The sequence below is a fragment of the Hippocampus comes genome, unplaced genomic scaffold, assembly GCF_001891065.2.
Source record: "Hippocampus comes isolate QL1 unplaced genomic scaffold, H_comes_QL1_v1.1 scaffold14, whole genome shotgun sequence".
In the NCBI taxonomy this organism is placed as follows: Eukaryota; Metazoa; Chordata; class Actinopteri; order Syngnathiformes; family Syngnathidae; genus Hippocampus; species Hippocampus comes.
The window spans coordinates 1,399,603-1,469,868 of NW_017805839.1; the positions used below are offsets into that span (position 1 = coordinate 1,399,603).

The 70,266-nt window shown below is 41.9% G+C and overlaps 6 protein-coding genes across 11 annotated transcripts in view; 5 read left to right on the forward strand and 1 right to left on the reverse strand.

Annotated features, from left to right (window-relative positions):
* Positions 1-15,903, forward strand: part of LOC109526659 (contactin-3-like) — a 64,923-nt gene extending 49,020 nt beyond the window's left edge. Inside the window, exons 15-23 of the mRNA XM_019888084.1 lie at positions 647-805; positions 5,067-5,216; positions 5,856-5,926; positions 7,184-7,418; positions 7,798-7,907; positions 10,148-10,334; positions 11,998-12,110; positions 12,813-12,981; positions 14,756-15,903. Coding sequence (XP_019743643.1) covers positions 647-805; positions 5,067-5,216; positions 5,856-5,926; positions 7,184-7,418; positions 7,798-7,907; positions 10,148-10,334; positions 11,998-12,110; positions 12,813-12,981; positions 14,756-14,853 — 1,292 coding nt within the window. The 3' untranslated portion in view covers positions 14,854-15,903. The remainder of the gene's footprint in view (positions 1-646; positions 806-5,066; positions 5,217-5,855; positions 5,927-7,183; positions 7,419-7,797; positions 7,908-10,147; positions 10,335-11,997; positions 12,111-12,812; positions 12,982-14,755) is intronic.
* Positions 15,904-22,313: 6,410 nt separating this feature from the next.
* exosc10 (exosome component 10) lies at positions 22,314-32,617 on the forward strand. The gene is made up of 25 exons (XM_019888058.1): positions 22,314-22,500; positions 23,292-23,428; positions 23,805-23,928; positions 24,016-24,120; positions 24,201-24,360; positions 24,542-24,650; positions 24,719-24,794; positions 25,067-25,177; positions 25,279-25,422; positions 25,948-26,138; positions 26,222-26,378; positions 26,508-26,656; positions 26,789-26,839; positions 26,967-27,078; positions 27,155-27,202; positions 27,291-27,366; positions 28,468-28,574; positions 28,648-28,740; positions 29,036-29,104; positions 29,196-29,301; positions 30,212-30,285; positions 31,888-32,062; positions 32,154-32,218; positions 32,326-32,402; positions 32,480-32,617. Exons 1-25 carry the CDS (start codon positions 22,375-22,377, stop codon positions 32,508-32,510), a joined length of 2,673 nt encoding a protein of 890 aa, XP_019743617.1. The 5' UTR covers positions 22,314-22,374; the 3' UTR covers positions 32,511-32,617.
* Positions 32,618-34,160: 1,543 nt separating this feature from the next.
* On the forward strand, positions 34,161-39,469 carry srm (spermidine synthase). The gene is made up of 8 exons (XM_019888082.1): positions 34,161-34,395; positions 34,697-34,817; positions 34,930-35,022; positions 35,526-35,679; positions 36,376-36,459; positions 38,140-38,285; positions 38,370-38,492; positions 38,696-39,469. Exons 1-8 carry the CDS (start codon positions 34,265-34,267, stop codon positions 38,711-38,713), a joined length of 870 nt encoding a protein of 289 aa, XP_019743641.1. The 5' UTR covers positions 34,161-34,264; the 3' UTR covers positions 38,714-39,469.
* A 4,544-nt stretch (positions 39,470-44,013) lies between these two features.
* Positions 44,014-46,730, forward strand: sst6.1 (somatostatin family member 6.1). The gene is made up of 2 exons (XM_019887912.1): positions 44,014-44,410; positions 45,243-46,730. The coding sequence occupies exons 1-2, from the start codon at positions 44,303-44,305 to the stop codon at positions 45,471-45,473; spliced, it is 339 nt and encodes a 112-aa protein (XP_019743471.1). The 5' UTR covers positions 44,014-44,302; the 3' UTR covers positions 45,474-46,730.
* A 12,083-nt stretch (positions 46,731-58,813) lies between these two features.
* On the forward strand, positions 58,814-64,237 carry masp2 (MBL associated serine protease 2). 3 transcript variants are annotated; one of them, XM_019887908.1, is made up of 6 exons: positions 58,814-59,073; positions 59,146-59,368; positions 59,429-59,606; positions 60,895-61,026; positions 63,691-63,887; positions 64,026-64,237. In XM_019887908.1, exons 1-6 carry the CDS (start codon positions 59,066-59,068, stop codon positions 64,191-64,193), a joined length of 906 nt encoding a protein of 301 aa, XP_019743467.1. In that variant the 5' UTR covers positions 58,814-59,065; the 3' UTR covers positions 64,194-64,237. The 3 variants fall into 3 exon arrangements, with proteins under 3 accessions (XP_019743467.1, XP_019743470.1, XP_019743469.1); XM_019887911.1 differs by having other exon boundaries at positions 58,815-59,073; positions 59,246-59,368; XM_019887910.1 differs by having other exon boundaries at positions 58,817-59,073; positions 59,208-59,368.
* Positions 64,238-67,337: 3,100 nt separating this feature from the next.
* dffa (DNA fragmentation factor, alpha polypeptide) overlaps positions 67,338-70,266 on the reverse strand; it is a 7,134-nt gene continuing 4,205 nt past the window's right edge. For all 4 annotated transcript variants that reach the window (XM_019888070.1, XM_019888069.1, XM_019888071.1 and 1 more), the window contains 2 exons: positions 69,717-69,835; positions 67,338-68,676 (listed from right to left, as the gene is read on the reverse strand). In XM_019888070.1, the coding sequence (XP_019743629.1) occupies positions 68,449-68,676; positions 69,717-69,835 (347 nt within the window). In that variant the 3' untranslated portion in view covers positions 67,338-68,448. The remainder of the gene's footprint in view (positions 68,677-69,716; positions 69,836-70,266) is intronic.

The window sequence follows — 70,266 nt, forward strand, 5'->3', positions numbered from 1 at the left end:
CACAAAACCTATTGTTTGCTTGTTAAAAAAAGATGTAACTCCTTCCATAATTAGAGTATATAATTTGTTTCTGTTTAAGAGCCACTTTAGTGCGTGAGCCCTGGCTCGGGGGGGTTGTTATTCTGCGGTGCACCTCATAGCTCTCTTCAGGTCTATTATTTCTGATGAGCTGACACCTTCATTAGAACAGGAAACAGGAGATGAGGATGAAACACTCCTCAAAAGAAGGAATAATAGAAATAAATGATTAAATGCTGATCCTTCTCAACTCTGAAGCCCTTTTTCATCTTTAACTCTCATTTTCTTTTTTAACGTGACTCCCGGCATCTACTCGTGTTTGCTCTTTCATCGATCATTTACCAGGAGGGCCATGAAAGGGAAATATTGTGGCTTGAATGAATATCGCGGGATAAATTGTGAATTCAATTTTAATTCCCCATGAAGGGCATCACCTCTCTTCGAACTCGAAACTCAAGAAATATTGGCCCGTGCTCATATCGATTTTAAGGTGATAAGGCTTTTGGCTAAGGGCTGACGATCACGGGGAGAAATATTTTATTCATGCCAACACGTTCCTTGGAGCTGTGTGAGTGCGTGCACCCATGTTGTGTACCTCTCAATGTGTGTGTCGTTGTGATTGAGCCAGGCCCGCCAAGCCCACCGGAGTCTGTGACAGTGGAGGAGGTGACAGACAGCACAGCCCAGCTGGTGTGGACCCCCGGCCGAGACAACGGGAGCCCTCTCATCAATTACATCGTTCAGACCAGGACGCTTTTCACTGTGGGCTGGCAAAGGGTGAACACTGGTAGGAAACCCTTCAAAGAATCGTTCATTTAATTGCACACCTTCTCCGACATCTTGCGGCCCTCCGTAGGGAGATTCACCTCGAACTCTTGTGAAGAGGACAGAGTTAGAGGTCAGCTGCACAGGTGGAGGTGCCTTACTTAATCAATGTGGTGGTCAGTCAGACTCACCAGAGCCACTTCACACCTGTGTCAGTCAAACCAAAGGTCGCTCATCTTCTCATCGGGTTGACTCTTTATTGTGCAAGGAGCCATGTTCGGCAACTGAATTGACTTTAGGCACCTCACTAAAGCTGAGGACACATCCAGAAAATGGGGCTAAATTTGAGCATTTTCCCTTCCTTGCAATCAAAGTTAGAAAAGTCTGATCAGCCTGCTGTGTCCAAAATCGTTCCTGTTCGTATTCTATCTTGAGCCACGCCCACGTAGGAGCGCGGCACAGCCTAAGCAATGTTTTTGGCATCTTCCTATGTGTGGCTCCACGGTCGTAACTGGTTTCAAATGGTTAGTGTGCAAGTATCCAAATACTGTAGCCCATTTCATGCCCAAGGCAACTCAATGTGCTTCACACAAGCCAAGATAAAAGACCTACAAAGCATTACCAGTCGCAACAGTTGACAACATTCAGAAGCCAAGCAGAGAAAACCCAAGTATCTTCCAAAAATTACTAAAAGAACGTACATTGGCAACATTTAAACACATTAACAGAAAACTTTTTCGTTTCCTTGTGGTTTAGCTCAAGGTAACTTTGGTTCATCCAGTTGTTAATTTGCTCTCGACAGTGACACAAAACATTAATTGAACTGCTGTCATTTGGGGACAATGATAAATATAGCTGTGTGTCATCTGCATAACCACGATAGCCAACATTGCCGTTCTGACCCAAAGGTAACATATCGTCGCTGTCCTGTGAAAAACATGTATGCCCGTTTTTGTCATTTAAAATGTTTTTATATTGAGGTTTTTTTTTTTTTTATGACAAAATTGGACATACCTGTTTTTCACAGGACAGCAACAATGTACAGACTAAACAAAAGAGGTCCAAGCATTGACCCTTGAGGGACCCCACATGTCATGGCCATTCAATCAGATTCAAACTTCCGTTGGTCACAGAGTAACTCCTTTCCTCTACATAGGACCTGAACCATTTTAGGACTGTTCCATTTTAACTCACCCAGGTTTCCCACCAGTATACTGTACTGTTTTATGATCAATTGTATCAAATACTGCACTGTGATGTAATAAGACTAGATCAGACACCTTCCACTTCGTCAGCGTTCGATCTTATGCCATTTAGATCTTTAATAAGAGCAGATTCTGTTCTGCAATGAGGTTGGAAACCTGATTGGGATTTATCAAAATGTCAGTTTGAGTTCAAGAAATTGCTGAGTTGATTAAACACAACTTTCTCGACTGTCTTGCTTTTAATGAAAGAAAGGGTTGAGATGGGTCTATGATTTGCTAACAAGGAGACATCCAGCGCTCTTTTTTTTCAATCAATTGCTATTTTCAGGGGTTGAGGAAAACTGCCTGACTGAAGTCAACTGTTCATTATTTGACTCAGGAACTCAGTTTGAATAGATTTCGCGACAGTTTGGAAAACGTCACATGGCATTGTGTCAAGACAGTGAGGGTATGGTTCCAACTGCTGAAACAAATTTGTTCTAGTTTGTTGATCCACTGTATCAAATTCTGTCACGGTAATTGAATTATTCGTGGGTGATTTTAAGTGTGTGATCATTTTATCATTTTGTTGGTTTGTGATGAAACTGTATTTGACATGATGGATTGTACTTTTTCAATAAGGTAGCAGGCAAATTCATTGCAATTATCTCTTGAGAGGAGTTTTACCGTTTTTTTGGTGGATTTGTGAGTTTGTTGACCACAGCAAATAGAACACAAGGATTGTTTCGGTTTGTGCTCACGATTTCAGGAAAAACGTTTTCTAGCTTTTGCACACTCTTTCTTCATATTACAGACTTTGTAAGACTTTGAGAATGACACTTGAGGGAATGAGAGCCTTCTAATGCACTTGAGTAATTGTCTGGGGTTAAACATTTGAGTTCCAGAAATAAAATAATATTTAGTTGAAAGCACATGTGGTCGAAACGTGTTTTAGACAAAAGCAGCATCTAAAGGACTATTGGAACAAGGCTGTTCTACTTGGAAAAAAAATATCTGAGTAAGTGGTGAGTGCCATGACTCATTCAAAAATATTGTTCCTTTCAATTCAGTTCAAGTAGTCTTTATCAATTCAGTTCTTTCACCATTGAGTGTCGCTGGGAAGCTCGAGACTAACAGGCTATTTTTAGCGGAAGCATTGTCAACTGATTATCTGTTACTCACAGGGCACATGCTGACAAACAACTCATATCCATCCCTACAGATAATTTTCAATTAATCAGCCTGGCGGGGAAGGGGGGGGGGTGGAACATAGAGCATGCAAGTATGGAGGAGAACATGCTAACTCCACACACAAAGAGGGCCATGCCTTGGATTTGAATACAGAAACCCTGGAGCCAAGTGAACCCAGTATGATAGACATCACAACCACATGCATCACAGGGCTTGCCTTTCATTTCAGTGTTTCACAATTGATTATGTAGGAGGCAGGACTGTTTTAGAATTGTCTATGTTGATGTTAAAAGAAAATTTCCTTTGCTGTGTGTTCACAAACACCCTCAAATAATTTATTTGGTGATTTCCTTGCTAAAGTTTTTGTTTTTGATGTTTGATCTTCTTAGTGCCTTTGAAGGCACCATTTGAATTTACGTTTTTCGGAGGCCGACATTAAACGCCTCTCGAGCCGGACGAAGAAGAGAAGGCACGATGTCGGAGAGAGACGTGTTTGTGTTTGTCTGAGAGTGTTAAAGAATTAATCAAGTGTACGTTTAAAAAACAACAACACTGCGGCTCTTTTTGCCGCGGAGCTGCAACAATTAGAAGTAAATCTGGAATTGTTGTCATCAACAAGAGGGTCTGATTACCACAAGCAAGACACAATACTCATGTAACAATAGTGTTTCTAGACCTGTAATTTAAGATAGCAAATTCTGCCCCCCCCCTCCCCCCCAAAAACAAAACTTGTTGATGAATGCATTTGCGTTTCTATCTTGCCAGCTAGCTTTTTGCCCTGCAATGCGGTTGTGATTATGAAAATGAACTGGCCCCTGTGATTGAATTTTTGGATGTCAACTCTGTCAGGGACCTTCAAAAGAATGGTGTGGTGAAAAAAAAAAATCATCTATTGCAATAATTTATTGCAGCACTTGGTACTGTGAAATCTAATCTCAGTACACTTCTTGTTCTAAGGATAGTGTGGAACAAGAGTCGAGTCTGTCGTGAATCCTGCGGAGGATAAAGATCCAACAATTTAGAAATAGCCTGCACAGGCAAGAAAATAAAAAAAAAAACAAAAGCCCCATTAGTGTCCACGGTCCAGCGTTCTGGAGCAAAATGACAACCAAACAGAGTTTGAACTCTGCCTCCAGATACCTAATCAGGGGAACACAAAGTTAAATAATTGAAGCTCATAAATTCACAGTTGGGCAACAAACAGGTGCTCTTCTGCACTGCAGACCAATAAACCTGAACTTCCAGTGACCATTCCCGAGTCTCGACTCCAATCTACAGCTCGACTCTCAATCATCCAAATTGTCTTCAAATTATGGAACGCACAATTGGCCCTCACATTCCACATTCACGGTCATTAAAAGTCCTTTTCACTAGCCAATGTAATGTTTTCAATGGCTCATCTGCATCAGTAGAGATCCCCCGAATATTAACCCCAGAAATGTGACGGTATTCAACACTGTAGCTGTCCCCTGGTGGCCAGTCAATCACAAGACACGGAGAGACAAACAAACATTCGCCACACTCACGTTCACAGATTCTTCAATGAACATATTTTTTTGGGGGGAATGTGGGAGAAGGTCGGAATACTTGGAGAAAACTCACGCAAGCGTGAGGAAAACATGAAAACGGCAGGAAGGCTCGACATTCATTCTCCTTTTGTGAGGCTGCATGGCATACGAATCCTCGCGCCTCACCATGCTGCCTGCACTTTTCTACAACAAAACAAGCATATTATTTTACTGAATTAGGTCATCGGCTTTTTGTTTTATTATAAATGAACGTTTTGTTACTGTTGTGGAATGACTTCTCTTAGTATGAGGATTTGTCAAGCTTTCAGTCCATTGGCATCGGTAGGATTTTTCCTCTGAATTTCCATCACGCAGTTGTATCAATTGTGTGTTTTTGTAGTTCCAGAGACAATTGATGGGAGCACGCTGACGGCCACTGTGGTGGATCTTAATGCCTGGGTGGAGTATGAGTTTCGGGTATTGGCCAGAAACAGCGTCGGAGTTGGAGAACCCAGCCCTGTGTCGCTCAAGACAAGGACAGAGGATGCAGGTACATCAATGTAATCATCTAAGATCATTTGGCAAATGACAACAGGAGAGGAAAAAAGACAATTCTAGTGTGTTTTTGTCGACATCAGCCTGTCCAATTATGCAGAGGTGCAATTTAAGTTTTCGTTCGGATCTGAAGTTGATATTTCACCCTCTCAGGGATGGCGGTTACTGCAGTGGACAACTTATCGTGTTACATGTCACAGGGTGCACGCAAGGGTTAAGATGCTTCCTACAGATCTTCTGATTAGACTGTTTCCATTTATGACATCATAATAAAATAATTTGTCCTCAGCCAAACTTTGAAACATCTTTGCCCGCTTTTATTTGATTTGAACCAAATTGGGTGCGTACGCAACATTTGCAAAATGAGTTTTATCCAGACCTGGTTCAGATGGTAGCAATTAAAATTCCACATTGAAAATCCTATTGAGAGCCTATTAAATGTCTTCAGTCTCATCAAATCATATCGTGAGGGCCTTGTGAAATGGTGTTCCCTTGAATGCAGAGAAAATTCTTATTCTGGTGAAATCTTTGTCTCTTTGAAGCCTTGGCAAATGTCTCTGCTCTCTGAGTGCTCTTGTTCTTTTTCAAAAGTTTTGTTGTTTGTGGAGGTGTTGACAAGTTCTCTGTTGTGTAGTCCCTGATGCGGCGCCAGGTGATGTGGGCGGAGGAGGCGGAAGCAGGTCAGAGTTGGTCATCACATGGGAGGTAAGTCATCGATCTTATGTTGTTCGTTTTTAAGGGATCATCAACCCCCACAAGTGTCACACTAACCGCAGACAAATTTTCAAGACTGGCCTGTTTACTATTCTTCCGTCAGTTGTGCAATGCAATGAAGTGGTGGCGCAGGTCACTTACAATCATTGCTAATTGTAATTGAAGATACAGAAAGTAGGCGGCCCGGTGGTCGACTGGTTATCGCGTCGACCTCACAGTGCAGAGGTCGTGGGTTCGATCCCGGCTCCGGCCTTCCTGCGTGGAGTTTTCATGTTCTCCTCGGGCCTGCGTGGATTTTCTCTGGGTACCCCGGTTTCCTTCCACATTCCAAAAAACATGCATGGCAGGCTGATTGAACACTCTAAATTGTCCGTAGGTTTGAGTGTGAGCACGGATTGTTGTACGTCCCTGTGTGCCCTGCGATTGGCTGGCAACCGGTTCAGGGTGTCCCCCGCCTACTGCCCAAAGACAGCTGGGATAGGCTCCAGCACCCCTGGCAACCCTTGTGAGGATAAAGTAGATCAGAAAATGGATGGATGGCTTGAAAGTCCACTGCTGACCCCATTAAGAGCAGTGCACAAACAGTCTGCACTCCTTTTGTATATTTCATAAAGCGCAACTGACTCTCGGTCCATACAGACCGCTTCATCAGCCCTTCAAAAATCACTGCTCATGAAACATTTCCATTGTTTTTCTTTAGAGGCAATTGTGATTGAGATTAATTCTTAATACTAAAAAAAAAAAAAAAAAAAGAAAGATTCTGACGATCTACTTTGCTAGACGGACAGTTATTTTTTTGTGTCAGTTTTTCGTTTTCCTGGTATGCAGCCCCACAACTCTTAAGTTCCTATGAACCTATAAAAGACTACACTGGTCCAGTAGAGTTTTCTTGTTTTAATTACTAGACCCCAGTGAGCTGAACGTGCTTGTATAAAAAGGTGAATGCAGTTTATAAAGGAATTCCTCATTGCTGTTAAAATGTCGAGAGCTTCATTTTCATTTTTATGACAGGAGGGCTCATAAATTTGTTAAGCACCACGTATGAGGAGAAATAACGTTTTCATTGGAACGATACACTGTTGTGAGCTTGGACACTTTTAAAGCCATTCTCTTCGTTCCATATTGTCAGGTGGGTCTCAAAAGCAATTTGAGGGACACACAAACCGATCGCGTCGGCCCAAAGGCGGGATAAACGTGAGTGGTTTGTATATGTTTTAATATCACTATAGTTTTGTGTTTCAATCTCAGCCTGTCCCTGAAGAACTGCAGAATGGCGAAAGCTTTGGTTACATCATTGCTTTCCGAGCCTTCGGAGAAGTCAGCTGGACCCACGTGGCCACCTCTGCCCCTGGCGCATCCCGCTATGTGTACCGCAATGAAAGCATTGCGCCCTTTTCCCCGTTCCACGTCAAGGTCGGCACATATAACAGCAAAGGGCAGGGTCCCTTCAGCCCCGTGGTCACCATCTACTCCGCGGAGATAGGTAAGCCAATGAGGACCAGGGGAAAAAAAAAAAACATTTGTCAGGCTGCAAAACTTTGTGAATGCCAAATGAGGACAAAGGTGACAGAAGTGTTTTCGGCGAAAGCGCTCGAGAAAACCACGAGGCGTTCTGAGCAGGGCAAATAAATCTTCAAATTGAGGGTTCAAAACGGCAAGAAGATTGCTTGGAAATACGGTTTCACATATTTTGAAAACTCGAAATGCACTGACATTTACGTTGACGCCCTCTGAAAAGGTTTTGTTATTGCCATCATTTTGAAATGCTACCAATGGAATTCATGTTGAGAGAAACAGATTCATTCTTTGTGCTGATGTAAGAAGGCAGTGATGCTCAGTCCGCCTCCTATTGTCTGCTTCAGAGCCAAGCGGGCTGCCTGTGGGAGTTTGGGCCAGAAGCGTCTCAGCCTATGAGATCGAAGTGAATTGGCAGGCTCTCTCGTTCACCCCTGAAAGGGTTCTCGGTTATGAGGTACCTTTGACTTTTTTCCAGTTGAGAAACAGAAATTGCACGCAATTCAATTCAGATATTCGTCATCGACTCGGTCATTTGTTGCCCAGGGAAACGGTTGCTTCACACTGGCTGCTGTTATTGCCGAAAATTATATAGCGCTTTGTACCATTGCGACAGGCAACATGACAATGACAAACGGTTTGTGCTGCAACAAAAGAAAATGATGTGCCTGCACTTTTCACGCTGGCTATCATTGCAGGGTAACATCGTCAATGTAGTGGCCACACACAACATACATGGGCCAGTCGAATTGGGCGTAACTGGACATTTGCGCCTTTGTGCGCCATTGGTGGATAAACCTCGCGTTTTTCCGGCCTACCCTCACGGTCGTCTAGAAATTAGACTTGATTTCGTGCATGACTCCCCTTTCGGATTATGTCGGCGGCCATATGTGTGACGTGGGCAGTTGGAAGCCACATTGCACCTGCCGTCCGAATGTGACACCCCCCCCCACCCTCTCCAATTGTGACGCGGGTGCTCGTAAAATATTTTTAAGATGACAATGTTTACAATTCATTCAATGAATTGATTTATACCTACCACGTACGTCCACAAAGCCCCCAATCTATCTGCCTGTGCCTCGATTAAATACAGCAAAATTGCGTAAGACCACCTGCGCTGCAAAATAAACCCACTTTTTTGCCAGTCGAACATTTTGTCTGTTTTTTTTCACCAAATTGCAAGATTCGCTGAGGGCGGCACAGCAGGAACGCCAGTGAGGCGTAGCACGTCAACTCACATCACAAACATGCTGAATTAGTCTTTGACTGAGGCACGGAATTTTTTTACACCGAGCGCAGACTACATTCTGTTCCCAAATTAGCGGGTGCGTCGGGTGGCAGGGCTGCTTTGTGCGCCGGCACTCCGAGACAGGCGTAACGTGGCTCCGAACATGCTAGACTAGACGTGTGTGGGCACAAACGAGACGTTACACCCATTTTTATGCCGAGCGCATGGGCGCCGGATTATCAAAAAGAATTTGTTCCTGAAATATGCAACTTGATTTCCAGCCGACAATCATAAAGCTCGTCTTGAATTCATAAACCTGTTGTTATTGTTTGATTGATTTTTCCTCCACGTACAGCACTTTGTATGCAGCGATGCAATGGTTGTTTGAAAGTGATATATAAATCAAGTTGAGTTGTTTCAATGTAGGTAAACAGAAGGACAGCATAGGCTGGGAGACATTGTTCCTTACAGGGAATATGACTATTTGATTTTTAATCCAAATGTAGAGTCTGCTGTTGCCATGAATGATAATAAGTCACTCACTCTTTGAATGATGCAAAAAGTTCATTTTTATCACAGCGTTATTACTCTCCGGAGATGCTTTGGAGCTCTGACTTGGCAGATTGTGATGATGATGTGACTTCCTAAAAAAACAAAAACAAAACATATTTGCTTCAAATTGTCCATCTCATAAAGTTTCTTTTTGTGCTAAGAAATGAGAGTGTCAAGGGGGCAACCGGTAGCTTTATTTCTTTCAGTGTTATTGACCGAATCTGCAAAAACATTCTGTTCTTTGTGACATGTCACAATACCATGAGTTTTTAATTTAAATCTGTTTTGCTTTAAAGTTGACCGTTTAAGATACTCGAGTATTGACTTTGGATTTAGATGTAGGCAATTAGATGCGTCTGTGTCTGTGAAACAATTTTTTATTGTTAATACTTCTATTACACGATATTGTGTCCATCCACATTAAATATCCAGAAAGTCATATTTTTACAATTGAAATATTGTTTTGATAAAAAAAAAAAAAAAAAAACCAACACATTTTGATGATAGAATTTTGGCCCTTCTGAGGTTTTGGGATCCGACGTGAGATAAACTGCACCACTGCGTCCATCGTAAATAATGGTTTAATATCTCGGAAAATCTATGATGTTTATGGCAGTCATTTTCGACTCAGACATCCTGTTCTTCTCTTTGCTGGCATAATAAGATGTCTTCCAAGTAAAATAAAATAAAGTCCGGCTGACTCACATCTCAGCGGATAGCTCGAATGCTGTGATCTCTCTTCAGAGGATGCAGTCGGAGGTGATCATTTAACAAGACCACATGCTGACAGATCCCAAACAAATCGGCCCTAATGGTTTTGTGCCACGCGCGAAATGAGATGCTTTCGTCCATCTCTTCCCCGTAACTTCAAGTCGTAACAGTTCGAGTCGGTTAACGTCAATCGATGTCCCGCCTAGGTGGTGTACTGGGAAGATGACACAAAACCAGAGACCATGGGGAAGGTTCGCGTTCCGTGGAACCACACCTCAGTGACAGTTAGCGGCTTGGCAGGGCACACGCAGTATTTCCTGACTGTCAGCGCCTTCAACACAGCGGGCACCGGCCCCTTCCTTCCTGCAATCAATGTTACCACAAAAAAACCTCGTAAGTCTTCCAGACACCCTGCTGCTCTGCTGCTTCATTTTGTTTACACTAGGATGATTATGTCGAGGTACAAACGATGGAGGGTACTGAGTTCATTGTCCCTCTGGCTTGGGTTTCTGATGTTCTCGGCAATGTCAGGGAAGACAAAGTCAATTACCGAGTGCCGGTACATCTTATTCCCAGTGCAAGAACGACTAACTCTCTATTCGGCCATTAGAAAAGTGTCAGACTGGGCTAAAATTTCGCCTCGCTCTCCTGTCCCCCGTTGGCTTGCACTCACGCTGTAAGGTTTCCACCTGTTCACATCTGCCTTGACTTTCTTATGCAGAGTTACATTGTCGCAGTTTTCCTGATTCTGTGATTAATTATTTGTGGTAGTCTGTGTATTTATATTGTGCAAGTTAGTCATGAATAACGAGAGGAGCAGTCACATGCTTCATGACGCCCCGCACACATATGCATGTGCTTGTGCATTAGGCGTGTCCGTTCATTACTTGACATAAATCTGTACGGTGTGTGCTCATTTTCAATGCTCAATCTAAATTCCATGGACTTGACTGACACGCGAATATTTCTAGTGGTTGAATTTATTTCTGTTGTGCACGGTGGCATTTAACATGAATCACTGGCGAGCGTAGCCATCAAAGTAATTACTGTATAGCATACACATATTCCAATAGTGGATTGTTGTGTATTAATAGGATAGTGTATGTCTCTCTCTCGATACAGTACTTATGAAACAATTTTACAAATACAAAATACTAATACTCTCCAAGTACTACGATGATGACAACCGTATTTTCCGCAATATAAGGCACACCTAAAATCACTCAATTTTCTCAAAAGCCGACAGTGCACCTTATATTCCAATAGGCCTTATATATGAATCAATATTCTGATTTCTTGGATGTAGTATTTTTAATGTTCTGTAAAGCACTTTGTTACAGCTGCAGCGGTTGTGAAAGCTCTGTATAAGTAAAGCTGTATTGTATTGTATTCCCTTTAGCGTAGCTTCATCTAGTGGATGCATAATGCAACCGCAGCCACTATTGTAGCTTCTATTCTATGCACCTTATAATCCGGTGCACCCTATATATGAAAACAGTTATAAAATAGGAGATTCATTGAAGATGCGTGTTATACTCCAAAGCGGCTTATAGTCCGGAAAATACGGAAATTAAAACCCAGTAGCGTAATGGATCAAAGCAGTGCTTTTATTTCTACAAAGTATATTTAATATGATTGTAAACCACTGGAAAATGATGCGCCATTCAAACATTTACAGTGCAAAAAAAAAAAAAAAAAATCAATGAATAAATTATTTTAAAAATATATTGTTCATATAAGTTAAATGGGGAAAAAAAACTTAAATGTAATAAAAACTCAAACTGTTTTTAAGTTTTTGGAACTCAATGCAAATTTCCCCAGTGTGGGTCAAATAAAGGTTATCTTATAATCTTTATAAAAGTTAAATACAAGTGAACTTTGCTTCGATAGTTATTCTTTTGCATACCACGAGAGAGCTTGCGTATCGCACTGACTGTAAAATCCCTGCTGTATCCCTGTTTTGCTCACTCTTATAATGATCCTTGCCTGACAGGGATGACAGCATATCTCGTCATTTTGTGACAGTTCCTAACTTTGCAACTATCTGACATCACAGCACCATCTCAACCGCCGCTGGATATTGAATGGACTCTAATTGGCTCCCAACTTTCTCTCTACTGGGAGCCTGTGGTGGCACTGGAGTCAGAGTCAGAAGTTACAGGTTACCAAGTGAGTCATTTCGTGTTTTAACACCGCCATGTGCGATGCTTAACCAGCGTATTCGATTCCCATCAAAGGTACTGAATTGCAAAAATCAAAACTTTGATGTAGTCCCTTGACCTTGGTACAGGCCGCATGGGTTCAGTTCCTTCTCAGTGATCTTGGAAATGTGCCTTGACTGGCAACCAGTCCTGGCCGTCGCCAGCCTTTTTGCCTGAAGTCAGCTGGAATAGGCTGCAGCACCGTACGACACGGAACAAGATAAGCAGATAACAAAATGGACAGATGATGGGTAATTTATAGCAGCTCTATTTAGACCAAGAGAGAGAGAGAGAGAGAGAGAGAGAGAAGAATAAGAATAAGAAAACCTTTATTCATCTCACAATGGAGAAATTTACAGCAGCAAAGTTATGAAAGGAAGAAAGAAGAAGAACAAAAGTGTAGGAGCTGCTGTAAAGGCAGCCACCCTCGCGGCGCCATCTTGAAGTCATAATAACAGAATAACAAAGTAATACAACACAACACATACAACACAGACAGTCATTCGATCTTAACCACTTTTCTGTAAACTCTGTTGTTTGAAGCAGAGAGAGAGAGAGAGAGAGAGAGAGAGAGAGAGAGAGAGAGATCACAAAATCTTTCCTTTTGAACATGGGCTGTGTGGGCTTCTTATCTGACCGTGTTCATTTCACCCACCTTTTTCCTTTTCAGTTGTCATACAGGAGAAGTCAACTCAAAGATGTAAACACGCTCACAACTACCAATTCAACAGCGGAGTTGAAGCTCCCTGAGGTCGACGATGAATACATCATTCATATTCAGTCCCTGAGTGAAGGAGGCCTGGGCCCTGCTTCAGATGCCATTCGAGTCCACCAGCTCAGTAAGCACCTTCTTTCACCTTTGAGTGGTTCAAGGAAACAGCTTTTTGCACTTGCATGAAAGGGAAACACTGACTTCAACACTTTTATTTGCCCACCTCAAATGCAATGTGTTATTTCAACGCTTGATTCCTCATACCGCTGAGCACGCCGAACATGACATGAGGTTAGGTCGTCATTCCGAAAGATCTCTATTTTCTGAGAACTGAGACGGTCTGAAAAAGAAGACACTTCACACATTTAACAGGCGGGAATTTGGTCCGGAGTTCACACACCGCATTCATTGAGTCCCCATCCCGCTCAGCGGGCTGGAACCGGCTGAGATTTGGCTAAATATTGCGGCACAATTCATCCCTGTCTCAGGTTGACTTTCCTGCATTACCACATGCAATTGACTGCCCTGTGTGACTCCGCGGGGGCTCGTCTTCAAGTGGCGATGCTCATTTGCATATAAAGCTACCTTTGATGCTCACTCCCCGAAAAAAAAAGCAATTAAGGGAGGTTTTAGACTCAATGTTGTATGACAAAAATTTATTTCTTTATGTGCCTCTACATTTAAGTATGCGGCAAGGGAAATGTGCTCGAAGAAACTCCAAAGCAGCATTACTTTTTTTTTTTTTTTTATAGATCCGGTGTTTCCGCATTTATTATGAAATCAAATTCCTTTGGTTTAATAATAACAACAAGGTAATACAAGGCATGAGCACAGATGTGAAAGCGTGTTGGGACCACACTGAATCTGAGGAGTGTGAATCGTAGTATGAGAATAAAATGTGAAACATTACAAGAACAAAGTTGTTAAGTAAAAAGTTGCAATATTATGAAGAATTTTTTGATTCATTGATGATTTGTTTATCGTCATTGTTATTATTATTGTTATTATTATTATTATTATTATTATTATTATTATTAGTAGTAGTAGTAGTAGTAGTAGTAGTAGTATTTTTATTATTAGTGGTACTAAGCGGTCCAGCACCCGGTTTTGGCGTGTCACTGTCCCAGCAAAAACTGTAAAGAAGTCTCTGGACTGGCACAAAATTTGAATGTGTTACTCTTGGGCCCATGGCCCGGCATCGTCTCTCAAGACATGTGGAAATGAGGGCTGTGCATCTCACCAATGAAAGACGACTTGTTATGTATTTTGAAACATGCAATATGATACAATTCAAGAACGGTAGATTTTTTAAGTGGAACGATTTGATTCGGCTGGATTCAATGGAATTTCAGTTTGATTTGATACGGTACCATTCTAACTTTTGTCATGTTAAATCATATGTAACAACATGTAAAAGCACCCCAAAGGCCAAACTATTCAAGGAGATTCGATTCAATGAAACAAAAAAATCATCAGCACCAATTTATCCCAATTTATATCGGGTGTGCATCTCTCCTAAAAGACGATTTGATGACATTCCTTGACACACGATTTTCCGATTCAAATTGATCTCCGCGATACACGTAATGTGTGTGATCTAACGAACTAACCAAACATTTGCCTGTCAAAAAAATGTGTTGATGTAACACACACAAACTGCCAGCAGATCATGTTGCCGTCGTATGCCAACTGCCACCTTAGAACGGCATCGAGCCTCTGAACGGAGTAGCAGGATACAGGCCAGCCCAATTCAAACCCTCCGAAAAACCTCATTTGAAGTCGTTTTAACCATCTGTTATTGTATCTTCCGGTTACACCTCTGCGATATCACATTTGGACAAGAACTGATTAGCTCAGATGGCTTTTTTTGACTGGCTCTCTGTCTTCTGTGTGTGCTACAGGTATGAGCGCTCGCGGCTCAAGAGCCTTGAATGCCGACGCATCGCTGCCCACCCTGCTCCTCCCCGTTGTAATATCAACATTCAGGTTGACACTGTGATGCTTTTGCTCTATTTTATTTGATTTTATTTACATTTTGACATGTGTCTCTTTCGGTTTGGAGATATTTTGCGGGTATGAGGTAGAAGCGGAGTGGAAACATTGGCTGTCTCCATTTTCAGCCTTTAGTTTCCTCTCTACTCAAGAATGATGCAGATGCCTTACTTCCATTCATGTGCCGCAGTCGTTTTAGCCTTCCTATTGTTATGATCCCATACACAGACTCTCATTAATGAAAATCTTTGCGTATTCCGGGCGACCGAATGAGAAGTGGCGGTTTGTCTTTTGTTTTTTGTTTTTTTTTCTCCCTCCGAATTGGCAAGCAGGAGCACAATACTTCGCATGCATCCGTGCCTTTTAAGCTCATTGACAGAGGAAAGCGACACTTAACAGCTATCTTCATCTTTACTTGCTTGTTGGCGGTCCTGTTCCAGATTCCGACTCATAAAAGTCAATTTACCTGATGTGATTTGATGACGGAGCGCTTCGTTTAGCATGAGGGCTCCTCAAGGTTTTTTTATGCTTGGGAGCAGTCCTTGTGGTTTCCCGCAAACTGATGGATCGGATTTTACTGAGCATTTACCAAGACTGCATCTCTGTGGAGATTGAGTCAGAGAGGTCTTCAAGTACTGCGGCGGTGCAAAATCAATCAGACTTCTACTTTCGTTTCGGGTCGGTGGCGTGAGGATCAATATATCACAAACTAACTAGATGGCACTTTATATTACAGCACTTAATAGATAAATATTAAGAGATCACCATTAAAACATAATTACCAAAATAATGACTAGGTCATGTGCTGATGTAATTTTGAGCTTGTGTACACGATGGGCCAAAAAAAAAACAAAAAGGTCATTGCTACACTTTCTAAGCATTAAGTGTCTGTTATGTCCAGTAAACAATGGTCAGTATATTGTAACCATATGTAAGGCCTTGTTGGTATTACTGTGGGTATTCAATATCATATACGGAATACAGCGTAAACAAAAGAGAAAAAATTTACCATATTTTCCACACTAAAAGGTGCACCGGATTATGAGGTGCAACTTCAATGAATGGCCTATTTTGTCATTTTTTTCATACATTGGGCGCACCCTATTATAAGACGCAATCTACAATGCATCCACTCGATGGAGCTACGCTCAAGGGAACGCCAACAGAATGAACAGATGTCAGTAAAACCTATTTAATAAAGCAGCGACACAGTTCACTTAACCAGCAGCAAGTTATAACATTGACTCGTTAACGTGGAACTCTCTTGCCGCTGCTTTATTTCCAACTGCGTAACCGATTGCCTTAAGTTTGAACTCTGCGTTGTCAGCATGTGTCGAGCAAGGAGCCATTTTGGGGTCGAAATATTACCGTAATGACCATACACAAGGCGCATCGTATTTTAAGGCGCGCTGTGAGCTTTTAATTAAGAAAATGGAATGGCTTTTTGGTGCACCTTTTAGTGCGGAAAATACAGTAAAGACAAATTAGGCACTAAAGCATCTGGAAGTCATGTTTTTCTTTTTTTTTTTCCAATACTGGCAAAAAGACATACAGTATATATGTTCAGCTTAAGTATCAATTAACCAATTCTCTCTCAGATGTCGTATCACCACCATTATTCAGTCGACCACCGCGTCACTGTTATTTCAACCGCGCTTCCGTCAGAGCTAAGTTAACGGTTGGTCACGGCTATTTTAGGACCGTCAATAACTTTTTGCAAGGGTAACACTCTTTTTATTTATTTCAAAACAGTTTGGGCCACTTCACACAACTAAAATGTCTTTTTTTTTTTTTTTTTACTATTAGTGCTCTTCTTACTGCCTCACCTTATAGCTGGGGTACCCCAATAGGGACGTGTTCCCTTTGAGGAACACCAGCTGCCATATGAGTACACCATGACGGACGGCAAAAGTTAATGACTGCCCAATCGAAGTGGACGCAAAACGGAGCGACTTAGTTGTGACGTAATGCGCAAAAGGTGAATCATAAGAATAAGAATAATGGGGCTCAAATTTTAGTTCAGTGTCCTACTAAATTCTAGTACAAACACATCACAATATTTCTATTCTCTTTCTGCCCCACCTGACAAATGATGAGGTCATTTTTTTAATTACAGGTGCCCTCATTGTGAAGGAATGTGTAGCAAGCCTTTTAACAGCATATACAAGGGAAGGTTACACTTCTCATTCCAATTTAAAAAACAAAACAAAAACACACACACACACACACACACACAAACACACACACGAAGTACTTTTCCAAGCATTAACGTTACAGTAGTTATCGGCCACAGGTGTGATGGCAAGAGTTTCATTATCCTGCGGATTTGCGAAAGCAATTTGAAATTGTCACTTTGAGTTCCGGGAGAACTGTTACAAGCGTTCTCTGTTTTCATTCCTGACATTTTTGTTCAATTAATAGGACATATACTCAGCAAATTAATCAATAGTGAAATCCATCTGGGTGATGCCGTTGCCCAGGGACTCAGTTTGCTGTCAGCAGGAGAAGCTTCAAGAGCTGCCAAAAACAAACCAAAAGAAAAAAAACCCAAACAAAAAATACATGCCAGTCTGATCATTGCAATCTCGCCACCGGCTTCTTTTGGCAAAATGTATACTCAGCTGTGTTTTTCACTTTGTGAATCTGTCCGTTGTTGCGTATTGGATTGGCTTCTTTACACTATGTGTGGTATTTGTCGTCGTTGTATTCAAGCCAGCCTCACCTACTTAATCTTTTGAATGTCCTTTTAGCGGCCAGATAGGTGATGTCATCAGATGTCTGACAACTTGTGCCACGTGGCTCTGTTTGAATACCGACTTGATGAATGGAGAATTGACAAAGGCCGTTACTGAGCAGACATTGAAACAGCTTCATAAATTTGAAGAGGCTTGGAGGGAAGTAACATATCCAAACACAAGTTGGAATGGCAGGTTTCTCTCAAACAACTTTGAGTGCAAAAGAGGCCATGATGTTTGCATTCGAGCAGTGGTCCCCAACCCCCGGTCTGTGGGTCATTTGGTACCAGGCCACACAGAAAGAATAAATAACTTACATTACTTCGGTGTTATTTATTTCGGACTCTGAAAGATGTTTTATTTTGAAAAATTACCGGATCCTATGTTACATCCGTGTACAGTATGTCACTCTTGACGCATGTCTCGGCCATGTGATAGGTTACCGCTAAAATGAAACCCAGGAGTTGGCAAAATGAGTAAAAAAACAAACGTCTCTGGGAAGGTGAAAAGGCCCAGCCAGGAGACAGAAGAGAAGCTCAAAAAAAAAGAAGGCTACATTTAATAGACAGTATCGAGTCCAACTTAAAATACGAATTTATCTCAATGCGAGATTCCCACGCACCAAGCCCACTCTGCATAATATGCGGCAATGGTAAGCCGTATTTTTCATGCACTTTGTATTTGCGCTGTATCTTATTTGGAAGGCACGTTTAAACGTTAGCGACGAGAGAGTGTTGCGGCCAGATAGGACGTTCCTCGTGTCATGATTGGTGTTTAGTATTATATTTAGAAAATAACGCAGTTTCATGCAGGTTATATCATATTATTTTGTTGTATTTCTCCAGCCCGTCCCTGAAAATATTGTCTGACATTAAATCGGTCCGAGGCGCAAAAAAGGTTGGGGACCGCTGCATTAGAGGATAAAATGCTTCGTTCCACATGAACATTTGTTGTTTTTGCATCATTGTATGCGGTTCTTTTGTGTATAAATTTGTTACATTAAGGAATGTAATTTTACCAGTGTTTACATGGGAAACATATCTTTCACTTTTTCGGATTACATCCTGAATAGTTGGGGGAAAAAAGTAATTTCTCATTTGTTTCGGGTACAGCGAAGCAATGGCGACATCTTTGTTTTTGTAAAGTAGCAGTACTGTGGCGATGTTTTAATGAAATAAGTGTGAGCGCTGCCAAGCTCTTTCACATTTTGTTTTTCCTGACCTGGATTGTTTGGATTTTTGTTTTTAATTTAAATTCTGCACAAAGGTCAAGTGTTGCTTTGAAAGAAAGAACGACATGGTGACAAAATTATGTTCATGTGTGGAAAATATATGAGCGGACAGAAACATTTCTTAAGTTGATACCAACACAGACAGCCTGGCAACGCTTTTCATTTTGGATCAGAGACGAAAAAGCTGCCAAACAGATTACAGTGTGACAACATGACAAGTTGCGCGGCCCAAAATGACAACGCTTGGCCTTTCTGTTCACTCTCGTATGTATTTTGCCGTGCGAGTGATCTCTGTGAGATCGTGGCAGCAGCGTTTTCACATTGAAAAGTCATTTGCTGATCTTGATATGCTGAAGCTGTGCATGTATAATATTGTTTGGTGCATTTGTGTTTTCTAAATGAGGCGGTTAATAAAAACAAACAAAATCAACCGAGATTTTTGACTGGATCTGTGCAAGAGGCTACACAGCACTGTACATTATAATGTGTCATTTTCAGCATCGGCAGCTTCATTGTCTTTTACTGCAGGTTAAATATAAGTGGTGCCTTGAGGGAATACGGAAGCTATAAAATGCTAAATAAAACGACATTTTTGCAAATGTTTTAATCAAATGGTAGCCGTAATCTCCCGTTCATTGCTGGGGGGGAAAAAAAGCACATTAACCTGAATGCTTTTGTTCATTTATAAATTGATCTCATAAGGGGATTCATGACATGGAATCTTATGCTTCTGCACTGAAGCATCTAACGTTGGCTGGATTATGTCATTCTTTGAACATGTGGGGAAAATGCCATTTAAAAATAAACACAATGTCATCAACATTATGAATGAAAGGGAGAAAGAAGAAGAATCTTTTAGCTGTGTTTTTTTTTTTTTTATGATTTGGCCTTTGTACACATCACAATGGATTTCTAGTTGTTGATTATTGAAGCGTAGGCTCTCGGCTATTACCCCCTTTTACAAAGAATATGGCATTCAACATTTGATAATCACGGTTATTTTGTGGAGGGTAACTCCATTTTCAGGAATACAAATGTATTTGGACAATTGACAAAAACTGTAGTTGTCAACGGCCATGATTGCAGTTCATGATTGCCCTCCCGGGAAATGCTGAGCCAAGCCTGATCAGCAAGCTCCGAGAAGCCTGATAATGATCCTGACCATTTGAATCAGGTATGTTGAAAGACAGAGAGACATCGAAAACATGCTGGATAAGGGCTCTGGGGGACCGGACTTGAGCACCCCTGCTCCATTGTGTGACCTATCCATCTGCATGGTAAACTGCTGTCCTATCAATCTTCTGTTGCCGGTCTGTCACCTCATCAATAAAGACCAGTGAACTAAACTTTATTCAATTTATGAAAGTATTTCATAGCTGTTTAATGAAGTTACACCTTACCCAAGACACACATTTACCCAAAACAAAGTGGCTGCAAATTGTTACCCTGGACCTATTGGGTAGATTTTATTTTATTTTATTAATTAATTAATTTATTTATTTTATTTTTAAAGGCAGTTGAACTCCCACTGTTTCGTAATAGAAGAGCAGAACGGCTCGCTCGTAGACTGATTTTCAGTCATGAGCAGAAAACGAAAGATTTGGACTTTGTTGTTTAATTTCACACTTGATAGATGGACAGAGAATCCAAAGTCCAGACATAACTTATTTGGAGACAAGATATTAAAAAAAAAAAATCAATTTTCACTAATATTGTACATCCCATTGAACTCATAGACTTGCAAGTGTACAATTTCATTCAAGTTTAGAATTGCTGGAGTCCACATCGTTAGCACTAAAACAACAGAATGACATGAAAAGGTGCTGTGAATTATCGATCCAGGCAGTGTTGCAGAAATGCTTTTAAGATAATAAGGAGTGGAGGACCCTGTAGAGAAATCAATGAGGCGAGAAAGTAAGGAAAAGAGAGGTTTCTCGCCACACACCACAGATCATCCATAACGAGGTGGAGTGTCAATACTTTGCAATGGCTCTTCACCTTCATGTATTGACCACTGCATCGCCGCGTCAGGCAACTGAAACTTTATTTTGCAGTGCAGATAGCAGGAAATAGTTAAGTCACTTCTGCACACTAAGTATACTCCACTTTCTACGGATGCCTATTGCTGAATTGCAACTTGTGTTGATTCACTCTTCGAGCGGGATGGGCTGAGAAGGCACACGCCGCGTATCACCTCTCATCAGTGAAGATGCTGGCAGTGAATCGTTTCCATCCATTTTCCATGTCGATTATCCTGATTCTTGGTTGCAGTTGAGCTGGAGCCTACAACAGCTGACTTTGGGCAAGAGGTGGAGTGCACGCTGGGCTGTCACCAGCCGAGCACCGACAATAACCACAAACAGTCACGTTCACACACTGGTGAGTGGTCCATTTGGTACCTGGGCCTTCAGTGGGGATCACTATCAAGTGACAAATTTAGAGTCAACGCTGCACAAAACCCCAATAGAATAGCATGTAAATGTGCTAAATATATAATTTAGTCAACAGTAAATTTTAATCAGATATTGCAGTATGTTCTCTTCAACGTATTGTTGCAGCTGATATAAAAAAATGTTTGAAGCACATCCGTTTTTTTAGACATTTCTTTTTTTTGTTTGTTTGTTTGGGCGGCACGGTGGTGCGATTGTGAGCATGGATGTTTGTTAGTCTATGTGTGCCCTGAAATTGGTTGGCAACCAGTTCAGGGTGTCCCCCGCCTACTGCCCGAAGACGGCTGGGATAGGCCGCAGCACGCCCGCGACTCTTGTGAGGATAAGCAGATTAGAAAATGGTTTGTTTGATTTGGAAAAGCTTGCGCAATATAGATTTTACAGTGTGTTGTAATTTGTAGCTATGGTGTTGCAGAAAAAAAAATCTACTATTTGCTCAACCTAACTGCAATTCATAAATATTATACATTACGGTATTACACAAATTGTTATTATTATTCTGATTAGTAGTAGTAGTAGTATTATGAAAACCTCTTGTGCTGCAAAAAAACAAAACAAAAAAAAAAAACTCAGCAGCGAAGCTGAGCTCGTCCTAAATGGACACTGCCTCATTCACACCACCAAAAGACTATTTGGAGACTTTCAAGTACCTACAACCACGAGAGAAAATATGAAAAGTCCACACGGGAGCTGAGATTTGAACTTCAGATTCTCAAAACTGTGTAGGCGTGCTCCCACCATTTCAGCGACATGAGTGAATAACAGCAGACAGCAAATGTCAACACTGCCTCCCTGCGAGTCCAGGATCTTGGTGCAGTCAATATACGTCTAAAGTTCAAGATGATGCAGTGCAAAACATGACCAATCACCAAAATGTCCTCCAAGTCAGTCGACCCAATTAAAATGGAACCATTACGTACTCATGAATGATTTGTTTAATACTTTTTATTCACGATTACTGTATTAGAGACTGCAGTTGCGTTTTGTTGCCGCTACATGCCAAATCGCTAGAGAGCGCTGAGTCAACATTTAGGTTTGATTTATTAGCGGCGTAAAAGAAGGATACGCGGAAGTGGTTGGCGAGTGCCTCACATGTACACATATTTCACGATATGATGGACTCTTTAAATAAAAACGACGCCAAAAATAGGGGTTTACAAGACACTAAGCCTGATGCCCCAGAAGGGGAGGGCAAAGAGTTCTGTCCTGGTTACCAAGACGTCGATGCTTTCGTTAAAGTAAGTGGTGGTGTGTGCCTTTAGCGAAACAAGGAGTTACGTACGAGTCGATAGTAGCAACGTGGATGTCCGTTAGCTCATTTTTTGGTTCAGTCCAATTTCAGTCATAGACATTTTAAAACAGAAATAGTACTAAGACTTCGGCTGTCGTCGATCCATCGAAGTCGCGATCCACTCTTTAAAGAAGTTAACAATAATGAATTATAAAGTAATCAAGAAAATATGTTATTCAAAATTGTCCATTGAAAAAGATATTCTTTTTAAGCTCACAACACATACTTACATTTTCAAGGTGCCTTGTCAACAACTGAGGATGAACATGACAACTGTATCGAGAAAAAAAATGAAAATAGTTTGATGAAAAATCACAATTGCACACAATAAGCCTTTTTTTTTTTTTAATAACCCACTTTTGCATCCAGACTCACCACTTGAGAATCCCTGGTGAATAGGAACAGTTGCAGTTACTACTGCTGTACTGTTTTGGTAGAAGTTCGAGGATTGTTATGGAGCCCCGCCCCCTCCCAAATCACTTGTGCTCCAAATATCAAGAAAAATATTAAGCCATTGCTGCAATGCATTTTATTTATATACAACAGATTTGAAACCCTTGTCATTTATCGTCATCGACTGTTATTTGGCCAAGGGTAAACAGTTTCGTTGGCTACATCATTGGAGTTGTAGCCGCACTCTTACTTTTATAGCTTGATGCAAAAACATCCTTGAGTTTCTGAAGTGATATTATTCTGATCATGGGTTTTTAAAATGTCTGTTATGTCTCCTCTTGGCAGTATGGGTTGAGTTCAGTGTTGTTGGCCACCAAAGCATCTGGCAGCTTGCCTCAAGCTGGCGATGAATTTGATTTCTATCGCAGCTTCCCCGGTTTCCAGGAATTCTGTGAAGTTCAAGGGGATCAGCTCTTGCTCTGGTGAGTTTACAATATCAAGCATGATGATCGTAGAAAGGGTTCTGTCAGTCGTAGAACCCTTTCTACGATGGAACTTTCCTGTACGACTGAGAGCCTCCACAAGCATGATGATGAAAATTGTGGATGTCGATGGGTCACGGGCTTGGTACTGTGACTGCGAGTCAAAGATTTTAAGTCGTATTCCCCTGAATCCATTTAAGTCTATCTGTTACAATACTTTTGCATACCTAATAAATGAGTTAAGCCACATATAAGTAGCCGGAAATTAAAATGGGACTGTTGACTTCTTGCTTCATATTCTCTTATTGATGTCAAAACCAATTCAGTACCTTTGAAGAGGCGTCTAAATCCTAACATGTATCTCTCTCTGCCTTAGCATGAGTCAGATCATGCGGCATCACAGCTGCCGTTCTCGCATGAGAGACCGTGATAAACTCACCGGGTTGGAGGAGCGGTTTGACTTGGTCGTGGACTCCAACGACGTTATCCTGGAGAAAGTGGTATTTGCTACAATTTTTCGGTGCCGCGGATTGATTTCTAAAAAGCTTGATACAAATCAACTGGAGAAATGAAATCCATTTTCCCAGGGGAATCTTCTGGATGAGGCCGATGGCGTGAACAGGAGCCAGCAGCCCGTCATGCCCGCAGGCTTTCAGCCTCCCAAGATTGTCGTTTCCAGCTGGAATCGCAAGGTTGGCTGATTCGCCGCTCGTCGTCCAGATACCGGTCTTATGCCGCTCATCTGAGCTAAAGCGATGCTTGTATCGATCAGGGTTCAGGCTCGGGAGGTCGCTCCGAGACGTTCAGACTGCTCCAAGCCAAGAATATCCCGAGGCCTCAGCTGAAATTCAAGGAAAAAATTGACAACAGCAATACGCCGTTTATTCCCAAGATTTTCATCAAGCCCAACGCGCTCAAACCACTTCCTTCATGTAAGATGTTGTTCACATGATAGATGTCATCCCTTGAGAGATACTTGGACAAAAATGTTTCATCACCCTCATAAGCGGTCCGATCAACCTGCTGAAGTGTGGTGACATTTCGTCTGTTCCAGTCTTTCAGACTTAACATTTCTGACTCGTTCTCTTGATTCTTCTATTTTATTGTGGACAGATTTCACCACGAAACAAATCCGTAAAGAGAAGCCGGAAGATCTGGATGTCCCGCCAGCACTGGCTGACTTGATTTACCAGCAGCGAACGCAAGAACACATCGAAGACATGTAAGGACTTTCCTGTCATGGAATATCTTGCTTTTTTTTCTGAGTCTCTTAAACTTTTTCCCTAATAGGTTTGTGCATCCTTACCAGTTTGAATTGGATCGCCTGACAGTGCCTGATAGCCTTCTGTCCAAGACGCAGCCTCAGGTAGGCTCCCGAAGCCTTTTGGGCCATGTTCCGATGAAAAAATCTGCACTTTGGGCCACAAGCAAATGTTAAAAAAAAAACAACAACAACAAAAAAAAAACGGAAGACTTGACTAAATATCGTGACAATATCGTGACAATATGATGTTTGGATATTGTTACGGCCCTAATAAACACGTGTTTAAAATTCCACTAGTGTGGATGGAGGAAATATGCGTGTCCATGAAATCATACTTGTAGTGTCTTCTCAACTACAGCTGCCTACATTTGCAGATGTACAAACCAATAGAAGAAACAAACTGCTCTTTCGTTGAGACACTGGAGGAACTGGCGGCTCTGAATGAGAAGCTCATCGAGGTGTCTGAATTCGCGGTGGACCTCGAGGTACATACGATTCCAGTTTCCCACAAAATCGATGCCACTCATCGTCCAGGTCTGGCATCGCTGCCAGTTTGCCAACTGACTTATCCGGATCTCCTTGACAGCACCATTCATACAGGAGCTTCCTGGGAGTCACCTGTCTGATGCAGATCTCCACCAGAGAGCAGGACTTCATCATTGACACCTTGGCGCTCCGCAGTGAGATGTACATCCTGAATGAGGCCTTCACCAACCCATTGATAGTCAAAGTATTGCAATTGCTTCGCTTATTATTATTATTATTATTATTATTTTTGTTTTTTTTTTAATGTTTTAATTTTTATTTTTTTATGGTGTTATGTTGGCAGCGTAACTCTTCAAAGAGGGAAGATTCATCAAGATTACATCATAATAATTGTTGATTTCTGGCTACCACTATTTCAGGGTTACCTCTGTCATTATTTGAGATTCAGTTCTCCATATATGGCAAACATTTTTTTTAAACTGATGCTACGCAGTATTTTTTTTTTGTGTTCCACTTTATTACATTTCAATGCTTGCATCCGTCTTATGGCGGCGTACATGTCAGCCATAGTAGCCCAATAGTCTCTGACGACCAAAATAGCCTGAAAATGATCTATTGGTAGGGCAAAGCGCAAACCGTGTTATTTCACAGTTTCTTTTCTTCTCGGAGCGTCGTGTCCAGGAATCACGATGTAAAAGGTGTGTGTATGTTTGTTTTGATTGAATGCAACCCTATCTTCAATTGATTTCATTCTCTGTGTGGCCCTCAGGTGTTTCACGGAGCAGACTCGGACATCGAGTGGCTCCAGAGGGACTTCGGCTTGTATGTGGTCAACTTGTTCGACACGCACCAGGCCAGTCGAGTGTTAAACCTGGCCCGACATTCGCTCGACCACCTGCTCAAGCACTACTGCAGCGTGAATTCAGATAAACGCTATCAGCTTGCCGATTGGAGGATCCGGTAGCATGCCATTTTTCCAGTCGGATCTGATTCTGTGGATGTTGCAGTTGCAGTATGCTCAAACCGTGAACTTGACTCCGTAGGCCCCTGCCAGACGAGATGGCACTCTATGCTCGCAGTGACACCCACTATCTCCTTTACATCTACGACCGTATGAAGGCGCAGCTCTTGGACTTCAACCACGGCCAGACTGGTCTGCTGCAGAGTGTCTGGAACAAGAGCAAAGACGTTTCGCTGAAAGTTTGTACAACTCTTGACATGTCGCTCCCAAGAGATTGAAATGCCACCCCGATGTTATCTTCTTTACTCCTTGTCTTCTCTCTCTTAATATTTCTCCTAATTCTCACTGTGTTCCTTTCGCCCACGCAGAAATATGCCAAGCCAATATTCACAGAGGAATCCTATCTGGAGGTGCAGAGGAAGCAGAAAAGGTCTTTGAACACCCAACAGCTCACTGCCTTCAGACTACTCTACGCCTGGAGGGACAAGCTGGCTCGGCAGGAAGATGAAAGCACCGGGTAGGGTGTTTGGGAAGGGATCTCAACTGCTTCAGACAGGTTTTCGCAGCCCACGTGTTCAGCGAAAATCTCAGTGTACTGTTCTCAACACGGTTGATGTTTGTTTTTTTTTTTGTTTTGTTTTTTTTTTAGATATGTCTTGCCCACCCACATGATGATCAAGATATCTGAGGAGCTGCCCAAGTAAGTTGACTCAGTCTCCCGCTTGAACAATCGTCCATCTGTTCAGTCATGTCTCACCACTTCGTGCCTGACTTTTGTGTTTTATTCATAAACTCAGCGCTAGCGTTTTGTTATTTTTCCTACTCAGAGAGCCTCAGGGCATCATTGCCTGCTGTAACCCCGTCCCCCCGCTGGTACGGCAGCAGGTCAATGAGCTACATTTGTTAGTGCAAGAGGCTCGAGAAATGCCTCTCCTCAAGGTGAGAAGCGCTCTAACCCCCTTCCACTATTGCCCTCTTTGAATTATTTTTCACCACTTTGAGTTTCTGCACACAGGCTGAAATTGCAATGCAAAAAAGAAAAGGACTCACGCCAGTAAAGAAGGTGAGAATCCTGTCAATCAAAACAGCTATTTTCCTGCAGTAAACGCTGAATGTTTACCATGACGATTTTGTTGTTCATTTTTTTTCAGCCACAGGTTACGTTGTTTGGTCCTCACGATACATCCAGGGCCCCTGAGTGCACTGAACCTCACATTTCTGCTGATGGTGAGCTGAACAGTATAAATGTTGATGTTTATTAGGCATTAGCAGACTGCGATGCACATGTCGAAGCAACAGATGGCCATAAAAAGCCCTCCTCATCCTCAGGCCATATCAGCCAAAAGAGGTCTGAAAAAAAGTCATTACCAGAAAAGGCAGACCAGCAAAAAAAAGGGAGATTAAGGAAAAGTGACACGTTTATAGGTATAAAATACTGATGAGTCAATATCACACTTGAATATAAAGATGAATTAAAAAATATATATCTTTCCATCCTGCTTATCCACATTCGGATTACGAGTTTGTTGGAGCCTGTACCATCTGACTGGTTGCAAGTCAATCACGCATCCGTGCGTGGTACATTTAGAGTTTTCAACTATTTTGACATGACTTTTGGGGGAGTGTGGGAACATGCGAGCGTTCCTGTGGAAAACAACAAGCGCCTGTGTAACATGATGCATTTTGAACATAAACACTGTGCTATGTCCATCCATCGATCCATCCATCTATCCATCTATTTTGTAATCCGCTTATCCTCACAAGGCTCGCAGGGGCGTGCTGGAGCCTATCCCAGCTGTCATCGGGCAGCAGGCGGGGGACACCCCGAGCTGGTTTCCAGCCAATTGCATTGCAAACAAAGACAAACAACCATTCGCGGTCGCAATCGCACTTTGGGACGATTTCGAGTGTTCAGTGTCCAATGCATGTTTTTGGTTCGTGGGAGGAAACCGCAGTACCCGGGGAAAACCCACGCAGGCTCGGGGAGAACATGCAAACTCCACACAGGAAGGCCGGAGCTGGAACCAAACCTGGTACCTCTGCACTTGTGAGGTCGATGCGCTAATCACTTGACCACTGCGCTATAGGGAAATGAAAAAAAAAATGTACATAATGATTCAATTTAGTTGTATTGCACGTACAAATTTACATTGATAGACATTGTACCGCAATAAACGATGAAAAACAAAAGTTTAGTAGCAAAATGTATTGAACGTAAAAGTTAAATATAACTGAAGTGTACTCAGGCAGTAAGAAAGGGGGCCCTGCTGACAAAACCTTGAGAATCACTGACTCCAACCATTCATGTCATTTCTTTTCCCTCCTCAGAACTGCCTGTGAAACAAGGAGTGCTCTTCTCTGATGATGACCATAAATCCGCCGATGTTGAGAAAACACGTGGTCTTGTGGCACCTGCCAAAATTACATTGTTTGAGGTAACCTTTAGCTCTTCTCAAAATGTTTGAAGCCAAGGCAGCTGTCTTGACAGATGTTTGCCTTTTTTTGCAGGAGCCAGAAACAAAAGAAATCCAACAGTCCCTTTCTATGGCTCAAGTGAAAGCTCGGCGAATTATTGAATCATTTGAAAACCCTTTCAGAATGGTAAGTGTTGACCATACACCAGCCCCAAAGAACAATTTCTGTACCATCTGAACCAGGGGTACTTGAGTCCTGTCCCCGAGAGCCCCTACCGGGCCTGTTTTACATGCTTTCCTCCTGCAACACACCCGATTCAAATGATCACAATGGATAGCAGCAGGCTTCTGATCAGTTGGATCAGGTGTGTTGCCGGAGGGAAACGTAAAACAGGCAAGTTTTGGGGGCTCTAGAGGACTAGACTTGGGCACCCCTGATCTAAACCGAAGCACGATATTTCGTTGTTCTTGTGTGATTTCAGTACTTGCCTTCCAGTGGTGTGCATGTCAATGAGAATGCAAAGTTAGACCCTTCTTCAAAGATATTTGAGGTACTGCACACAGCTCTTACAGGCAGCTGTACTTTGAAAAAAATGAAATAAAAAATGTACACACAAACCTAAGCAAACTCTTATTTTTCAGATCAGTAAAAAATGGAAACTGCGGAGTATGGAACAGCAGCAGAGGGAGTTGGAGTCGGCAAAGAAAAGAAAGGAGGAAGCCAAACAACAAGCAAAGAAGGCAGCAGGTAACGTCATGGAATATGATGGTTCAATGGGTGCATGAAAGGTCTTGAATTGCAGATAAAGTGTGAACGGTTGGCCCACTATAGAAACAAATGTAAATAAGATGTGGGCATAACCTGTAGTGCATTTTTTTTTTCTTTTTCGAAATATGCACCAAAAGTATGCAAACACATGAGCATGCAGCGAAGACTCAGTAACTTCCACAAACAACCCAGGCTCCTCCCTAACATACAAAGAGTTTAGGTGATGTTCATATTGTTGGTGTGCACCCCCCCCCCCCCAAAAAAAAGTCACGTGGAACAGGGTTTGCAGAAGTAAATATGGTCCGGCATGTTGGGGTTCATCTTGACTTTGTATCAGCTCCTGTTGACAGAGGAGCAATGCGGGAGGTGGTAGAAATATTTTGGGGAAATTGGGCTGCTGATGACGGACACTAGAGGCCTAATGTGGTACGGATGAGTTGTTTATACTGCAGATGCATTGCAATCATATCCGATTTATATCCACATTCAAAAGAGTCCCAGATCAGATTTGGAAAAATCAGAATTTTGCTATTTACACTGCATGAACAAAACAAATATGTGTCACATATAAGCAACAACAAAAAAATCTCAATGGAGCTGCAGTGTGAAAATTGCTTTCGCCTCTCCTCAATTTGCGGCACACCAGTTCCTACTTTCAGGGCTATTCTGCCATCTTGTGGCACCTAGAGTCATGAAGAGCACAGAAACAAATCAGCAAGTTTTTCAGCAAATAGCTATGGCTAGGTTCCACAGAAAACCCAAATTGGTGAATTCAGAAACAAAGTGTACACTGGTTTTCACTGCACAAGTAATTAAAAAGTCAATTTTCCATACTTCCACTTTAATACCGCTCATTCTAATCCAAATGCCATTTTATTGTTTTCATCAGAAGAAAGACAGAAGGCTAAAGAAAGCTACCAAGAGTCTCTTCAGAATGTGGCCACCGTGCGCCAGCAAGCCGCTGTGAGTACTTTTCACTTTTTTTTTTTTTTAATCTGTTCAATTCCACTAAACGGACACCCTTGCACTTTCGGTGACCCTTTTTGAAACACTTTGTAAACTTCCCCACAATTTTCCTGACACATTGCTTACTTAAGTGGCCACTGATACATTTGATGTCTCACAAAGGTGAACTTTTTTCTATTTATGTGCCTGTGCCGTGATGTGCTTGGAGAAGAACCCTCAGATGGGAGCAAAGACACACACTGAAGGTTTTAGTAGAGCGGTAATTTTCGACTAAGACACAAACGGCACACTAGCGCGCCGTAAGAGATCATCGGGGGGTACTGCAGGGTATTAGCCAATTTTCCTTCATTTTTGCAAAAATTCTTCTTTTCTGATTGGCTCCTTCTAAATGCTTTTAGAAAGGCCTTTGGTCCACCTTCAGTCTGCAGTGCAATGAACAGTTTCTCCATTAGTGTATGAGCACTGAGCCATCAATCACTTGTGCGCAAACACACATGCACATGTTCTGGTTTAACATTAGTGGAAATGTTCTACCTGCTGAAGAAACATTCACTAAAAGAGATGCGGTTGGAAAAAAAAACTGCTCTCAATGGCTCTGTGTGAACAGTCAGTGTTGTGGTGTGTGTCTGGTTATCGGTGCGGGGACTTGGCCATTATATTATGCACACTGTGAAGCCCGGTTGGTTTACTAAGTACAGACTGAATTGCTTCCATGAGTCCCTTTGTAACCCGAAACGGTCATAAATTGAAGTATGTTTCCCGTTGAGATGCAATTAGTCCGTTTCAACCCCAAAACTAAAATTAAAAAGAAATAAAACACTTAAAAATATATTTATTGCTCATTAACTTTAAAGAGAGGGAAAAGGGGAGGGCTTCTTCACCCCCTACAGAGAAAAAGTCTTCCACAATAACATGGAGACTTTCTGATTTACTTATTTTCATTCAGTCTTTTTCTTTTGTAATTCATTGGTTGATTTGGGCATACCGATCTAGGGAAACCTGTCTTTTTTTCTGTAGAAAAGCAAATTAAAATAATCAAAGTGGGATGTCACATTGTTGTTGAAAGGATTAATTTGCTACACGTCTTTTAGTCTTTTTTTTTTTGTCTCGCTCACGTCATCCGTGAGCACACTCTATTTAGAGAAGGCAGTACTTTTTAGGAGTGGGCGCGGCTGCCCGTGGCGTCTGTGATTGGGTAACGTGGTAACGTGGATAGAACGTCCGCCTGGCGACAACATGCATGGACGACGTGAACCGTTCGTTACTTAAAGACACGTCACAGTTGAATAAACGACGTACACAAGGTGGATAGTATCATCATGTGTGATTGGATGAATGAGGATGTGGAACTTCTGCCTACATATGCAATGGCTTTCCCCCTTTTCAGTTTACAGCAATGCCTTATTTATGTTGACGCTTACACAACCATTCATATATCGAAAAGAGTACATGAATAGAGATCATTTTTTTCTCCGAAAGCTTTGTGCGTATAACTCAAATTGGTCATAAATGTGACTGTTAGTAAGTCGAGGTTCCACTGTACTTTTGACTCTCATACAAAGTGTAGTGATGATGATCTTGGCTTTCCCATTTGATCAGGAATGTGCAAAAGCAGATGGAAAGAAACGCGAGAGGGTCTCCAGTGAGCCTGGAGAGTCGACTCCCAAGCCGAGTAAGAAACTGAAGTCTGCAGAGAAAAAAAAGCCCAAAGCTCCTCCTCAAGAGAGCTTCACGCCGTTTGACTACAGCCAGTCAGACCTCAAAGTATTTTCCGGTATGTTGCTTTATATAAATATGAAAAATAATTTTACTGCCAAGTTTGTACTATTCAATATATACTTGCGTTTTTGTTTTTTTTAATACAGATGTGAAATCAAAGGACAAGTCACAGTTTGATCCAAACAGACAATCCTATGACCCTAAGAAAAAGGTACATTGGTTTTTTTTTTTTTGTTTTGTTTTGTTTCATACAAATGTAAATAAAATTGTGTACTTGTTTCTTAGCCCTGAGTGGATTTTTTTTTTCTCGTCTTACAGAAAACAGCAGGTGGGAAAAAGAGTAATCCAGGGGCTGGAAATAGGAGTATGTCATACCTAGCTGGAACCTCAAACAGGTAAACAAATGTAATTTTGTAAATATTATATATTTTCCCCTCATCACTTAAGTATTTTTTAATCTTATTCTTTACAGAGGATTTCGCCACAACTGGCCCAAAAGATAGAGACAGTATTTATTTTCAAGCGCTGGGATTTTATCTTGTTTTATTTCAAAGATGCAACCTTTATTTTTTTTTCCATCTATGTGAACAGCAGTGCACAATTAAAGATGATGTTCTTAAAAACTGATTGGTTGTCAATTTGTTATGAAAATATATTTCAACTACGGTAACTTTGAGAAACTGCTGAGAGAACTCAAAAGTTGTGACTAATGTTCCCAAACTGGGAGGATTGGTGTTACCAGTAGGATGATGCTCCTCGCCACACAGCTCGGCCGATCAAGGTGTGGATGAAGGACCACCAAGCCAAATATTGACTGGCTAACACACCTTCTTCCACGTTTGGGATGTCTCGCAGGTGACATATAGCAAACTTCAAACTGGACTTTTTTTTGGGATGGATTTCTTTGAGAAATGGCTTTCATCTTGTTAATCTTCCATAAATGTCAAAACGGTGCTGTGTGTGGCCAATAGTTGTCCTATGGGGAGATTCCCCCACCTCAGCTACGGGTACCTGTAGTTCATTCAGAGTGATGAACTGCATGTCTCGTCAGTGGTCTCCTTGTTTAGGCCAAACACTTTCGCAAGTCACTGTCAGTGACTTGAGCCAGGTCGTTGTTTGGCTGTGACCTTTTCTCATGCCATGACCTTCCCAATCTTTGGCACACTTAGAAGCTGAATCCAGTTCAGCCCGAGGAGTCACCCATTGGCTGTGTCCAAATTCACAGGCTACGGCCTCCAAAGGCCGCGTTTTAGGATGTGTTGTTTTGGCGGCATGACATCACTTCTGGCGTGACTCGACCACGTGTGGTTTCCAAATCCTCAAAAGACATTTTGCAAGACTGGGTCCTTTGGCGCCTTCAAAGGCTGCTGCTCATGTGGCCTCCGTGGACCACATAAACCGTGGCGAATTTGGACAGGCTTTATTTGAATTTGGACACCACATATGATCAAGTTGCGATGGAAGTGACGTCATGTGGCAGAAAATGCAGCATTGGAAGGACCCAGCCTGTGAATTTGAACACAGCCCTCATGACATGCGCTGGGCAAAGTCGCCTCCCTGGGTGAACGCTGTTGTGTGTGCCTCATTATAGCTTGGCTTTTAAATCACTTGATTTCTATACTTATTTAAATCTTTTTTCCATATGTGATTTCTCTGTGTCTTGCCATGTCTTTTTTAATATCAGTATCATTCGAGTACGTGTGCAAGTTCTGCGCGTTTGTGTGCATGTGAACGTGTGCGCAAGCATCGGTTTGCTTGTGGGGATATATATATATATATACAGTATTTGTGTATGTTGAGGGAAGTAGAAGGGGTGGGTCCTTTTTTATGTTGTAAATTTGAAAAGCTTTAACCGTACAGCACTTTGAGTTGCATTTTTATGTATGAAAAGTGCTCTATAAATAAAGTTTGATTGATTGATATATATTTGTGAGTCAAACAGTAACAAATATTGTTTCACCCCTCCCTGGTCAAAACCGCGCAGCCGCACTGGCTCCCCCACCGTACTATAGCCTCACGTGGTCTTCGGGGAGGTGCTGGTGGTGGGTGACAAGTCAAGCAAACTATGGTAAGAACCCTCGTCTCGTCGCACCCCATTGGATCGCTCAACTGTGAGGCGTGACGTCAGGCGTCTGCTATTCGTTCCGAGGCGAAGCAGCAAGTATGGCTGTCAGTCATATCAAAAGTGTCAAAACGTTGTCGCGTGTCACGTTGGCTCGTTCATAAACACGTTTACCTGAGCGCGCGGGGCACCGGCATGGACAATATCACGGACGGCTGGTTTAAGGAGACGTGCACGTTATGGCCCGGTCAAGCCACTAGTCTCCAAGTAGACGAGGTCCTCTATCACAAGAAGTCCAAATTTCAAGACGTGTTGGTGTTCAAGAGGTGCGTTCTTTGCCGCTCCCGCACTTTGCTAACGCTGCTGCTAGCTCCTGGAGTGCTGCACTCCCAATGGGCTGTCTATTCTAAAACAACAAACCAGCACTTTCCTAAAATAACAGTGATCGGTATTCTCATACGTGTTAAAAAACTTTGTGATAGATTCAACTTCAGGGTGTGTACGTTCCAAAATATATTTTGTAACAGTTTAAGGTACAAATAACTATGTGTAGTTAACCAAGTTTGTGAAGGTCTGAGGCACTTTTTCCCCTGCAACCCTGTTAGCTGTGTAACATACTCGTTTCAGTAAAACGTACGGCAACGTCTTGGTATTGGATGGAGTGATCCAGTGCACGGAGAGGGATGAGTTTGCATATCAGGAAATGATTGCCAACCTTCCCCTGTACAGCCACCCCTGCCCCAAAAAGGTAGCACTTGCATGTGAACAGTAATTGCATCTATTTCATGTCATATTGTTCTTTGACAATCCTTGAGCATTGTACTGAGTACTAAGAGAAAGTCTGTGTCACATGTTTAAAGGTTCTCATTATTGGCGGTGGTGATGGTGGCGTGCTGAGGGAAGTGGTGAAGAATCCACAGGTAGAGTCGGTGGTTCTCTGTGAGATTGATGAGGTAAGGGCAAATAACATTCAGCAAATATTTGCTCAAATCCACTCACCACATACACACGCAATTCACAAAGAGGAATATCCGGTTTTCAGGTGGTTTCAGGTTGAACCTAAAATGCAAAGTAACATTGACAGGTGAACTTATTTGAAAATGTTTTCAACTTGTTGACTGCATGTCACTTGTACTTGTTGCACACGTTGCTGTTCTCCAATAGGAAGCTGAGCAGCAAATTGCACAAACGTTTTTACCGTGGAATAAATCAATATGTTTCCTCGTTCAATTCCAAGCGGTTATTTAAAAACTCCTCTCCATTCTGGTGCTCACATGATGAGACAATGTCAACACCAAATATTTGCTCAACATTACCCTCACATTTGCAAAGCTTTGAACAGGATGATCTAACAGGGAAATGCTCATTGAAACCTCACCCGAAAAGTCAAATATCCTCCACTTTTTGTGAGTCGTGTACGCTCACTGCAACTGCCACGTTTGTGTCGCGTGCGTAGGACGTCATTGATGTCTCAAAGAAGTTCCTCCCAGGCATGGCCAAAGGTTTCTTCAGTCCAAAGCTCACCCTCCACGTTGGAGACGGCTTTGAGTTTATGAAGCAAAACCAAAATGCCTTTGACGTCATCATTACCGACTCATCGGACCCTGTCGGTAAGTGCATCAATGTCTCCCTTCATAATGTGTTTGTGGGGCAGGATCCATTTCCTGCAGTGCCTCATCTGACTATATGAACTCTCACATTGTCCACTCGGCTGATGTTTGCCTTGGTCATTTTCAAAGGATTGTTAAAAGCCGACAAAAGCAGACGTTCTTTACAAAACACCAGGCAAAAACCACTTCTGAGAGAGAAGATGGACTAAAGAGGGCAAAAAAAACGATGTGGACGCAGTTAAAAGTTAAATGACCATCAATTTTAGTCGTTACTCGATTCTTTTGTTTTTTATATTATGAACAACTCAAATTTATTGCCCAATAATCGAATTTGTAACATTTGGAGCATTTTTATGCTTTAGAAAACAATTGTGTCTGAATTTGGGGGGGGGGGGGTTGGAACAGATGAGTGCATTTACATGGGAAATGTGTCTCTACTTACAACATTTTCTAGTTACGAAATTTCTTCCGGAACCAGTAATTTCGTAAGTAGAGGTACCACAGTATACACCCCCCCCCCTTCCCCCCGGACCCTGCATTAATTGCAGGTTAGATCAGTGGGATGTCGCTAATGTTTGTCAACTGTGTGCCCGTGCAGCCGTTTTAGACTTCTTTAGTCATTCAGCGTTATACACATCAACAAGACTTGACTTGCCTGACTTGACTTGCCCGATTTTTAATGTGCTCATGTTCCAGGCCCCGCTGAGAGTTTATTCAAGGAGAGTTACTATCAGCTGATGAAGACGGCATTGACAAAAGGCGGAATTCTCTGCTCCCAGGGTACTTTTTATTGCATTCCTTCTTGGGGCGTAAAACCAACTGATGTGTAATCGGGAAAATCAGTTTTGAGTTTAAAAAAAAAAAAAAGTAAATGCAGCAAATCGAATCATTCCACTTAAAAATATTTTGAGATTCGTATCGAACTGTTTTTTATTGGCGAGATGTATCTTTGAAGGCTACGTTTACAGCAGTGTCAAGTTCATTTATATTGTCACATGACATCAAGAAACTCAAATAGTCTGCGGGTGCCGAAGAACCGCGATTGCGCAGGCATCATTGTGCCTAATCATCTTGCTTAATTTTCCTCTTTTTCATGTTTCTGTGGTACACCACATTGTGGGCGTGCGTCCTTTCGTGACCCGATGCACGATTCAACCACAAAAACACTTTTAACGTTTTGTGAATAGTGGAAAATCCCACCGATATAATAAACAACCTGCCATCATTTACACCCAATGATATCTGCTTTTCTTGTCACTTTTGCCAAACTTTTCAGGGTTGTTTATTTAAATGCCACTTTCCTGGCGACAATTTATTGTACGTTACCCGGATTAATTTCTGTGTCTGTTAATGAAATGACAGATTTATTTATCTTCTCGCACAGATATTCCCTTTAAGTTTTCCTCCCAGTGATTTATGACGGCCAAAAATCGTCCGAATTTGAAGGGATCGAAATAATCTAGCCTGAATCCACTCAGAAGTGTGCGCTAACTGCTCCTGTGATGCTACATACTGTACATTGCATACGCTCACATGCGCAAACAGATCATGTTGCCACGTGGACATGTGAGAGCAGCGAGGGGCCGACGCGTTACTGCCGCAGCACATTTCTGCCAGCGGGCGGGGGGGCCGCAGGAAACCCTTAAGGCTGGAGTCGTCATCCCACGTTACAAAATGCAGTTGAGTTATTTGAGATTTGTGTTTAATGATGGGTCACCGACCCTCGTTGCCAGGCTCCGCCCACACACTACGAGGAGAACATGCAATTTTGCGCCACACAGGTCTGCGATGTACTCGGTTCAAGTTTCATTTTAAGTTTGTTGTTAAAAATGGCCGAAATGATCCTGAAAGCTAAAATGGCTGACTGTCTGTCTTTGTGTGCTTGGTTATTTGCTTTTTTTTATTTTTTAAGACTTTTTGGGTGGTCATGATAGTCATGCCTAACCAAATTTCAATAAAAGCATGAACGTGAAACTGATTCGGGTTGGTTTCAAGAATTCCCTGGTTTGGGGTGGGGGCCTGAAGCCAGAGGGCGAGCAGGATGCTGCTCGTGCCAACCAAGCATCATTTTTCATTTGCGCATTTTTCTAAATTAAATGATCTGTCAACTTTTTTTCTTTTTTTTTAATATGTAATGTATGCTGGATTTTAAATGATATCATTGTTTTGGATCATAGTTTGGTGGTGTTTTTTTTGGGGGGGTGTTTTTTTTTTTTTTTTTTAAGTTCACACTACTAATAATATAAAGTACAGTTCTAAATATTTTTCGGTATTTTTTTCCCCCCTAACTCCTCCAAATACAGTCATTGGGCCCCAACTCCCGTCGTGTTTCACTAACTGCCGAGACAATTACAAGTCGAAGTTGACCTTTCCGTGTTTCAGCCTTCGTGTGACATTTGACTCAACTGCGCCACAAGCACTGGTTCTTATTTTTTCAGACTGTTCTTGTCGTGTGCGCAGGAGAGTGTCAATGGCTGCATTTGGACCTGATCAAGGAAATGCAAACCTTCTGCAAAACCTTATTCCCAGTGGTGGATTACGCCTACGGCACCATCCCAACTTATCCCAGTGGCCAAATTGGATTCATGCTTTGCAGTAAGAACCCTGTAAGCGTTCCCCACCAAATAAAATGGATAAAGATACACGTATGCTTGCTGTTTGCTTGTGACCGATTGGAGTCATTATTTCAGGAAACACATTTCCAAAAGCCGGTGAAAGAACTGTCAAAAGGAGAACTGGAAAGCATGAACCTGAAATATTATAACACGGAGATTCACAAAGCGGCATTCGTCCTTCCTGAGTTTGCAAGAAAGGTTAGTGTGCTTCACTAATGGGCGGTCATATGAAAATATAAATAAACATTTAAACATCTTGTTTAATTGATTATCTTGGAAAGCATCTAGAAACAAATAGTGACATTACTTTTCAGGGTCTTTCAAGTGAAATATGTCTCGGCTGTCTAACGGGTATCGAACACTGCCCTAACCCCCGTTTTTCTTTCCATGATGGCCGGCAGGTCCTCAAAGAAGCTTGATTGGCCACAGCAGAGCAGCGTGTGTGTCCTCCACCTGCTCCTCGGTCCACAGATGGACAAATACAGCTCCTCGTCCTCCTCCTGCTCAGCACCCTTCAGCTCCCCCCCTCGAAAGTGTAGCCTCCTCGAGATTTCAAGATGTGTGTGGGGCGAGGGGGCCGTTGCCTCCCGTTTCTTTCCAACCTTCCAAGTCCTAAGCAACACCAGTGTTTATTTCCTCATGCGTTTCGTTATTCACGTTCATTCCGAGCTTGTCTCATGAGCAACCGATGATGACGCCATCCAACCCTGACCTCACGCTTATGGACCGTACTGTTCAAATGGCATCATATGATTGCATGTAACTGCAATGTATCGCCGCACTTTTCAGCGGAAACGTGCTTTGCTCCTCGCGGCGTCGCCGCGTGCCGTCTGCATATTGTTGAGAACACAAACACTTCCTCGTGAATTCGGAAAGGAGCGCTCCTTGAGCGGGTGCTTTGTTGAATCTGGTTCTGTACGTTTTAACGATCAGGTAGAAAACGCTCCCTTTAAAAAGCCAACAACTGCTTGATGCTCTGCTTTGTTATGAATGATACGTTTCATATTTAGAACGGAAGCTGCAACATTTGTTGAAAAGTGATTATGCAATTACTGGGGGTTTGGCTAAAGGTGAGAAGCTTGTGCAGTACTGTGGGATGCCGTTATATAACAGTGTGGTTGTTAGCTAACATCGGAAAACAGTTGCTGTGAATCTTTAAGGAAAAAACACATTTTTAAAAAAGTAAAACTCATTCATTGTAATAAATCTGTTTAAAAAAAAACATCTGTTGTGACTGAAATGTACAACACTTGAATAGTTCTGGATGCATACTCTCATTCCGTTTTCACCGGTCTGTGAAACGGGGCGTCTCACAGCCATCAGCGATTCCCGGCCGATGAGCAATCCGCTTGGGTGCATGAAATTGTTAATGATCATCTTTGTTCAGTCATCTCTTGATTGGCAGACAGTAGAATTGAGTTGTAGACCTAAATCCACTCTGCCGTTTCTTGAACAAAATAATATCTTTGTGCTCAAACGGGACCACATGTGTGGATATATATTTGTGCCATCCATTCTCCGTAAGATTTTGTGATATAAAATGTGTGCCTGTTTCGATCAAGAAGTCCGGATATTTAGCGACTAGTGGCTTGGTTAATGTTAAACGTCATTTGTTCATTCCCTCCCACGAATTACCTGTCAATCACAGGACTGACAAAGACACAGACACCTCAGAATTCGTCTTAGGCCAACATTGCATATATTTAGGGTCCACGAATGTTCTGATAGTTGAAGTTTGAATGAATTTTGCCTTCGTGGACCATCACAGTGGCTATGTAATAAAACCACCAACTTGCTGCGTTCAGCTTCAAGTGAAGACATAAACACTTTTTTTTTTAATTCTTGGAGTAGAAGGGGACTTGAAGTCTGAAGTTAACACAAGGAGAAAATGAAAACTTAAAATTTCCATGGTGCGTTTGCTGCTCTCGGTTGTACTTTCACGTTCTGGACAGTAGATGGCAGCCTTTAGTTTGATGTTCCAAATCATGTTTCAACATGTTTTGGCATGTTGGATAGGATTCCTCCATTTAACATTCATGACAAAAATGAATTTCTGACTAAATGCATTTGTTAATGACGGCGCTGTAAGTTGTTGCTTTCTTTTGTTGTTTTTCAAGGCGTAGTTGCATGTTTGCATTGTATTTCTATCTATGACAGCAGTCATCTGAGGTGTACAGAGAGTTACGAAAACCAAGCTCGGAAGAGGTCCTTTGAGATTGTGAGAGGAAAAAAATATTTTAAAACAAAATAAAATGAACAAAAAAGCTCTTGTGGAGTACGGAAGCGTATTGCTGCCACGCTTGGAAAAAAAACACGAAACTTTAGGACGGAAGCGTATTTGCTGCCACACTAGAAGAAAAAACCCTGATCATGCGAAAACGTTATAATTATCATGTAAAAATGTGACAGCCTATTAATCACTTCAAAACGTGTCACGTTGAAACAGAATGGATAACGTGGCTCATTTAAGCGATTTGATGACGTTCCATTTCATGCGAGTTGCAACAGAAGTTGTCCTCCGCGAGGCCAACTTCTGTTGCTTATATTATGTACTACAGTATTCACGTTTTTGCACGATACGTTTCACGTTTTTTACATGATAATTTTCACGTTTTTATATGACAATTTTCAGGTTTCTACATCAGTTTTACGTGATAAATTTCGGGGTTTTTTTTTTTGTTTTCCTGGTGTGGCAGCATTACGCTTCCGTAATTGTGACAAAATTACCAAGACAAGTAACACAAGTCGAGGATAGCACAGAACTTCCGAAAAGAGCATGAGCAGAGATGATGATCAGTAAAATAAAAAATAAAAGCAAATGAATGTCCATCCATATTCTGAGCTGCTTATTCTCATGTCTGTGCTTTACAGTTAAGAAGCAACATTAAAGTTTATTACTCATATATGATTTCCCTCCGCCAAATGTACAACTTTCCCTCTCAGAAAATGTTGCTTTTTTTCTTGAATATATACATTTGTCATCAGATGTTTTTTAAATTCCTCAAATATGCAACTTTTTTCTCAATTTGACCCTCTTCCTCAAGTTTTTCCCCCCAGGAAAATATGTAACTTTTTTTCCTTGAGAATATATTGCGTCATTCATGGGGAGTATTTTTTAAAATATGTTTTTTACTTTTTTAATGCAGCCAATTATTGAATATACAGAACATGACTTTCATCCAGCCATCCATTATCTGAGCCGCTTATCCTCACAAGTTTCGAGGGCATGCTGGAGCCTAATCCAGCTGTCTTCGGCCAGTAGGCGGGGGACACCCTGAACCGGTTTCCAGCCTAGCATGCATGTTTTCGGAATGTGGGAGGAAAATGGAGCACCCGAAGAAAACCCACGCGGGCACGGGGAGAACATGCAAACTCAACACAGGAAGACCGGGGCCAGATTTGAACCCATAACCTCTGCACTGTGAGGTGGACGTGCAAACCAGTCGCCTTAACACATGACCTTTTTCTCCAAATATCCAACTATCATTTGTAGCTTTTTCAACTCGTTTAATCTCCCGATTGGCTCGAGGCTATCGAAAGATCAAGTGGCGAGTGAGCCAAATATTTCAAAAACACATCTGAGAGCACGGCCAATCAATTTCTACACACCAACCACAAGGTATTGACTGGAATGGAAGGAAGCTCTGATCTCTGCCAGTGGCCTCGTCTGCACACGTCACAACAGCACATCTGAAATGTGCTGTTTCACACATTAGCTCTTGTGAATATTAGCAATTGTAAATCACTTTTCACCATCATCATGAACCCTTGGTAAGAGCTGAAAAATAATTGCAAGGAAACTGTCTTCTGCGAGGGAGTGGGGAGGGGGATGCCATTTACGTTGTGCAAGCTCCACATCCCGCAGTACATTTTACTTCCACAAACAAGCATCTCATTCCAATTTAGACAGCAATTAGTCGTTAATATGTGGCGGATAATTCATATGTGCCAGCATTTAAGGATGTGAGGGATTTGCGTCAAACATTTGGAAGAAAAACATTATTACGTCCTACTGGAAAGTTATGAATAATAATCAGTACATCATACGAATGTTGCGTTTATGAGTTTATGTTCGGCTTTGTAAAAAAAACTATGCAGTAACTTAGCTGTTATTTGGATGGGATCCCACTTATAATTAAGCCTGTCTATGCTCGCCATGGCAACCAAGCAGGTTGCAGGTTCATGATGTTCCTTTCTGCTGTCTCGTGGAAGTGAATTTCATTGTTCTGCCTTTCACTATACATCACTGGCATGGGTAGATGTACAAAGATACATTCGTTTGCGTCAATGTATGGCAAATCCGTGGCAAATTTGTCCCAGCTGCGGCATAGTGGTTAAGAATCACCAGCCGAAGATGTAATGTTACTGTTGAAGTTTTGGAGCCCAGGCATATTTGTGTTTCTTTTTTTTTTTTTCCTTGAAAAACTCAAGTATGTGCTGTTTTGGTGCTCCCTCTAGTGGCAACTTGGTGCCATGGAATTATGCTGTGAAGGATTTTCATTTTGGCAAAAGTAGTCATTGGCCGCTGTCTACTGGCATCTATTGGCAATTCCAATGACAGTATCCATTTTTTTTTCTCCATTCGTGGCCAGGCTAGGGTCACGCTACACTATTCCGTTCCTCTCAGCTTAAACTAGGCAAGGCGGACGGCTGCCTCACAAAGATAGCCTGGTTGTAAACTTGCTACATAGGAAACGTTTTCTGATACACTGCTATGAAAATCCACGAAACTGTGCTTGATTGCAACTGATTGCACTAAAAGTTGCAATATCCTCCTGACTACCAGTAGTTCAAATTTGTCCTCTGTAGAGGACATTTGTGAACCTAAATATCTCCCACCCAGTGCCTCCAATCGCATTAACTCCTTTTGTTACTCTAAAGAGGACATTCAGTGCTTTCCAATGATACCAAATTTGTAGGGGTTAGAAAAAGTAAGAAAATGGCTTCCCTCAGTGCAAGCACTTTTTATGGGAAGAGGAAAAGTAATACTTTTTATCGACCACATTTTGTCTTGAAATGCTGTTGGCATTTTAATTATAAGACTCTTATGAACACGTTAAAGTGTTGTTTGAGTTGTTTTAAGTGTATTTGAGCCTGTTTAAAAAATGTAGTGGGATTTCAAAAAATTTTTTGGAGGAGTCCAATTACTTCACATAGATTGGGGAATGTCAAAATAAATGTGATTGGACAACATTTTTTTTCCTGGTAGTCAGGAGGATATGACGAGTAGACTATGACATCTGAAGTTCTTTCCAAAGCACAGTCAGCACCCGTAAGAGTGCCATTGTTCATGGCAGTCCATGAAAATTGGATCGTTATATTGATGCGTTAGGTTAAACGTCAGCTCCGTCTCCTCACTGAAGAAAATTGTCTCCGTCGTTCTTTTGAAACGTTTCCTCGGGCCAGATTTTCTCGTCCTTTTGGGTCCCGCGTCAGACCACTCGATTGTCATTTGAAGGTGTCACCGAGCTCATCACAAGCTGTTCGACACGGGCGCCATGTCATTGACAACAAGTCAGCTCGTGGTCACTTGGTTATTTATATGTTTGAAAAATGCTTTTTTTTTTTTTTTTTTACCTTTGGATGGCTGTGTAAAGCAGTCTTTTAATTTTTTTTTCTTTTTTGGGGGCGGGGGAGTGGGGCGGAGGGGGGGAGGTTTGATGACGTATCCGCTGCTGCAGATGGACCACATGAATGTGTCCACCTGATCATGAAGGTTAACTGTTCACTCCTTCCATTTGTTCTGCTTTGACCCTTCCCTACACCCCCCCCCACCCCACCCCCCAAACTCATGCACACATACCCACTCCGTCATACTCCCACCACCTTCCGCGTCAGACATCCGTATAAAAAGAGTGAGGGGCACGGAGGCGAAGCAGTACCTCTCCGACTTCCAAATCTTGGTGACCACCAGCCGCGCTACTTACCGATACTCCTTCCACTCCCGCTGCTCCATCTCCTGCTCAGGATCTCTGGCTGGTTCCAGCGGCTCTCTCCAAAGTCACAGCATGCAGATCCTGGTGGTGTTAGCAGCTTCCATGGGGGTTCTGCTCAGTGTCAGAGCAGCCGCCGTGCGTCCTGTGGAGGACAGGAGCATCGTGCAAGGGCTGAACAGGGTGAGGATGAAGCACTTTTTTTGTTTTATTCGGCAGTTTTGATGCGTTAACAGGTCCGCAGACCACATAAGAGGTACACTTGCAACATTTTGCCTTTGCGGAGATTAAAAAAAAAAGTTCTGTTGTTGATTGACGCTGTCAGAGAGACGTTTATTTTACAAGATGTTTGTTTTTGCGGTTTGCAGAGGTTGATTTGTTTTGTCATTGTAGCAGAAGACTCACAAAGTGCATGACAGAGCGGTGGAAAAAGAGTCATAAATACAACTTTTTATCGTTAATACAAGGAAAACACAAGTCAAAGTAGATGAAAAAGAAATGAAAAACCAAAACAATTAAGGCTTACTGGTGTTTTATATATGTGTATTATATGTATATACTGTATAGGCAGACATAGTATATGTATTTGTATATAAACATATGCATACAGCAAATTTGTGTGTAACGAACATACAACTACACTGCATTATACTGAGAGCTGCTCCTAATATTTAAAAGCAGTTTTCAACCAGAATAATGAATATATTGTTCCATGACCGTGTTCTCTGGAATTGTGAAAATACTGTACATTTTCATATCGAACTACTTCTGAAAATGTCAACCCGAAGAGAGTAAAAATCTTTGTCAAAACAAAATCCTGGACTCATATGATGAATGGAAGCGTATTATATTGAGCAGGTGGACCTAATGTAGTGACAGAACAATTGATCGACAAATGGAGAATAGCAGTTCCTTGTTCTAATTCCTCTGTGAAATGTTCAGAAGTCAACATATTGTCCCATGCAAAGAGCGCAAAAGGGTACTCATTGTGCAGTGCGCTCCTCTGTTCCTTCAGGGACAGGACTTGAGCAAACTGCGCAAAGAGCTCATCCTGAAGCTGGTCTCCAGTTTGCTAGAGGGGCCGTTGGACACCAACCTGCTTCCAGAGATGTCACCCGAGGAGGCGGAGGAGCCGCTGCAGTCGCGCCTGGAGGAAAGGGCCGTCTACAACAGGCTATCGCTGCCTCAGCGTGACCGCAAGGCGCCTTGTAAAAACTTCTTCTGGAAAACCTTCACCTCCTGCTAACAGAAAAAAAGAAACAGCCCAACCCCCCCTGCCGGGGCCCCTCATAAACTGTAGTGGACCCCAGATGTGCACGTCACCTCCACCTGTCAGCCAGGCAGCATTGATGGACTTCACAGGACACACTGTGTCACTTTACCAACACATGTACTTTCTTTACGTACCTATTTATTTGTCCGTATTTTGGATGTATTGATGGATATGACATCTTTCTTTTCAGGGTGAAGAATAAATCTCATTTGGTGTAGATACGATGTAAGTGCACTCCATTGACCACTTTCCGGTTGTACGGTAAAATAAATGTCATTTTTTTCCACCTGCTGAGAAAATAGAAGTGTTGAAAAGAGAAGCGTCGGATGGCAAAATGCATCACAACTTTATTGTTGCTTACAATTGTTGCGTTTTAGGCTAACAAAGATGCGATCGTAAAAACAAGTGGTAGTTCTTAATGGCATTTAGTACTATACAAGAAACCATATACAATTCTGCCAATCAATTATGAGCTATTTATAGATACCGGATATGTTTCAGTAAAAATTATTATTTTTTTTTTTGTTTGTTTCACTGTTAACACTCTCAAATTCCAAACTCGCATCTTATCATTTCTCGAATTTATTTGCAGAAAATGAAAAATGGTCAAAATAGGGCCAACCCACCCACAAAAGCCAATTGGCTCTTAATTTTTCTCCCAGATAATTTTTTTTTTCCAGAGATGCATTTTAATAATGAAGCAAAAGGCAGTGAGGCTGTGCCATGATGAATGTGATCGATAAAGTGCATTATCAAATATGAATGTCATTCAAGAACAACGTGTTCAAATCACGGATTTAAAATATAATAATGTTTTAGGACTCGTCAATGAATCTTGAGTCTATTTTCATGAGGTCATTGATGCTACTGTACAATCCTGGCACGCGTCCTTCGTTATTCGTGACTTCTTATTACAGGCCGTGAAGCCCGAGGGAAAAGAACTCATTTTCTTTTTTATGGAATGTCGTCACGTTTGTAATTCGACTGTCAAGAAAGATCAGAAGAGGAAAGTTGCTGCCCCATCACCTTGCCGTTAGTTTCCCCATCAAACAAACTCTCCCCTGAGTTCCTTTCTCATGTCATGTGAATGTCCAGGATTTGGAGGCAAAACATCTTGATGTTGATTTGTGACTGAAAGTCTGATCTGTGTTAATGGCCAATCCTGTTACTCGTGCTCACATTGAATAAACATACAAGCACTTTAAGTCGAATCATTCTGCAGAATAAAAACCATCTGGAATGCCATCCATCCATTTTCTGATCCGCTTTATCCTCACAAGGGTCGCGGGGGGTGCTGGAGCCTATCCCAGCTGTCTTCGAGCAGTTGGCCGGGGGACACCCTGAACCGGTTGCCAACCAATCTCAGCGCACACAGAGACAAACAACCATCCGCGCTCACACTCACACCTAGGGACAATTTTGAGTGTTCAATCAGCTTGCCATGCATGTTTTTGGTTTGTGGGAGGAAAATGCAGTACACGGAGAAAACCCACACAGGCACGGGAAGAACATGCAAACTCCACAGAGGAAGGCCATAGCTGGAATTGAACCTGCTACCTCTGCACTGTGAGGTTGACGCGCTAACCACTGGACCACCAGGCCATCCTGGAATGTATTATTATTATTATTATTGTTATTATTACAGTTTTCTGGGGTAGCATGACAAAAACTTAAGCACTCGAGACAATATGACTCGGGTGCCGATTTGTCACATAATTTATTATTATTATTTTTTTTTTTTTTATTTTTTTTTTGTGTATAATTGTTATTCTGTCTCAAGAATGATCCGCTGGTGTTCAGACTGGTAGTTGAGCTTACTCTCAAGGGTTCCTCCACTCTGGACTAGTTGCCAGTCAATCACATCCGACATCGACACAAATAATGAATCACAATCACGTCCACGCTTCTTTCGTGTCTTAACCCAAAGTTAAGTTCGTGTCTTAACCCAAACTGAATGTTTTGGGAATGTGCGAGGAAACTGGAATGGCAACTCCACTGCGCCGTCTGAGCCAAGATTTGAACACAGAATCTCTTGACTGTTAGGCAGACACACTAAATGCACTCTACCCTGCAATTGTCCTCAGTAGATCTTTTTATTTTTATTTTTACTTCTATTTTTTTGCTACCAAGCAGGAGAGGGAAGTGCAGTGTGTTTTGACTGCACTACTGGATCACTTTCTCACTGCCAGGAACAGGATGAATAAGAGATAATGACTCAGAAATGTGTTCGTTTCACAGGTGCAAAGGTTGAGTTAACATTGTTCACAGCACCGCCTGACTCATGACTGGAACGTTAAAGGTTGCAATGATCTAATTCTTCTGTTGCTTGTCGTGTGGGCTTGCAAGAAAAGCTTTAATGACCCATCTTTGCAAACTCTGAAGAGACAGTCGCAAGATGGTGAGTAAGTGCTCAAAGCCATATAATTACATCCTTTGGATGTTGCGTGGATCAAGGCATCTGCAGGATGATTATTCTTTCATAGTGGCATGCATCACATCGTATCAAAATGAATGGATAGAGAATGCGTGGGTGTCGATGGTACTGAATAAAAGCGGCAATCACGTTGCCAAAGTAGAGATTCCTTCAGAAATGGAGTTTGTATTCAAGGAGGTGGATGTGTCAGCTTGAGATAGATAGATAGATAGATAGATAGATAGATAGATAGATAGATAGATAGATAGATAGATAGATAGATAGATAGATAGATAGATAGATAGATAGATAGATAGATGTAGGGTGGCACTGTGGTCAACTGATTAGCATGTCGGCCTTCCTGTATAGAGTTTGCATGTTATCCCTGTGCCTGCGTGGGTTTTCTCCGGGTACTCCGGTTTCCTCCCACATTCCAAAAATATGCATGGCACACTGATTGAACACTCTAAATTGTCCCTAGGTGTGAGTGTGAGCGCGGATGGTTGTTCGTCTGTGTGTGCCCTGCGAATGGCTGGCAACCGGTTCAGGGTGTCCCCTGCCTACTGCCCGGAGATGGCTGGGATAGGCTATAGAATGCCCGCGACTCTTGTGAAGGTAAGTGGATCAGAAAATGGATGGATGGATGGATATATGCCAGGGAGGCTGGCTTTGTCCGCTAACCCTTCCAGCTCAATTTTTTTATGACTATATTGAAAAGAAAATGTGTGTGTGTGTGTGTGTGTGTGTATATGTATGTATATATATATATATATATGTTGATGTTAAAAAAAAAATTAAATCCTATGGCATTTTGAGGCTCCTTGGACACAGACATTTAGAAAATCCTTGGCAAGCAGACCTGCATCAATGCATACCACATTGTGCACATTGATCGATACTCACCCCTCTATATGCCTGGCCATGCAATGTGAAAAAAATGGGCAATCATAAAAATTATCATCATAACATTCAAAATGCCAAAGCTGTGGAAGACCAACCCGAGTTTGATTCTAAACATGCCACAATTTGAGCGGCTGGTCACTCCAGACCTCCTTTAACGGAGCGCAAATGAGCATGCACAGGAGCAACATCAAAGCGGATGCCTGCAAGCCAAGCATTTTATTTGCCTTCCTTTTGATCTGAAGGAGGCAGAAAGGACTGGCCAGCTTGAAAAGTGTCATTACAGATCCTAACGAAGAATGAAAAACATCTTGAAAGTGCACAAAACCATGACTGGAGAAAGTTTCATTCCTCCAAATATTGACATTGTAAGGCAAAATATCGAGACATTGTTTTGGAGTGTAAATTGTTGTATGTTTGGAATGCTCCAAATTATCGGGAACAGTCAGATGAAATACGTGCGTGCTAATTAGGCCACAGGAATCGTCCCTCTCTGTCAGCCAGGCTCTCTTAAGTTAATTTGCGACATTTCGGATGGCTTGTGTGCACAGCGCTGAGTCATTGCGGCGTGCACGACATAGATAGCAATACATAATTTTTGTTTTTTTGAAGAAGGGCCATTACTAGTTCAAGTCAAGGCTCTGTATTTTTGTATCACAGTGGAGCAGTTATTGGTGACTTTTGGCCGATGATCACCCTCTACCTCCATTTAGCAGCTACTGTTTCACGGTCATATCATCAAGAGTAGCTCGGATTGAAAGCTCTCCACATTCTCTTCACCAGGCTGAAGTGTAGATGATGTATGTCTCTTTTGACAGTTCTGTTCTTGTTTGGCTTTGGTGATGGGAATGGAGAGCTTGTTTTTCCCAGTGGAGGCAAAAGACGGCTGATGGCTTATTCAAGTGCGCAATGCCCTCGCTCAGCTCAACTGATCATTACGGGGCCCTGAGTGCTCTTTCACTGCTAAAACAGGAGCCCCAGAAAATGAGCTGCCACCCACATGAGAAATTGGGATTGTAAATGCCAGGCACGTGTGGTGACCCTTTTCAAAATTTGGATGCCAAAATGCGGGTCTGCGGCCTTTAGCACACAGGCTATAACACAGGGTGTTAAGATGTTTCATTAATTATGACATTTTATAAAATGCAATGTGTGTCTACTCAAAATCTAGTTTTTCAAATGACTTCAGTTTTTGCTGCACCAGAAATAGTGTGTGTGTGTGTGTGTGTGTGTGTGTGTGTGTGTGTGTGTGTGTGTGTGTGTGTGTGTGTGTGTGTTTTATTTTGCTGGACTAGAATAAAGTGTACAATAACTGCACATCCACTACAGTAGGTGGCAGTGGCGTGCTCATTGCCAGAGAGTGCGCAAGGAATATTAGCTTACAACAATTTTATAGACAAGTGATACGATTTAAAGTCACAGCGGAGATTTGGGGAGGGGGGGGGGGGCAAAATATTTGCTTTTTCCTGGGGGGGGAAATAACAAAAAATAACTGGGAAAACTGCTTCAACCCCGAATTTAAGTCAGAAATTATTTAAGCAAACTAGTTAAAATTGTTTCTGTTCATTCATTCTGTTCAACTCTATTAATGACAACCAGGCGGCACGGTGGACGACTGGTTAGCATGTCCGCCTCACAATACAGAGGCCAGGGTTCAATTCCGGACTTTGAATGCCTTGAGCCTATCAGGATGAACACTCGCGGCACAACTGTCGGAGCACAGCATCGAAAACACAAAAGTAAACGACATAAATTGTTCTACTACTCTTACTTGTTGTGTACATAAATCGAAGCACAATATATTGCAGTTAGTATTGGAGTTTTTTGTGTTACTTCTATCTGTCAGAGTGGGTTGCAGCCATCCCATTAAAGTGCTTGAACAGTTTTTTGTTTTTTAATGCCTTGTTTTGTTTCATTCCTGACTGGGAGCCACTCATGTTAACAGAGTCATTAAAGGAATCAGAGTGCAGAGAGGGAGGCAAGGGCCACAAGATGCTATAGAATCTGCTTTTGAAGCACTACAAAGTCCTGTGCAATGTGTCAATACGGCTACCTAATCACACTCCCGTGATTAGTTTCTAGGACCAGAACAGGCTTCGTCTGGCATAGCCTTTGCACCTATAATAGATTTGTTGCCACAGTAGCAGATGAGGATCCGCAATGAGCTGCTTTCGACTATTTTCAGGACAATTGGGTCCTTGTGGCATGGCAATACGGCTGATTGAAGTTGCTGTAACAACGCAAAATCCTATTATGTCAAACGGTTAGGTCCGCAACATGCAGACATGCGCTCAAGCACGTGCTCAAACACGCGCACACACACACATATACACACACACACACACACAGACATTCATATAAAACACCAGGGTGACCATTGGGATCCTAAATGTCAGTGCACCATAGGTGACAGTTAACGTCTGCTGTGAATTAATAGCATGGGAACTCCTCACTGCCGTCAACACTGGTGCTTGTATTGGAAATCCATGTTTCGCGTAAAGACGATTTTTCCTCAGCCGAGCGGACCAGAAAATGTCCCATCAATTATCCTCGAAATAAACCATAACTCATAACCCCACCTCATGTTCCGTCAGTATTGTCATTTTATGCTCATGATATTTGCTTTTTGAGTCAACCTCTCACAGGTTTGTAGAGTGCTTGTCCATTGTGGTCCTGGCTATTTTTAAAGTCCTTTGTTGGCCCTGAATTGTAAGCGGTTTGAGGCGTAATGACGGCAAAGTAACGTAATGAAGGAATCAGTGACAAGCGCCGCACCTGCGTGCCATTTCTCATCATTGCTTTCTGGTACGGGGCGCAGCTTTAGAGTCTCACGGTGACCCGGCCGGATTGCTCAACCCGAGGCTGGATTTGAATTGGCGAGGAAATGACCGAATTTGTTATGTGTGGCAAAAGGCACCCTTGGCGGACCAAATTGAAAGAAAAATGGGCCTGACGTCAGGAATGGAATCCAGCACAGACGGCCGCAACATTAATTCATCTGCAATCGTTTTTGAGCAATAGCACCAGGGAATGCTCTGAAACATAGTGGGCAATACATCATAAAGTCTAACTCGTTGGGGCTTTTGGAACAGTAATTAATGCGTCTGTGCTTCATCAATGGCTAACAGCGAAACAGTACCTACTATTGTTCATATCAAAGTTCATTTTTTAAAATCTTTCCCTTAAAGGGCCTATTTAGACAGTCTGTGTTCCTTGAGCAAAATAATAATAAAGCGGTCGCTCATATTGCCCATAGCAAAAACTGGCCGTGAGTCACACACTCATACAAATGTTAATTTAAAAAAAAAAACACAGCAGTCTTCTAAATCATTTTAAGTGTGTACACTGGCTCAGTGAGTGTGTATTTACTCTATCGCCGATTTTCCCTCTATTGCCGATTTTCCCTCTATTGCCGATTTACCCTTGTGATTATAACTTTATGTATGCAGTCTTACCTCGCTATTTTGCCACATTTTCTTGCTAATTTTCTTCCTTCTAAGTCAGACTCGTCAAAAAAAAAAAAATGCAGGGCAAATTTGCTTGACAAAAACCAAGACCATGACAATTAGACAGCTCCCCTAATCAACAGCTTGGTATTCTACATTTTGCATTTCCTCTTCACAGTGCTGAGGTTGGAGGTTCGAATCTGCCCTCGGCCTTCCTGTGCGGAGTATGCATGTTTTCCCTGCGTCTGTGTGGGTTTTCTCCGGGTACTCTGGTTTACCCACATTCCAAAAAGATGGGAGGTTAATTGAACCCTTCATTGTCCCAAGGTGTGAATGGTTGTTTGTCTGTCTATGTGTGCCCTGCGATTGGCTGACCTTTTTTTGCCTTGAGCAGTGACTAATCTCAGCCCTGGGGGAAACATCCATGCCAGGCTGCCTCCTGAGACTGAACAAAACTTTAGCATAGCTAAATGTCTGAAAATTATGATCAGTCGTCACAAAGATTTATATGCACATAACTACTGTGGTCCACCTTAAAACATTCCCGACCAAAAAGAAATAATCAGCACAATGTTTTTGGTTTTATGGAGGTGCTAGTGGTTTTTGCTCATATGAGCTCACGTTTGATGAACCATCTATCCATTATCCGAACCGCTTATCTTCACGAGGGTTGCCTGCATGCTGGAGCCGATCCTAGCTGTTTTCGGGCAGTAGGTGGTGTACACCCTGAACTGGTTGCCAAGCATTTGCAGAGACGAATGCTCACAATCACATCGAGGGACAATGTAGTGTTCAATTAACCTCCGGCGCATATTTTTGGAATGTGGGAGGAATCCGGAGTACCCACAGAAAACCCACACAGGCACAGGCAAAACATGCAAACTCCAAACAGGAAGGTTGAAGCCGGATTGGAACTCACGATCTCTGCGCTGTAAGGCGGACGTGCTAACCAGTGGACCGCTGCACTCCAAAACAAATGGGTAAAACTGAAAATGCAACCTAATATTATTTTCATGATTTAAAAAAAAAAAGATTGAGCTTGTTGGTGAAAAATAGACCTGATGATCCCTTGAAGTCTTTCTTTCCCACTTACATAACGGCACGTATTTTGCCATATAGCGTGGTGCATCTGGACTCCTTCGAATGACCACATGACTACCTGTATGGATGAAGCTGGGTTCATTTTGACCAAAACAGGAGGAGGAAGCCTGCTATGTGGTTGGCCAGACAGCGACCCTTGCAGACACTGGCCAGTGTCACGGCAATGTCATGTGATGTGCTGCCTTCGACAAACAGCGGAGCCGTACAACACTCAACATCTCATCTTGTCAGTGATCTTTGAGATGTTGAGCAGAATTATAAACGGGCGGGGCTTTGTGTCTCTGTCATGGTATGGGATAACCAGCTCAATGAATGGTTCAATATTAAATAAGAATTCCTGAATGTTGCCCTCCACCATACTCCCCAAAGAGAAGAGACTTTTTTAGAAGTCACTTTATAGAATTTCATGGAAAAAATATGACCTGATAAATTTATGCAGTAATTAAGGTGAGGTTGTTCTGATTGCATTTAGTCTAGCAGAGGACACTTTGCTGGCCCCGACAGTCAATCGACTTCAATCAATCAAGCGCGTGACTACTCAAAAAGGGTACATCTTGCCAACATTGCCTTCGTTTGCAGCAGGATCGAGTATGTGCCGTGCCAAAGCATCGCTTCTCTACCACTTCACAGCAGAGTCGCGGCGGATGAGCAAATTACAGTGGAGATTAAATCTACATTTCCTCAGTGTTCGGCTCAGGTGAGACAGCCCCACTTACTCTAGTCCATAATTACGCATACAATTTACAACATGTGGGTGGCTGATGGGAGTGTGATTGCAGCCCGTGAACGGGAAAGCAGACGAGTTAAGTGACGGTTGATGCAGAACGCAAAAGAAATACTGTATGCTCACAAAAGGTCTGATCAATCCAGGATATTATTTTTCTTTCTTGTTCAAGATATTCAAACAGACACCACGTCATGACTGACACGTCAGATTGACGCCAGCAGAAGGAAATGAACAACATGCATAATAAAGCAAAAGGCTTTCAAAACCAGATTTCGTTTTCTTCCGAGGCTCGCGGTACCAGTTGCTCGCTCTTTCATCTCTTCAATTGGTTGCTGCGTATTTAATGACTGGCTGACTTCCTCGAAGAAAGCACTTTGTTCAAGGCACGGTAGCGCGAGCACAGAACACAGACAGCCGACATCCTACACGCGTCCCCGCAAGTCTGGACTTCACGCTCGTGTGAGTGTGAGTTGTTTCAATTATGAATACTCCGTGCACAAGCACATGCTGCACCAATCGCGTGTAAACGGGCCACCCTTGTGACGCAGGTGAAAACTACGTGTTTGCCATTAAGAGATTATCCGACAAAATGCAGGAGACTTTCAGTTTGCTATTCGTCTAGGTTGTCTTGTCAAATATATTTCGAGATGTGTATAAGCAATAGGTTGATGGTAGTTGCAGTTTTCGCACGGAAGGTACACAATTGAGAATATTTGAAGAATTAGACAACACGAAAAAGGAATTGTCACGTTCTGTCTTGATTGTGTTCCAACTCCAGCTGGAGTGAAGGGCGTTTCCCTCCAGCGGGTGAACCTGCACCTCGTTTCCTCATCAAGCCTGGCTTTGTATTTAAGGACTCTGTCTTCTCCAATGCCTTGTCAGATTCCCGACCTTGCTTGCTGTTGTGCTTCAAGTGTGATTTTTGTGGAGCTCTCGACACCATTCATGGTCATTGGTCGCTCTCGTTTATTGATCATAGGTCCTTGTTAGTCAGTAATTTTGTTCTTCTAGTAATGCTCTTTGTTTTTTTTTTTTTGGACTTTTGGATATTCCGTTTGTGTATTCTCGGTGTTCTATTGAACCTTGCCTTTGCAAGCGCTTTTGGTTTCATGCGTTGTTTTTCCTGGCACCTTGTGACCAGGGATTTCAGTTTATACTCTGTCGGTGTGATTTTCTTTAAAGATTTTTGTAATCTCACTTTGAACCTACATTTTTAGAATCCTGAAGCATTATTCAGTTCAGGTGTGTGAAAAGGATAGCCCGTGAAGCACCATTGTGTCAGTATTTCTTTTTTTTTTTAAATGGGGGCTAACGCCGGTCACCCAAGCTTGTCAGCGAATAATCTTTACAATCACGTCAATAAAACATTCAAGCATTAAAATATGAAGGACGGGTTCTCCGCCCTGCAACGTCTAATCATCGTGGCATTTGAGTGTCAAGTCCGCGAGTGACATTCAGAGCCACTTGGCAAAGGTCTCAGCTTGAAAGATTGCCTTAAGACGTTATTTGACACGAGACTACTTTCATGAAGATGCATTTTCGAAAAAAATCTGCTCTGACTTTAGCGAATCAAAAGCACACATGAAGTCAACAGACCCTTCATTAGGTACACATGACGGGCTTCAAGTAAATTCCTTCACTTGTGAAATTACCTGTATCTGTATGAAAGAATGGATGATGAGCGTGTCACAAGCAAGCGTGCGTGTGTGAAAGGGCTGACACATCTAACAGAATGCCTCGATGTCACAAATGTGCGAATTAGGACATTATGTCACCCAGCAGTGTTTTGCAACTTTTCAATCAAGTGTTGAGAAAAGCTGCAAATAATTGGAAGCAATGATTTACAACAAGTGCCGAGTGATAGGCAAAATGCTATCTATTGAGACACCAAAATGTATTTTCCCTACCAGAGAAAACGAACTTGAGAACCCAAATGACTAATAAGCCATTAGCCAAAAAAAGTATCAATACGTTATGTTTTTAGTCCATATTTTTCCAGAAAGTATTTGTTTGGAGTCAAAGGGTGACATTCCGAAGTTTCAAAGGCAGCGTGGCAACTGGATGGCATTCAAAAAAAAAAAAAAACTAAAAACAAAGACGAGAGAACATCTGCCATCAAAACGTGACTTGCATTGCGACTCAACATAACCCAAGCTCACACATCACGGTCATGGTTGAAAAAAAAAAAAAAAAAAAAACACCAGTGCATCGTTTTGAAAGCGTGCCATCAGAGAGGTCATTTGCAAAAAGGAGTTAACAATGATGATTATGTGGATAATTATAATAATTCGCCGCTGGCCAGAAAATGTGCGCTTGGGCATTAAACGCTGAACAAAATGTTAAAAACAAAATGTGCTCCACTTGAAAGGGCCTTACACCAATGGAATATTGTCAATATATGCACTCAATCAAAACAGATTTGCATTTCATACTCTGTAATTATATAAGTTATCATGAACCAAGTCTTACATAAACATTGGACAGACACAGACAAAAAAATAAATACATAAAATCAATCACACAAACAAACAAACACAAAAAAAAAAAAAAACATCCAGCATGTTTGCAGGTTCACTTGGAAAGTTTATGATGTGATGATGTTCAAACAAAAACAGGTTGTCTACTGAAAGCAATGGGAGTGGGGAAAAAAAGTGTCGTCATTGTTCTGGGGCTTTTATTTAACCGCCTCACCACTTAATAGCCATGAGAGCAGGCTGTGAATTAATTATCTGTGTGAGTCTTGTCTGATTTGCATCAATGTCCAACCAGTCTTTTCGCGTCTGAATAACAATTTACACATCTTGTTGCCTCCTCCAAACCGATGTTGTCATCGTTGATTTTTGTTTGGAGGATTATAATGAACTACACATTGTTAAAAGAAAAATAAAAGCTGTGACATATTTTGCATTAATATGAGGCTGGACATAACTTCTTCCAGTCTTCAGCTTCTTAAGTCATTTCCAAATAAAAGATGCCCGTTGCGGCCCGGTAGTCCAGTGGTTAGCACGTCGACTTCACAGTGCAGAGGTACCGGGTTTAATTCCAGCTCCGGCCTCCCTGTGTGGAGTTTGCATGTTCTCCCCGGGCCTGCGTGGGTCACTCCGGGTGCTCCGGTTTCCTCCCACATTCCAAAAAACGTGCATGGCAGGCTGATTGAACACTCAAAATTGTCCCTAGGTGTGGATGTGTGCGTGGATGGTTGTTTGTCTCTGTGTGCCCTGCGATTGGCTGGCAACCGATTCAGGGTGTCCCCCGCCTACTGCCCGAAGACAGCTGGGATAGGCTCCAGCGCCCCGCGACCCGAGTGAGGATCAAGCGGTTCGGAAAATGAATGAATGAAAAAGATGCCCGTTGTCGGATCAAGTAGTGACATTTCACAAAATGTTGTAGATCTTAAAACAATGATATTCCCACATTTATAAAAGAGGTGCGGTACACCTTTGGGCAAAGTCTGTGAGTAAAAAATGACAAAGGTTATTATTGATAAACCCACAGGAGAAGAGGAATGAATTGTATATGTCAACAAACATATCGTAACCCTACTAATTTTCTGGGTGTAGACAACAAATTTTAACAATTATGATTATTTTAACAATTTTAACAAATTTTAACCTGCTTTTTTTCTGGTATATACCAGACCCTAAAATTTAGCGTCTACTAAAAATGCACATGACACAGCAGCTAGCTTCTCTCATTCCTATTTTAGTGTCTCTGACCAACAAAAACATTTTCTAGCTCGAAAAGAAATGCCAGCTAAATCCATAAAAACATCAACGCAAAGCTTTGATTCGACCTACAAGCAGCAGAAATGTGGAATGGTCATGATAATTGTGTGTTGGTATTGAGTGATTGACGTTAAGATACATTACATATTTCCTGAGGCATTTACTTACACTGCAACTGAATGACACTCGAAGGCAGCACATTGCTCTGTGGAGATAACACACTCAGAGCGTAGCTGAGAAGAGGCATTGGGGGCTGCAAATCATTTTTGAGGCACGCTCGGAGCTGTATTTTTGTTCTTAATAGGTTATGTACCGTATTTCCCGCACTATAAGGCGTTTCGTAGTATAAGGCGTACCTTAAACAAATGGCCTATTTTAAAATTGTTTTTATGTATAGGATGCACCACATTATAAGGCGCATAGAATAGAAGCTTCAATAGTGGCTGCAGTTGTGTTATGCATCCACAAGATGGAGCCACGCTAAAGGGAATACAATACAATACAATACAATAAAGCTTTATTTATATAGAGCTTTCACAGCCGCTGCAGCTGTTACAAAGCGCTCTGCTGAACATTTAGAATACTATGTCCAAGAAATCAGAATATCGATCAATATATAAGGCACATCGGTTTATAAGGTGCACTGTTGGCTTTTGAGGAAATTGAATGCTTTTAGGTGCGCCTTATAGTGCGGAAAATACGGTACAACATTCCTAGCTTTTTTTTAAAAAAAAGACAAGACAAAAAAATAGAGTAAATAAGTAATCTCTCAAATTTTAGGGGTGCTAGGATTTAATTTCGGGGTGGTCGAGCACCCCGAAATTAAACGGCAGTTGATTTGGTTTGCATTTGGTAAGGAGGCATTTCCTTGGAAAACATATTGGAGGGACGTGAACTGGCTCATGGTATTCTATTTAGTGCTGAGTCATTGGAAAAAGTGACGTTTAACTTCTGGCATAATTTCTTTATATAAATGTGTTGTATGTTTTATAAGGGGGGTGATGAGCTGTCAGTGCTCCTTCCGACTTGTAAAGCGGCAAGATGAAGAAGTTTCAACATACTATTGATGTCTAGCTCCTCTGACATCTGTGACCAGGGGAGGTGGGTGATGATGACGCGGATCATGTGCCTGTCGCACTTTGTTTACCGAACTGTCAGCCAGGAAGGACACACAGGTTCAATTACCCGCAGAGCACTGAGCTGAGGAGGACACAATTCAAAGAGAGAGAACATATTTGAAGACCGATGTCAACATGACCAGGTGAGCGTCATTTTTTTTTTTTTTTAAACATATATTCCAAAAAACTGCTGCACTCACACATAATCGTGATAGCGGTGGCTGCGTATTTGTCCTATTCTGCCTCTTCCATGTGTCGCTGAGTGTGGAAATGACAGGCTTATACGGCAACTTTACCACCCCCAACTTCCCCCAGCCATACCCTGATAACACATACATGGTGTGGAACATCACCGTCCCACAGGGCCACAGGGTCAAACTCTACTTCACCCACTTCAGCGTTGAACCCTCAAACCTGTGCGAATACGACTACATTCAGGTACGGTCTTCTTACTCAATTTGATTGTTGGCTAGAAGTGCCTTGACCCTGTCGAAACAGGTTTTGGCAGAGGGGAATGATACCGTGAGGTTCTGTGGAGAAGAAGAGAAGAATGATGAAAGCACCCCGAGGAACACCGTCATCCTGTCAGCCGGCAACCGCATGTCAGTGGTCTTTAGGAGCGACTACTCTAACGAGGAGCGATTCACTGGCTTCCAAGCATTTTACACCTCGGAAGGTGATGTAAAATCGTGACACTTTTTTTTCTTTTATTTATTTTTTTTGCTGAAGGCACAGATTTGCCTGAATCTGGCTGTTTCCTATGACACGGGTCAAATTACCAATTATAAAACAGCCTCTTCAAAAAATAAAGCTTATCTTTAAAATTGAGCTTGTGAGTCTTAACACATACATTTTCACTTTTATTAATTCGTTACAGAAAAGAATATGTCATAAAAAATAAATAATTTCACATGACAACCCAGTTCTATGTAAATGAAGCAGATTAAAGAAAATATAATACAGTACTCAAAAGCAGTCTATAGTCTATAAATACACGTATGGAGTTGTTTTTAAATATTCAATTTTTAAAGTGCAGAGTACATTAAAAAACACACTATGAACATGACCACTGCGTGTCCAAAAATTAATATCATCAAATCAAAAATTCCCCTCCAAGAGTTGTCACTTTACCATGGTGGAAGGGTTTGCGTGTCCCAATGATCCGAAGGCTAAATTGTCCTGGGCTTTATGTCCCCGCTAGGGTCACCCATGCTAAACAGGTCCTAGGTGAGGGACCAAACAAAGCCCAGAGACACCTTCCGATGAATAAAATTATTGGATGGATAGATAAGTGGAGCCATGTCGGTAACCTGCTAGCTATTTAGCTAGCCGCCGGTTAGCCACTGGATTCGTGAGCTGTGTGCTAGTGTTCTTGATAAGAAATCGTGCCTGGGTCCAAATTCTGTTCCTCACGTGATATTTATTAAGGTAGATCCTTTGAAACACATTAATTGCATATATTTACCAGTCGCTATTTCCGTTTCCACTTGTGTGTTGACATATTTCCGTGACATTCAGCGATTTTACATTAAAATTAGTTTGTCAAAGGATTGCACTCAACTGGGATTAGTATCCTGACTGGTCCAACACATTAATATAGATTGTTAAAATAAATCAACGTTTTCCAAAGCCATAATAATACACTGTCGTCCTTGATATTTAAACTCAGTAATGTCAGTATAACAGACTTTACATCACAATCAATGATGACAATTTGCGCACAAACCCCCTGTGCTCATTAGTTCAGGCTCAAAGCGGAAATGACCTCCATGACGACCTGTCTTGTTATCCAGCTAAGTTTTGAGTCCAATTTATATTCCCTTGAATTGGACATTACAAACAAATGCCAAAAGACAACCTGGCAACTTGCTGTAGCCTTGACCCACAATCTCCCTTTAACACCAATCTCATACAATCAATTGGAGCATGGAGCATGACCTTTACCCTCTGATTGTCTTTTGCAGACATCAATGAGTGTCGGTCCAATATGCACGAGGAGAGAATGTGTGACCATTTCTGCCACAATTACATTGGTGGCTATTACTGCACATGCAGGCCAGGATATCTTCTCCATCTCAACAAAAGATCATGTACAGGTGAGCGAGAGGAAGTCACATTCTATACGACATCACTAGAGAGATTAATTTGACAAAAGCCGCTAAAAAAATGATCCTGCAATTAACTACCATACAAAATTAAGTCATTTACTTTGCTGTACTAGTATCATTGATGGTGTACGGTGGAGAGTCAGGTTTTTGCTGAACTCAAAGAGATTAGTGTATATTAAATAAGTGTAATTTGTTGACATTCGTTGCTTATTTTGATTAGTCTGAACTTTTTCATGTGATCTGATTCTGTGTGTTTTGCCACTTAATTGAAGTGGGTTTTTTTTGACAGTGACATTCAAGAACAACATTTGGTTTTATTGAAAGTAAAATAAAGACGGCAACCCTTTTGACTTCACATAATTATTTTAATTAAAAAAAAAAAGTATTTTCAGGATTTTACTCAACAGTAATACATGTTTTAATCATTTCTGAAATACGGGCAGTCTCACTTGACATATTTAACTACGAATGTGGTGACATCAAAACTCAACATGTATAATGTACATTGATAATAAATAAAACAATTACATTTTGTGACCTGCAGTCACACAAAGTGATGTAACTGCATCTAATCACATTTTTTTTAACGTAATGTTAACAAAGCGATGTAGATAACATTGTCAACTGAACAGTGTGCTCAACAAACCTTCATATTTTTGTTTTTAGCTGACACAACCTCGAAATATTGACATCTTGACAGATTGACATCTTGAAAACGCAACTCTCTCTCCCTACGCTTGCTCTTCATGGACATGCGATTCCTAATCTGCTGAAAATGATGATGTCATTCATGTCAATGTAATGCTGTCATATATAATAAAACAAATTCATTAATTGTGTTAATGAACAGGTTGGCTCGTTTTTAAAATCACAGCGACGGACCACACACACTCCGTCAGGGAGTAAGTTTAAGAGAATGTGGAGCCTGGTGCTCCTCGCCGCGACTACAGAGAGACTCCTGATGCACCCGTGTCTGAAGCGCTTCAAAATTAAGTCAAACACAACAAATCGAGACTGGAAACCAACCAAGTTAACACACTCATAAAAAAACCTACCAGACATCACAAACTGCCACTACCAGTCCAGAAAAGACGGCCCCCTCGCACTCTGCCAATTCATCATAACTACACAGTCTATTTGTGAGACCTTTCGATTTCCATTCCAGCGGGCAGGTGCTGATAGATTTGACAGTCAAATTGCATGAAGCATTTGATCTCTGCCAAACTGCCAAAAGACACGGCTAATTAATGTTGACTCTCCCGTAAGAGGCAACTTCAAATTGATATTAAAAATTGATACCTGTGTGCAACACTAATAGTGTGCTGACACGAAGTAATGCATCACAATTACTGATTTGACGTACGTTGACTCGATCGTTATTTGCTGGAGGAGAAAGAAGGGAGATAAAATAAATCAAGCAATGAATAGGCAAAAAAAAAAGGATTATCTGCCCACAGATTTTACTAATTATATCAATTACAGCCGCTTTGCAACAATCATTTGTATTGTCCGGGACAACATCTGCACACGAGCTGCGTCACTAATGCAAACTTAATGAATGCCATCAATTATGGCGCCAAGTGGAGCCAATTGAAATATGTATTTTTATTTAAAAAAGCAACAACTTATTTTTTGTTTTTCAAAGCAATGTAAGTCAAAGAAACCAGGCTTCCACATTATGAGATGTTTCTATTTTAAAGGTAGGAACACTGTTGTTCTGTAGTCTTTTTTATTTTAACCAAATGGTTGGCTACTTATTCAGAAAACAACAGCTGAGCTACTCTCTTTCTGTCTAATAGACTGTGCTTTCCTCTGATTTCTAAAGGCACATCATTAGCCTAACAGCAGAATGGCCAAATTCATTTTTAATCCAGTTGTTACCAAATCAATAAAAACACCAATGTACTTTAGACAAATTGTTTTATTTGGTTTTCCGGAACTGTGGAAATATAATACATTTCTTAAGAAAGCGATTTACATAATACTCAAAGATACTTGACAACAAGAATCAAGAAATACAAAATAAACAGGATTTCTTGATTCTTGTTGTCAAGTGTCTTTGACATAAAAACATAGCACTTCTAACAGAATACACACATTTTTCAAAACACACAAACATCAAGAAAGGCGGCGGCATTATGGATGTATTGTCGTCGCATTTGGTGTGTGTGTGTGTGTGTGTGTGTGTGTGTGTGTGTGTGTGTGTGTGTGTGTGTGTGTGTGTGTTTGTGTGTGTGTATATATCTCAAGCGGTCCGGTGGGCCAGTGGTTAGCGCGTCAACCTCATAGTGCAGAGGTGCAGGGTTCGATTACGGCTCTGGCCTTCCTGTGTGGAGTTTGCATGTTTTCCCCGTGCCTGCGTGGGTTTTTCCCGGGTACTCCCACATTCCAAAAACATGCATGGCAGGCTAATAGAACACTCCAAATTGTCCCTAGGTGTGATTGTGAGCCTGGATGGTTATTTGTCTATGTGTGCCCTGCGATTGGCTGGCAACCGGTTCAGGGTGTCCCCCGCCTACTGCCCTAAGACACCTGGGATAGGCTCCAGCACACCCGCGACCCTTGTGAGGATAAAGCGGATTAGAAAACGGATGGATGGCAGTATTGTGAACACAAATGCAACAAACGTGGCAGTATGTTGTATCTCAACAGTGCCTTGCCCCAGCTTGATGTCGACCAACCTGTCAGGACATCTGGCAAGTCCAGGCTACCCAAGCCCGTATCCACCCATGAGTCTCTGCAACCACACCATCGCTCTTCCCGAGGGCAACGAAATAATCCTGGACTTTATGGAACCTTTTGACATAGAAGGACACCCAGACGTCCCCTGTCCATATGATATGTTGAAGGTCAGTTATGAGACTTGTAAGCAGTGACCCAACAACGAATTCGTCCTCATGCATTTGTAGGCAGTATGTTGCTGGCTTCTCCCTGCTAAGGTGATGTACTGTTGGGCAAAATCACCCTCACTGCTTATTATTTGGTAGATTTCGACGGCCGGACGAGAGTATGGACCGTACTGCGGATCGGCAACGCCAGAGAGCATCCAAAGCGGAAGTCACCAAGTACACGTTGCATTCAGGTCAGATTCGAGTGGGAAAAACAAAGGATGGATGATCAAGTACACGAGTATCAAGTCTGCGACCCTCACTTAAACCGAAACTTAAGTGTGTAGACGAATAAAAAAACAGCAAAGCCTTCACTAAACGTCTTATTATTATTGCCATTTAGACACAACCATTTTTGGTACAGTGACATTTTTGTTGAATAGTATTTCCCTGATTATATGGGAATGAAGAATGCAATTCTGAGATCACATTTAACCCTTTCATGCACCCTGTAATCTCATAAATTGACAAGCCGTCCACTGTAGTAACCGCTGTCCCTGAAATGGTTAGAATAAAATGTCTCATGAGGTTCCGTGATTGGACAGGCTTTTTTGATAAACAGTACTATTAGTAATATTATTACTAATAGTAATTCCTCAGTGCGAATGAGATGATCAAATAGCGCTTTTGCTAAATACAGATGTATTGAATGAGTAATCAGTTCAGTGAAAAAAAAAATTGTCGAGGACCCAAGGATCTGTCAAAGCTACTCCTTTAACCTTCATACATATGCAGTTTCTTCCTACCTAATTCCATCTGTACTTCTCTGTCAAAACAGTCATTGTAAGGTGCTCCACGACCATGCAATTGCTTCTAAATTGGCACTTTTGAACTTGCTCGCTGGCATTTTATACATCTCCGCCAAGGGGCACACATTAGAGTGGTGAGAAGCCAAAGAAGCACACTTGTGTTGATTTACTCAGTTCTTTTCATGACTACAGTCACGTAGAATTAGGCTGACATGATGACAAATCGGCATAGTAACTGTTATGAGTCATTTTGGCTGAGAAGACCTCAATACAATTACCGTATTTTCCGCACTATAAGGCGCACCTAAAAGCATTCTATTTTCTAAAAAGCCAACGGTGTGCCTTATAATTCGATGCACCTTATATATGGATCGATATTCTTATTTCTTGGACGTAGTATTTTAAATGTTCTGTAAAGCACTTTGTTGCAGCTGCAGCGGTTGTGAAAGCTCGATATGCATAAAGGTGTATTGTATTGTATTCCCTTTAGCGTTGCTCCACCTTGTGGGTGCATAACGCAACCGCAGCCACTATTGTCGCTTCTTTTCTATGCGCCTTATAATGCGGTGCATCCTGTATATGAAAACCGTTTTAAAATAGGGCATTCATTGAAGCCTTATAGTGCGCCTTACAGTGCGGAAAATACGATACTCAAAATAACCACAAACCCTGCAATCCATGGCAACACGTTACAATAAAACATTTATTATTTCGTTAATTAGAATATACGGTATTGTTACTGTACTTTAAAAAAAAATCATAATGACATTTGATGCGATGGTTAAAGAAGCTCTAACAAGACAAAGCAATGGAGGCAGGGACAAATATTTCAAGACAAGAGAAACGTTTTTGATCAGGATCACTCACCCTAGCGTCAAAAAAACATGCAAGAATTTGCCTTTTATCAATCTCAAATTAAAAATCAGAAGTTTAAAAAGTGGGCAATGTGGATGTGTGCAATTGTGTGAGTGTGTGAGGGGGTTGTAACCTCTGCTCTCGCAACTGAACCTCCTGCCACCCCTTCAACACCCCAGGAACTATTTAGAACCTCCAGTGGGCCCACATGATAAAATGATTGCTTTCACAACAAACAAGAACAACAAAAACGATCTTTAAAGTCCTCTGCCATGGTTGGCCACAATGCGAACAACACTTTTGCACCTTCAGGCAACACTGAATTCAGTATGATAGAAAAGTCGAATCCCGACACAATGGGCTCCTCCCGCAGCAGCCCAGTCGAATCTAATTCCACAGGAATTACGCCCACCATGACACCCATTAAGATGTGGAGTGGTAGCATGCTGACAACTTGCTTCTCGTCTGCATCATATGCGTGAATGTATTGACAAAATACAGGCAGGGTTCCACTGATTAAAAATGACTTGTTCTTTTTCATTTTTCTGACTGGCCTCGACAGTATTTTTTTTTTTTTTAATTCCAGACAAACACACTGCAGGTTGACTTTCAAGACATTCTAATTGATAAAAGATTCTCCTCATATAAAATAATCAAAAGTGAATTGTAGTAAAATAATTCTGAAAAGTGAAGGGGCAGCATCATAAAAAAAGTGTTTTAAGATGAATATGACATATTGAAAAAGGGAACAAGTATTTGCAGAGCTATACTTTCACCTTGTGGTGTTTAACAGCTACTTATGGAATGAAGGCCTCGTGATATTTTCATCCATCCATCCATTTTCTGATCTGATTCATCCTCACAAGGGTCACGTCTTCGGGCAGTAGACACACTGAACCGGTTGCCAGCCAATCGCATAGCAAACAAAGACAAACAACCATTCGTGCTCACAATCGCACCTTGGGACAATTTGGAGTGCCCAGTCAACCTGCCATGCATGTTTGGGGAATATGGGAGGACACCGAAGTACCCGGAGAAAACCCACACGGCCACGGGGAGAACATGTAAACTCCGCACAGGAAGGCCGGACCTTGCACCTCTGCACTGTGAGGCCGACGTGCTAACCAGTTGTCCACCGTGCCACCCCTCTAGTGATATTTATCGGCAATCAATTCTATTTATGACAGGTATTCGTTCACATCTTTCCAATTTTTGCAACGAGTTATATGTCCGTTCAGTGGCAACAGCTAAATCTTGACACTTTTCCTCACAATCACTGGTACGCTTCAGCGGTCTCCTGTCACGTCACCCACGATGCCTTGAACTGTTACGTTTTATTTGACTTCTTAGCATATTTTTCCATCCAAATTCGGTCGAACGTTTTGATTGTTTTCCTTATTGGGAGTAACATACCAAATACAAAAGTGAACAGTAGCAATTCTCGCAGTGTGCATTTGAGGGGAAGTCAAGTGAGAGTCTCAATGTTCACGGACCGTACTGCGAACGTCACACGTCTCTAAAGCAGCTCATAGTGACCTCGGTGTGTGTAAGTAAGGCGCGCCCTTGTGAAAAATCAAATGCACTGTCATGTGTGTTCACTGTAGAGAAGATCATGTCCTACATGACTCACATGGACCGGCATCACATGTCTACCAAACCGATACCCGCGTTTCATAACCAGGGGACAGAGCTGCAGCCTCACGCTGGCTTGACATAAGTCAAAGATGAAGCGGCATCTTTATTATCCACGATTGGCGGCTGGGCGCGTGCAATGAAGCTTGCATATATGGAATAAAGAACAATCTTATCTTGTCTAACTCTTTATTAGGAAAATGATTAATTAATCTGTGTGTGCGCTACAACGCCATCTCAATATATTGTCACGACTTGCACACTGTATATCTTGGAATTGATTTTGCCCACCGACGGATCTCGTGCCACATTTCTAATCACTCAATCGATCAGGCATACTACTTTGCACAGAAAACTGACAAGAAAAGTTACAAATGATCTGTCTCTATTGCCACAAAATTGCAAATGTTTGCCTCACAGTCTAAGTTCGGAGTTGGACTCTTGGCTCAGGCCCTTCTGCGTGCAAATGTTATTCTGGTGCTTGAATGGGTTTTCTCTTGGCACTCTGTTTTCCTCCCACATCACAAAATTCTGAATGTTAGGTGAAGACACTAAAAAGCCCATCGGTGTGAACGGGGGGGTGTCAGAGCTTGTCTACGTGCCCTGACTGGCAGGTGAACAGTCCACGCTGTACACCAAATCTTAATGGAATAGAGCCCCAGCTCACTCATGACTTTAATGAGGACAGAAAACGGATGATAGGAATGGAACTCTCTACGGACGAGTGGGGTAATAAAGGGCCAGTTACCAGAATATCACAACAAAGACTCTTGATACTTAAAGGATTACTGGCTTCTATCAAGAAATCAAGAAAAATGGAACATTACATCTCCGTCTGAGTCTCTGAGCTCCTTTTTTTTCCACATTAAAACCCAACAAGGCAACTGTATCCATGTCATAAAGTGGATCCGCAGCGATTCAAAATGTACCCGCTCATATCAGATGACGACAGTTGGATGTTAAGCTTCAAACAAATGCACGTGAGGTTTGTTTCACAGCAGCTCGTTTATCATCCAAATAAGGAATATCTGTGATTTAAACATCAGACGTTTGATTAAAAAAAAAAAAAAAAACACGACTTGTGCAAAGCCCTCAGCTTCTGCTTGAGGCAAAAGCATTGAAGTGGTTTGAAAGTTGTACCAAATGCTACAAACACCAACCTTGTTGACATTTATACAAAATCCAGCGGTAAAAATAGTATCGGCAACCCAGCGCGAATTCATTCTGCTGGCCCTGAAGCGGTCGGCGTAAGCTCTTTGGAGTCTCTGCTCTGGTAAGGTAACAGACTATTTTCCTCTTCGAGGCAGTGTGGCTTTGCTCTCCTCGTCGTTCTTGTCATTAGGCGGCAGGCTGCTGTCCCTCTGCGCCATGTTGCCCCTCATAGACTGCACGGCCTGGATCTGCTGAAGCCGTCGTTTGAGCTCCGACTCGCAGTCTTGAAGCAGCGTCGATGTCCTGACTTTGTCCCAGCCGAGCACCTGCTGCATAGCTTCGGCCCCTTTGGCCACCACCATCTTAACACAGAAAGCGTCTCGTTTTAATGGAAAGTCCTCAGCAACAACGCAAAGCAACCTCTCAAATTGGACGTGCCTGAAGTTGTACGATTTGTAAATTGGCCAACACACCACGAAAGGACGCATTCGGTGCATGTTTTGCCTTTTCAAGAAACAAAAGCTCCTTTATTGGCTGCACTGGACCTTCTTGGTTTGCTACAGTTGGATTTACATCAAAATGCTCTGAAGTAACGAGTTTGAAGCTGCGCTGGGAGAGAGATGCTAAGAAAACCCAGCAAAGGAAGGGAATGAGGACTTTTTTTTCTTTTGCCAATGCTAAACTTGTGAAAACTCATTTAGGACGCAGCACTGATGAACCTCCAACACCCAATGAGCGACGAGAAGTGATGTAGGATACCCATAAAGTTTTACTGCAGCCTGCCTGGAACCACAGCTGAGCACCCACTACAAATTGTACCTCGCAGTATCACATCTGTTTTTGAGAATTGGAAGGGAAAGGCTTGAGTGCTCACAACGGTAAAACAAAAATGGACGCAAGAACATATTTTATGATGGTAACAATTTGACTGTCTAAATGATTCTTTCCATTTCCATTCCAGTACAAGTGTGTGTTCAACCTCAACCAGGTTGCACAACATTTGACGTGACTGAATTGCACATTTAGTGTAAATAATCAAGGCATTTTGTACACAACGCAATGGCCCATTATAATCACACACCCGTGTTGAGAGAAAAAGTTCAGTCAAGTTGTGTTTAGTGACACAACTGCATTGTATTCAAAACGCTCTTGCATAAGTTTAGAATCACGGACATTTTAAACGAGGAACGAAGTGGATTAGGTTACTTAAAATGGCACTGCATATGGACAGAATATGCATCTTTAATTCTAAACAATGAGTGCCTTGCGTCAGAAGACAAAGACAGAATAATGAGAAGTTACATTATAGCCACACACACATTGTTGTGCTATGGGAATACATAAAGCTTGTAATTGCTCAAGGAAGTGCAAAGAAATGTGAAACGGGAAGACTGTGTGTTACCTGGAGATCTTCAGTGGACAGCCTGGTCTCTGGGCTTGTTTTGCCTTTCAGGACCATCAAAGTCCTGGAAGTGAATCCACATGCTTGATCCACCTCCATACCATCAGGAACATCGGCACCTCCAGTAATTGCAACACAAAGAGAATTATTAGTCGCTCTGGGAGGTTCTTGAACTCCCTATCCTTCAAGGGGATCAGACTATTCAACTGGAACAATAGTTCCACCTAGCGGGCATCAGTATGACTTCACTAAAATAAAAGCAGTAAACTATGATGATACAGTAATAACAAAATAGAATCAATGTCAGTCTATTGCAGGGCACTGACAAAACTATCGACGAATGGGAAAATAAACAGAGCTATTTCAACCATGGTTGCCAGCCAATTACAGAGCACTTAAAGACGAACAGCCATTCACGCTCACAATCACACCCAGGAACAACATAGAGTGATCAATTGACCTTTCGCGAATGTATTTGGAATGTGGGAGGAAACTGGAATATCCGGGGGAAAACCCACGCAAGTATGGGGAAAACATGCAAACTCCACAT

What these genes read in the sequence shown, in the direction of transcription:
- exosc10 (XM_019888058.1), top strand. Translation starts at nt 22,375, where the DNA reads ATGATGGACTCTTTAAATAAAAACGACGCCAAAAATAGGGGTTTACAA. An exon ending in GCTCAAACCACTTCCTTCAT is followed by an intron (nt 24,361 to 24,541) that starts GTAAGATGTTGT and finishes TATTGTGGACAG; the next exon opens with ATTTCACCACGAAACAAATC. An exon ending in ACCTCACATTTCTGCTGATG is followed by an intron (nt 27,367 to 28,467) that starts GTGAGCTGAACA and finishes TTCCCTCCTCAG; the next exon opens with AACTGCCTGTGAAACAAGGA.
- srm (XM_019888082.1), top strand. Translation starts at nt 34,265, where the DNA reads ATGGACAATATCACGGACGGCTGGTTTAAGGAGACGTGCACGTTATGG. An exon ending in GCCACCCCTGCCCCAAAAAG is followed by an intron (nt 34,818 to 34,929) that starts GTAGCACTTGCA and finishes ACATGTTTAAAG; the next exon opens with GTTCTCATTATTGGCGGTGG. An exon ending in CGGAATTCTCTGCTCCCAGG is followed by an intron (nt 36,460 to 38,139) that starts GTACTTTTTATT and finishes TCGTGTGCGCAG; the next exon opens with GAGAGTGTCAATGGCTGCAT.
- sst6.1 (XM_019887912.1), top strand. Translation starts at nt 44,303, where the DNA reads ATGCAGATCCTGGTGGTGTTAGCAGCTTCCATGGGGGTTCTGCTCAGT. An exon ending in TCGTGCAAGGGCTGAACAGG is followed by an intron (nt 44,411 to 45,242) that starts GTGAGGATGAAG and finishes CTGTTCCTTCAG; the next exon opens with GGACAGGACTTGAGCAAACT.
- masp2 (XM_019887908.1), top strand. An exon ending in GCGAATACGACTACATTCAG is followed by an intron (nt 59,369 to 59,428) that starts GTACGGTCTTCT and finishes CTGTCGAAACAG; the next exon opens with GTTTTGGCAGAGGGGAATGA. An exon ending in AGCATTTTACACCTCGGAAG is followed by an intron (nt 59,607 to 60,894) that starts GTGATGTAAAAT and finishes TGTCTTTTGCAG; the next exon opens with ACATCAATGAGTGTCGGTCC.